Source organism: Cololabis saira, chromosome 22, assembly GCF_033807715.1.
Source record: "Cololabis saira isolate AMF1-May2022 chromosome 22, fColSai1.1, whole genome shotgun sequence".
Classification (NCBI taxonomy): domain Eukaryota; kingdom Metazoa; phylum Chordata; class Actinopteri; order Beloniformes; family Belonidae; genus Cololabis; species Cololabis saira.
In genome coordinates, this window is record NC_084608.1 from 29,339,419 (window position 1) to 29,394,354 (window position 54,936).

The window sequence follows — 54,936 nt, forward strand, 5'->3', positions numbered from 1 at the left end:
GGCCCCTGGGAAGATTTCAAGTGCCCTAAAATCTGTGGCTTCTTTTTCAGTGGTAGTGGTAGTGAGGGAGGGCTATTGGAAGAAAGTAGGGGGTGTATTGGGATTGGCCCTACGTATCACGGCCGGAAGAAGTACCCAGATGTTGCGCCGCAGCAAAAGTCGTCCTGCCAAACGGTTTACGCATGTCCTCAGTTAAGTAGAAGGTTGCCGTGCCCTCCCTGGGTGGGCGTCTCCTGGATCCCTGCTGTTCCTGGGACATTGCAACAGGCCTTTTCTAATTTTACACTCAACATACATGAAGCGCACTGTCCTCCCCAGACACCGTGACTGAGTCCACAGACTCCACTTATAGCAGAAAACCACAGCCTTGCCTCAGCGTTATGAATGAGACGCAGTGATTGCACTTCCTGAGAGCGAGCGGGGGAGATGACACATTGTAATTTGGATGGGTGTTCCCCACAGACATGAAAATACTGAGCGTCTCAGCGACGGAGGTGCGTTTAGTGAAGAAGAGCAGACACCTCTGTCAGCAGGTTCACTCTGCTTCTTCAGTGTACAGTAATTAGTTCAGCGTGTGAGAGGACAGGAGCGCGGTGCCTTCTGTGTCTGTTTGTGTTAAGATAAGGCTCTTTGAGGGCTGATTGTTTTAAAACTTTCCCCTCCATGCTGACTGATTGCTTGTGTGTGCTGGTGTGCTGCTGCTGCTTATCTCCCTCTAACGACAGCCTGGAGGGACGTTAGCGTAAACAGACATGGATGTCTGCTGGAGGATGCTGGATGTGAGGCGGGAGGAGGGCAGAGAGCAGTCATGTTCTGGCTCACAGGTCTGTATCCAGACATCGGCCCTTGGTTTATCTCTTCAGTCTCCTTTATTTTAATACATTTTTTCAACGTCTCAACTATTTTAGTGATAGTAAACTGTCTCTGCTGCTGCTGCTATGCAAGAACTTTCAAAACTGGGATTGAAACATCATTCTGACTTAAAAGATGTAGTTACAGTGGTTGTACTAAAGCCAGCCAACTAAAAATAAGTAAAAATAAAAACTCACGAGGTACAAAATTTGCTGATTTTGGGTGCGTGCCAATACTCCCCCTTGCCTTCGTTTTGATCCCTCCCCCTAAATTTTGCGCGTTCCCGTGAAGGTAGTGGTGTCCCAATTCCTCTTGTCACCTAGGGGGAGTGGGCATAACGAGAGCGAGGGGCTGAGAATAGCCCCTTCATAGCGAGTGATTTCGGGCCAATCCCAATTCAACTTCACTCGCCCTTCTTTTCTCCACTCGCACTTCTTTTCTTCCCTAAGCCCTAAAAAAGAAGGGGGAGATTTTAGGGCACTTGGCCCAGGTGCCTGTCCCATTTCTCCCCCTACCCCTCGTTTTCATCCCTTCCCTGATCAGGAAGCTGAGAGCCAAAAGCTGTTTTAAGTTCAGCTGTAGCGCTGTTAATATGCCACTTTATTAAGTTTTAATATTTTTTCAGGCATAAAGGTAACCTTAAGATCCGCAACCTGGGCTCAGTTTATCCAAATAACGCCTGTTAAGAAATTTGACCCGATGTTTTCGGAGATGAGAAGAGCCGCCGCCCCCGGGGAGCAGCCTCAGCTCACAGCCCGAGAAGAGACGTATCCGCCGGGTCAAGCTGCTGCGTCGTCCCGGGAGAGAAACTCTCTCCAGGGACGCAGCTCTGTTGAGAATTACGCCGGCTGAAATAAATAATTTAGGAAGATGTTGGTTTAATAGATGAGATCTAACAGTTGTAGCTACGCCTGTTAAGAAATTTGCTCCGAAATTTAGAGATTTCTGTCTGCCGGCTCCGGAGTTTGGGTCCGCATTAAATTGACGCAGAGCCTACGGCGTAGGGTACGGCGTAGGGTACGGCGTAGGGTACGGCGTACTGCGCGGCGTACTGCGCGCGACGCCGCGTACAACGACGCAGACGTTACGGCGTAGGTTACGTAACCTCCGCTGTAGGCTCTGCGTTGGTGTAACGCGGAACCATAAATCCCTTTATTCTGGCGTGATCTTCTACAACTTTATCTGAAAGTGTGTAAATTACCCAGATAACAGCTGGATTACTTTGTGGTTTCTGAAGACTATTATATCAGAAACATCCAAAACAAATCTGACGAGTCACAGGATTATTTCTCTCTATTTCTCTGAGACGAGTCTGCCTGTTTGCCTTCGGTCGGCGAGTCAAATCGACGCAGAGCCGACGGCAAAAGCATTCTGGGAAATTTTCATTCCCCCTCGCTCGCGAAGTCAGCATCTGAAATCCCTCGATTTGAAGGGGCTATTCTCAGCCCCTAGCCCTCGTTATGCCCCCTCCCCCTAGGTGAAAAGAGGAATTGGGACACCACTACCTTCACGGGAACGCGCAAAAGTTAGGGTTAGTGAAGAAAACGAGGGCGAGGGGGAGTATTGGGACGCAGCCTTCAGATGCTGACTTCGCGAGCGAGGGGGTATAAAAATTTCCCAGAATGCTTTTCGTCGTCATTTGCCAACTGAATCCAAAAAAACCATGGTGGACATTTTTTTATTTTTTAGTGAAAAAAAATCAATATTTTGACTTAGTTTCTGCATAAAAATGAGTTTTGATTACATTTCTAGCGACAAATATATATTTTACTTTCATAAGATTCACTCAGTGAATGTACATAATCCCTTTTTTGTCCATTGCTCGCGAAAATCGCGCCAGAGTAAAGGCTGTTAGGTTACTCCGTAGGCTACGTAACCTACGCCGTAGGCTCTGCGTCGATTTGACTCGCCGACCGAGGGCAAACAGGCAGACTCGTCTCAGATTGTGACCGAGGGAGCAAGCATTTTTTTGTGAGAAATAGAGAGAAATAATCCTGTGACTCGTCAGATTTGTTTTGGATGTTTCTGATATAATAGTTTTCAGAAACCACAAAGCTGTTATCTGAGTAATTTACACACTTTCAGATAAAGCTGAAGTGAAGATAGCGGAGCAGTTTTATGGTTCCACGTTAAATCGACGCAGAGCCTACGGCGTAGGTTACGCGGCGGAGAAGGGCGAGTGAAGAAAAGAAGGGCGAGTGGAGAAAAGTAGGGGGAGAATTGAGATTGGGCCTTTGACTGAATGTGTTGGGAAATATCAAATAAAAAGTGATGAGCAAAGCTAAATCAGTCGTCTCTCCTCAGGGGAGCATGAATAAGCAAACGCCTCCAAGCAACTGCCGAGCACGGTGGTAAAAAGCTGATGATGTGGGCTTTGAGGCCATCAGTCCCACAACTCGGGCTCGGATGACAATGATCCAAACACTAAAGAAAATCTACTACAGAACGGCTGAAAAAGTAAATCAGGATAAATAATGATGTACTTCATTTCATCTGTTGTACTTCTCTAGTTGTATAGCTTTTCTATGTGGCAATACCACTTGTAGAGCACATGTGGGCGGATTACACGAGGGTCCATCGGTTTTCCCTGGAGTAAAGCAGGATTTATGCTTCTGCGTTGAACCAGTGACATTCGTCCTTGTGATTTCAAAAACTTTTTTCTGTCAAACTCACTAATGAATATTTAATAAGCTGGTGCAACCCACCGGCTGTGGAATGCCAGTCTGTAAACCGCACGACATTAAAAAATTGGAGCCAAAAACGGGGAAGTTGGGCCCCGGCTGAGATTTGACACGATATAATTTAAACAGGAAAGATGTGATTGTGAGCAGCAGCAGCAGCAGAAGCAGCAGCGGCAAACAATGGCATCGTGGTCTGGCTCTGCATGATGAATGGCTGTTTGAAGCAGCGCAGGAAGTTACGTCTATATAAGGACTTTGTGGCTGACACCCCAAACCCTAATGAGCACGTGTCAAAAAGAGGTTTTACGGCGGTGAGTGGTCGGGTTGAAGGCCGCTGGATGCAGGAGCGGTTGTGTCACTGCCATCATCACCTTTAGGGCTTCAGAAAAAACTGCTTTTGGTGTTTTTTTACAGGCAGCAGCATCATCAGATTAGTCAGCTCTAATCAGTGTCCTGTCTGATGTTGTTCTGGTCCAGTGACTGTCAGATCTGATCAACATTTGGAGCAGAGCGCCCCGCTGTTCTGTACACGAGATTAGACACATTTTGCATTTATGCTGGAGTCATAAAAATGAGGCGCAGCCGCTAATGCATGACAGAGCCACCACCAGATAAGGCTCTGGTCTGAGCAGGGATTTTTAATAAATGACCTCTGCTCATCTCACTGGAAGGGCTGGTCCTTTCATTCCCAGTTGGAGGGATGGAGGGAGGGATGAGAGATGGAGGGAGGGATGGAGGGATGGAGGCGGAGTGTCGGGGAGGAGAGTTAGAGGAGCTGCTCATAGACAAATAACAGCACAGAAAGGAAGACAGATTGGCAAAGTGGATCAAGTTTGTGCTGTTGAATTGGAGGAAAAAACACTTTAAAGTTCCTTTTTTTTCCATTTTTAGTTTTCAAAGATTTTTTTTGACTTTTTTGGATTTAATTTTTCTAGAAAATTTAATTTCTTTTGCATTTAACATTTTTTGCAGATTTTTTATTCATTTTTTTACTTTAAGTTTTTAAGATTGTGACTTTTTTTTCCTTTTTTTGTGACATCATAAGCCATGGAGCTGGAGCATTTAGATAGTGGAGGGGTTAAACCTGAGAGGGGCAGCAATCGTCTCTACAAGATCGCTCTGGCCATGTGTGTGTGTCTCTGTGTCGCTCTGCTGCTCGCTGTCATACTGGGTAAGTCCCCGCACACACACACACACACACACACACACGCACACGCACAATAAATACACATTTCCCTTTATCCTACGCTATAATTTGTAAGGAGTTGAATGTATGGGTCGGTCTCCTAAGATTACAGCATGTGCAGACTGTCATAACACACGAGCGGACTGCTGGGAGCCTTGCGGAGGGCTGGCGGGTAACTTGTGTCAAACTATTTTTGGGCCATGTAGGGTTTCACACATGTGCGTACGCAGGAGTCAGAGTGTACTCTGGGAAACGTGGCCTCTCTGTCATGTGTAGGAATTTGTGTTCGGGCCGTTCTGGCTGCAGAATGAAGGAGTTAGTTGGCAGGGATTTGTGTGGAGTGGACTAGTTTCTTTGTGTGCAGGCAGCAGGCGGTGTGTGTCAATCAACAATAACACTTTAAAAACCCTCTCACTTGGGTTTGATGTTCATCTAACTTACCGAACAACGTTGAACTGAATTGTTTTGAAAGTCTTCATGAGCCTTTTCAGATTCTTGTGCAGCAAAAGTTGCTTCTCTCAGACCATCGTTGATGTCTTTCCCCCTTGGCGTTGTGTTAACATACAGGACTGTGTCCGAAAATTTGAATATTGTGATTTTCTGTAATGCAATTACAAAAACAAAAATGTCATACATTCTGGGTTCATTAAAAATCAACTGAAATATTGCAAGCCTTTTATTATTTTAATATTGCTGATCATGGCTTACAGTTTAAGAAAACTCAAATATCCTATCTCAAAAAATTAGAATATTCTGGGAATCTTAATCTTAAACTGTAAGCCATAATCAGCAATATTAAAATAATTAAAAGCTTGCAATATTTCAGTTGATTTGTAATGAATCCAGAATGTATGCCATTTTTGTTTTTTTTAATTGCATTACAGAAAATAAAGAACTTTATCACAATATTCTAATTTTCTGAGACATTCCTGTACACCAGAATCCTCCAAAGTAGCAAAATGATGGAAAAAGAAACCTGCTTTTATAGACGTCTATATCAGTTCATCACAGGCTGGTGATCAGCAGGATATAAACGACTCTTAATGGAACCAGTAAGGGGGTATATATTATTATTTATTTATTTAATAAGTTTGTTTAATCAACAGTAGGAGAATGGAAAAAGTGTCATAAAGATTTTCCACTTAACTTAAACTAAGACCCTATAAGAGCAGATGGTTTTTATGGCGTTACAATAAAGAATAGTATAAAAAGTAAAGACATATTAGAACAGAACAATTGCTTCCCGGTTCAGTTTGACTTCTGTAAAGTCTCACAGGCAGTGGGTGAGATAAATGCTGGATAAGTGTCTAACAGAGAGGCGGCAAAACTCCCCTCAGAGAGCAAGACAAGATTTGTATGTGGTTGATGTTGCAACAGTGTTCGCTTTAAATCAACATCCCAGCCTCTCAGCAACCCCAGGTCTGTTATTACATTGTAGGGAGTGTAAACTTTCATTAGCGACCAAGACAACATGAATAAAAGTAGTTTTGAGAAAGAACAGAATCTATATTTGTAGCTAAATGTTAAGGCATAAATGTTATTTCTCTAAAGTGGTACAGGGGTGTTCCTGCAGGCAAACCACGGTAGTCTAAACTTCTTCTCTAGCTCTGACACTTGACATAAATGTATAATTCATGTCAATACAAACACTGATCCAGTTCAGTGGAAGGAGAGGCCATGAACTCTTTGTCTCTTGCATTTATTGGGCAGACAGAGATGTCTGTACAAACTGTTGTACACATGCAAAGGTTTGTACTCGTTACTATAGACTCAGGGTTTATTCCTATTTATGGTAACGGAGATCTTCTGCAGCCGGTTCAGGGGACACTACTCTACTCACACTTAATTGTATCGATGAGTTGGAATCAATGAACCTATCATACCCATCATTTGGATAGTGAGACCCCGGGCTAGGAATGGGTGATATTTTACCGTTCACGATATACAGTACCGTCCAAAAAATTCCCACGGTAAGAATTTGTCATCTCGCGGAAAGAAAGAAAGAAAGAAAGAAAAGAAAGAAAGAAAGAAAGAAAGAAAGAAAGAAGAAGAAAGAAAGAAAGAAAGAAAGAAAGAAAGAAAGAAAGAAAGAAAGAAAGAAAGAAAGAAAGAAAGAAAGAAAGAAAGAAAGAAAGAAAGAAAGAAAGAAAGAAAGAAAGAAAGAAAGAAAGAAAGAAAGAAAGAAAGAAAGAAAGAAAGAAAGAAAGAAAGAAAGAAAGAAAGAAAGAAAGAAAGAAAGAAAGAAAGAAAGAAAGAAAGAAAGAAAGAAAGAAAGAAAGAAAGAAAGAAAGAAAGAAAGGAAAGAAAGAAAGAAAGAAAGAAAGAAAGAAAGAAAGAAGACGAAAGAAGAAAGAAAGAAGAAAGAAAGAAAGAAAGAAAGAAAGATAGAAAGATAGATATGAGCCAGAAAGAAAGAAAGAAAGATATGAGCCAGAAAGAAAGAACCAGAAAGAAAGGAAAGAAAGATATGAGCCAGAAAGAAAGAAAGAAAGATATGAGCCAGAAAGAAAGAAAGAAGAAAGAAAGATATGAGCCAGAAAGAAAGAAAGAAAGAAAGAAAGATATGAGCCAGAAAGAAAGAAAGAAAGAAAGATATGAGCCAGAAAGAAAGAAAGAAAGAAAGAAAGAAGAAGAAAGAAAGAAAGAAATGAGCCTGAAAGAGAAGAAAGAAAGAAAGAAAGAAAATGAGCCTGAAAGAAAGAAAGAAAGAAAGAAAGATATGAGCCTGAAAGAAAGAAAGAAAGAAAGAAAGAAAGAAAAGAGAAGACAAGAAAGAAAGAAAGAAAGAAAGAAAAGAAAGAAAGAAAGAAAGAAAGAAAGAAAAGAACAAGAAAGAAAGAAAGAAAGAAATGAGCCAGAAAGAAAGAAAGAAAGAAATGAGCCTGAAAGAAAGAAAGAAAGATATGAGCCTGAAAGAAAGAAAGAAAGATATGAGCCTGAAAGAAAGAAAGAAAGAAAGAAAGAAAGAAAGAAATGAGCCTGAAAGAAAGAAAGAAAGAAAGAAATGAGCCTGAAAGAAAGAAAGAAAGATATGAGCTGAAAGAAAGAAAGAAAGATATGAGCCAGAAAGAAAGAAAGAAAGAAAGAAAGAAAGAAAGAAAGGAAAAGAAAGAAAGAAAGAAAGAAAGAAGAAGAAAGAAAGAAAAGAAAGAAAAGAAAAGAAAGAAAAAGAAAGAAAAGAAAGAAAGAAAGAAAGAAAGAAGGATAAATTCCTGTTGATGAGGTTTTTGTGTAACAAACATGGCGGATCTGAGTCATTACAGTTTTGCAGTACAGGTGTACTTATTTAATTGGTTTTTATTAATTCAATTTAATTGGTGTAGTTTAGTAGCATTTAGTATTGTTTTAGAGCAGTGTTTTGGGGGCTCCAAAGACTGAATGTGGTGATAGATTTATAGTTACAAAGGTGGAGTTGAATTGGTATTTTTTTTAATCATAATTTTTATCGTTATCGGGAACAATGCCAGAAATTATTAGGACACATTTTTTAGTCCCTACCCCGGGGTACCCAGAGTTAACCCACAGGAGAACATGCACCTCCAAAGCAACCTTATTGCTGTGAGGCAACAGTCAGCCCACGGAGCCCCGTGCACGACCGGCAGCCACGTTCCACTGCAAGGTTACCACGGTGTTCCTGAAGGAACAAAACCAAAACACTCGCTCTAGAGCTCACCTGGGTCAGGGGGATGGTCATTTGGTTGCAATTTGTGATTTAAGCCACTAGAGGTCACTGTTTACACTGGACATTTAATTTGTAAACACGATGGAAGTTTATGCTCACATATTTTATGGATGATCCAAGAGAAATTGCTGTTTGTGTCCGTCTTTTTCCGTCAATAATATGTCAGAGAAACCTCTTCTACTTCAAAATAAATACATAAAATTGTACTTTTAATTTCTATTTATCCAATTAAGTTGCACAGTTATTGCACGGATGCTACAGATATTCATGATATTGATCTAAGATGTACTAAGAAGATTGGGTTTTATCTGGGACATCATCAGTGAGAACATGCAAATCTGCTGTTTCCTCTCCGTGGCTTCTTCATGACTTTGTAACTCGTCAAAACGAAGGTCAGTTTTTGCTGATAAATCAAAAAATTGTAAATTTCATAGTTAGAATCCAAAGCAGTTCCGGGATTTCCTGCAACATTCATTTGATGATGAAACCATCCTCGTTTTAGCCTGTTGCTGTGAGTGAAACATGAGACAAAACTGGTTTAAAAAACCCTTTTAAAGCTCAAAATAAGGCATAAGATGTTGATACGGGTCCCTCCATTGTGGGAAATCATAATCACGACAATTATGGTCAAGATTTAAATCATGATTGATTAAAAGAATCATCCACTAGCTTTTGAAGTATATTGCATTTGCCAAACCGAACTCAAAAATGTTGAACTTTTCAGAGTAAGCTAAATTTCAGTCCAAATAAAATGTAGAGAAGAAGGGATTAGTCACATATAGTAATCAGAAAGAATAATCAGAACACAGAAAAGCATATGTGGCAAAATAATGTTTTTATAAAAAGTACAGTTTTTGCCAAAAATTGAGATTATGATTAAACATTGATTGATTACACAGCCCTAGTTGTGATTAAATGAACTTAAAGCATTGACCTAAAGAGCCGTAGGGTTTCCAGTAAGAATATTTTCGAAACGACGCCTGGACAGAGCCAGGCCAGCTGTTTCCTCGCGTTTCAAGTCTCCATGCCAAGCTAGTATTTACCGCTGGGCGACAGTTAAATATCTCATGTCTAAGCGTTCCTTTAAGAGTTCATGGAAACAGTTTCCGTAGGTTTGATGGTGTGCGGTTTTGAGGATGGTCATAGCTGGGAGGGGTACTTGTCTGGGTGGGGTAACTATTGTTTTGCTTTTTTCTGCCTCTGCTTTAGGTTATTGAGGATGTCAGCATTTTTGTGGTGGCACTCAAGTGTAATTATGTTCCAGCGCCTCTGCCTGCAGTCGAGTCCCACTCACCGACTCCAGAGCAGCCCCTCCTCTAGACTCCAGCCGTGCGATTAACCAGACCCAGGAATGCCAAGTGGTGGCTTTTAATAATTTTTAGGAGCGTGGGACTCGTACATCTTCCTGCTGGTGGCTTGTTTTTGGCATGTCAGTAATGATTATAAGGTGTATCAGTGCGTGTGTGCGGGGGCTAGGGATGGGCGGTATGGACTAAAAAATGTATCACGATAATTTCTGGCATTTATCCCCGATTAATGATAAAAATGACGATAAAAAAAATACCAATTCAACTCCACCTTTGTAACTATAAATCTATCCCCACATTCAGTCTTTGGAGCCCCAAATCACTGCTCTAAAAGATACTAAATACTACTAAAGTACACCAATTACATTTAATTAATAAAAACCAATTAAATGAGTTACACCTGTACTGCAAAACTGGAATGACTCAGATCCGCCATGTTTGTTACACAAAAACGTATCAACGGGAATCTTCTTTCTTTCTTTCTTTCTTTCTTTCTTCTTTCTTTCTTTCTTTCTTTCTTTCTTTCTTTCTTTCTTTCTTTCTTTCCTTTCTTTCTTTCTTTCTTTCTTTCTTTTCTTTCTTTCTTTCTTTCTTTCTTTCTTTCAGGCTCATTTCTTTCTTTCTTTCTTTCTTTCAGGCTCATTTCTTTCTTTCTTTCTTTCTTTCTTTCTTTCTGGCTCATTTCTTTCTTTCTTTCTTTCTTCTTTCTTTCTTTCTTTTCTTTCTTTCTTTCTTTCTTGCTCATTTCTTTCTTTCTTTCTTTCTTTCTTTCTTTCAGGCTCATTTCTTTCTTTCTTTCTTTCTTTCTTTCTTTCTGGCTCATTTCATTCTTTCTTTCTTTCTTTCTTTCTTTCAGGCTCATTTCTTTCTTTCTTTCTTTCTTTCTTTCTTTCTTTCTTTCTTTCTTTCTTTCTTTCTTTCTTTCTTTCTTTCTTTCTTTCTTTCTTTCTCGGTATATCATGAATGGTAAAATATCACCCATTCCTAGCGGGGGCCTGCCGAGTCCCTGCCAAGCCACGCAGGTCGTGTCAGGGTCGGACTTGCGTGCTCGTTCGTAGTAAAAGTGGCGTCGCCATGAGGCAACTCCCACGAGCGGCTGCAGTCAGAAAACAAGAGCGCCGGACCTCAGTGGGTCAGACTTTGCGGCGCAGCTCGGTAACGCTCAACTCATCCGTTCACAATTGGGATTTTAGTTTCTTTCTTTCTTTCTTTCTGGCTCATTTCTTTCTTTCTTTCTTTCTTTCTGGCTCATTTCTTTCTTTCTTTCTTTCTTTCTTTCTTTCTGGCTCATTTCTTTTTCTTTCTTTCTTTCTTTCTTTCTTTCTTTCTTTTCTTTCTTTCTTTCTTTCTTTCTTTCTTGCTCCTTTCTTTCTTTCTTTCTGGCTCATTTCTTCTTTCTTTCTTTCTTTCTTTCTGGCTCATTTCTTTCTTTCTTTCTTTCTTTCTGGCTCATTTCTTTCTTTCTTTCTTTCTTTCTGGCTCATTTCTTTTCTTTCTTTCTTTCTTTCTTTCTTTCTTTCTTTCTTTCTTTCTTTCTTTCTTTCTTTCTTTCTTTCTTTCTTTCTTTCTTTCTTTCTTTCTTTCTGGCTCATTTCTTCTTTCTTTCTTTCTTTCTTTCTTTCTTTCTTTCTTTCTTTCTTTCTTTCTTTCTTTCTTTTCTTTCTTTTCTTTCTTTCTTTCTTTCTTTCTTTTCTTTCTTTCTTTCTTTCCTTTCTTCTTTCTTTCTTTCTTTCTTTCTTTCTTTCTTTCTGGCTCATTTCTTTCTTCTTCTTTCTTTCTTTCCTTTCTGGCTCATTTCTTTCTTTCTTTCTTTCTTTCTGGCTCATTTCTTTCTTTCTTTCTTTCTTTCTTTCTTTCTGGCTCATTTCTTTCTTTCTTTCTTTCTTTCTTTTCTTTCTGGCTCATATCTTTCTTTCTTTCAGGCCCATTTCTTTCTTTCTTTCTTTCTGGCTCATTTCTTTCTTTCTTCTTCTTTCTTTCTTTCTTTCTTTCTTTCTTTCTTTCTTTCTTTCTTTCTTTCTTTCTTTCTTTCTTTCTTTCTTTCTTTCTTTCTTTCTTTCTTTCTTTCTTTCTTTCTTTCTTTCTTTCTTTCTTTCTTTCTTTCTTTCTTTCTTTCTTTCTTTCTTTCTTTCTTTCTTTCTTTCTTTCTTTCTTTCTTTCTTTCTTTCTTTCTTTCTGGCTCATTTCTTTCTTTCTTTCTTTTCTTTCTTTCTTTCTGGCTCATATCCTTCCTTCCTTCCTTCCTTCCTTCCTTCCTTCCTTCCTTCCTTCCTTCCTTCCTTCCTTCCTTCCTTCCTTCCTTCCTTCCTTCCTACCGCGAGATGATAAATTCTTACCGTGGGGAATTTTTTTGACGGTACATCATGAATGGTAAAATATCGCCCATTCCTAGCGGGGGCCTGCCGAGTCCCTGCCAAGCCACGCAGGTCGTGTCAGGGTCGGACTTGCCGTGCTCGTTCGTAGTAAAAGTGGCGTCGCCATGAGGCAACTCCCACGAGCGGCTGCAGTCAGAAAACAAGAGCGCCGGACCTCAGTGGGTCAGACTTTGCGGCGCAGCTCGGTAACGCTCAACTCATCCGTTCACAATTGGGATTTTAGTTTCTAAATCTGTCTGCTGTGTGCAGCCTCTGCTCCGCCGCAGAGCCACATCACACAAAAGGTTATGGAGAGGTTCACCTTCTAGGAGAGGAAGTGGAGGGGTAAACCCGCGGCCAATCTGCGAGTAAACAAAGAGAGGCTTATCGGGGTGTCTGTGCCGTGTTCTGCTTGCTCTCATCCCGAGTGTGTGGAGTAATCAGAGCTGACAGCCACGTTTATGTCACGTATCTGACATGTTCTCGCACACAAGTCAAGACTTGCTCATGACTTGATATTAAAACATATTCAGCTTCAAACATTCAGCTTCCGCTGAAAATAACTATGTAGTTTGTTTGGAAGTTGAGTTGAGCAGATGCGACACCGTCTCCGACACACAGAACTGAACCGTGGAGGCTGTGACCCTAATCGGAGCCGGCAGGTTTCACTGTTGACTCTGTGTGAGAGCTCTCCCGCTGCCTCAGCTGCTCTCTGCTCTCCGCTTGTCCCACTTGGACACAGAGATGCCGGTGTGAAAGCTGCTTACTACACTCACTGCTGATAATCAAGTGGAGTAATTATTACACAACTGGTGCTGTTGCACAATACAAATATTTTGCAGTTTTTCTTATTTTCTTTATTTAAAGGAGGCAGTATACACTGTTTCTGGGCATAAATGTTGCCATTTGATCAGTGGTGTAAAGTAACGAAGTACAAGTACTTCGTTACTGTACTTAAGTAAGATTTTTGAGAATTTGTACTTTTATTGATACTTTCATTTTTCTGTACTTTTACTTTTACTTCGTTACATTTTCAAGGAAAAAATCGTACTTTTAATCCGCTATATTTAAAATTGGACACGTCGTTACTCGCTAGAAATTAAAGAACAGCACAGCGGGGGGCTGATTTATGGTTCCGCGTTACACCGGGGCAGAGCTACGGCGTAGGGTACGCGGCGACGCACAACCTACGCCGTAGCCTACGGCGTAAGGTGTGCGTCGATTTAACGCGCACACCTGACGGGAAGGAAGGGGGGCGCGTGAATATACCGAGAAGGAGCCGCAGCTCCCGGGAGAGTTGCGCCACAGAGGCGGGCCGGAAGGCCGGAGGAACCGCCGTCGCGGTCGAGTACCGATGAGGACTGAAGCCTGAATTATGGTTCCGCGTTAAATCGACGCAGAGGCCTCGCCGTAGGGTACGTTGGTGTAACGCGGAACCATAAATCAGCCCTGAGTGGCAGCCAACGCGTGTCTATGCGCACCATTCTTTGATTCCACCCCTTCTAAGGTGGTTTTGGCATTTAAAAGTTCAAAAGTCTCATCCTTTATCAGCTGGGGCTGCTTAATGTTGTCACTGCATACTACAGGCTGGGGGTGAACCCTGTCAGCGGGGCCAATGGGGTACAGCAGCAGTGATGAGCAAAGGGAGAAATTAAAATGGGGTAATGGAAACAAACGCTAAAGGGGTCAGAATAATATCACCATTATTTGGAGTTGTAAGCAAATTCTTGGATTCTTCATTTCTTTGCAATCCTTTTGAAAATAATTTTGTACTTTGAATTTTGTACTTTGTACTTTGTACTTTTTACTTTTTACTTTTGTACTTAAGTACATTTTACACCATGTACTTTTTGGTACTTTATATATTTAAGTTGAGGTACTTTTATACTTTTACTTAAGTAATTTTCTTAATGGGTACTTTTTACTTTTACTTAAGTAATTTTCAAGCAGAAAATTTGTACTTTTACTTAAGTACAATATTTTTGTACTTTTTCCACCTCTGCATTTGATGGATTATACCCCTTAAGCTTTGGTGAATTAACATCTGCAGACCCCTTGACAGGGTAAAAACACTTTACTTAGTTTTAGTATTCTCCCACAAAATGTAATGAGGAAATATCTTGGCTATTAAAAGTTAAAATACAATAATGTTTATTGTAATCTTATCATTCCCAGAGGGTCATGCATTCACACTGAAACCATGTGACTGGAACATGATACTTTTTTTTTTCTGCAGAGGCTACTTCCTGTTGGGGAGCAATTTTAGCAGCATATTAACACCACACACTAGTGTTTAGTTCTACATCAAAACTTGCTGTTTTCAGTTAGGATATCACATATTGCCTGTTTTCCTCATATTCTTTCGATGCCTGATATTTAAAAAAAAATGGTTTATTATATTTAGAAATTAAAAATGCTCCCAATTCTGTCTTAAAAAGTTTTCTAATATTTTTTTGTATATCTATGAATAAGAGGGGTAATTTTGTTTAATTATCTATTCTTTATATACTGTAGCGTTCGTGTATACCCTTTAGCCCAATTTATGTAAAATACAAATTTATGTTGAGTATTACTTTACCTTTACCTTTTACAAGCAAGCTACGGAAAACCCCTACTGTATTATACCCCCAGGGGTGCCCGAGAGGAGGGAGGATGAGCACCCCAACAGGACGGACAACTAAGCAACGACCAATGCTAATGAAAAAATGATGATGAGTGCAGTCTGTGCATGTGGCAAAGTCTGCAAGAACCCCGCGTGGTCTGAAGATCCACCAGACCAAAATGAAATGACCACAACATCAGTCCCGGGCTGTAGATGGATCCTCGAAGGCCTTGAGCGCTTCATTAGCTGGGCCCGAATGAACTTCAAGCCAGCCAAGTCCAGGTCCCTGGTGGTGAGGAAGGGGAAGGTTACAGACCGGTTTCCCTTCTCAATAGGGGACACCCAGATTCCATCTGTGGGAGAGAAGCCAGTTAAGAGTCTAGGCAAGATCTACGACTGCACCCTGAAGGACACCCCAGCACTCCAAGCAACATCTGAGGAGTTGGGAACCTGGCTGAAAGCAGTGGATAAGTCAGGGTTACCAGGAAAGTTTAAAGCCTCTGCTGGTCTATGACGTGCCGATGAACACCATCGAGTGCTTCGAGAGGAAGGTCAGCTCCTTTCTACGGAAGTGGTTGGGCCTTCCACGAAGCCTCAGCAGCATCGCCTTGTACGGGAGGAACAACAAGCTGAAACTGCCCTTCAGTAGTCTGATGGAGGAGTTTATGGTCACCCGAGCAAGAGAGGTGCTGCTGTACAGAGACAGTGACACCAAAGTCTCCTCGGCAGGCATAAAAGTGAGGACAGGCAGGAAGTGGAGGGCTCAAGAGGCGGTTGACCAGGCTGAGTCCCGCTTGCGGCAGCGAGCTTGTTGGAAAAGTGGCTTCTGGACGGGCAGAACTCAGGAGTAACCCAAGACCTTCCTACAACAAGACCCAGGGGAAGGAAAGGCGGCTGCTGATCCAGGAGAAGGTCCGAGCAGGGGTGGAGGAAGCCCGCTGCAGTAGGACAGTAGGGATGCGGCAGCAGGGGGCGTGGACCCGATGGGAGGAGGCAGCTGACCGGAAGATAACGTGGACAGAGCTATGGTGATCTGAGCCACACTGGATTAAGTTCCTCATCCAGTCGGTGTACGACGTCCTCCCGAGTCCGTACAACCTCTTCCGCTGGGGCTTGGCCGAGAACCCACTGTGCCCCCTCTGCCAATGAACTGGATCGCTGGAGCTCATCCTGAGCTGCTGCCTTAAGGCACTGGGTGATGGCCGTTACCGCTGGCGCCATGACCAAGTGCTGCAGGTCATCGAAGAGCCAGCAACCATCAAGGCAGTGCATCGCCTTTGTTAGGGCTGGGGAGAAGCCCCAGCAGTTCCGGATAATGATAATGATAATCATCCTTTGGATTTGATGGTCATTGATTGATGATGTATTTCATGATGCACTTTGTGGGTGTTGTTTCTTTTTCCCCTGTGTTTTGGTGATGCTTATTGACTGTACTTCGGTATGTGACCTTGTTTGAAGGTGCTCAGGTGTAGGTGTGGCGGCGCCTGATTGGACCACATAGGCCTACCAGGCTATAATAGACAAGCTTTTGTTCCAATCTGTTTGATGCCTTGAAAAAGGTCTATGACCAAAACGTTGGCCCAATAAACACGAGTACGGTGAGAAGAAGGTGTGCGGGAGTTTTCTTTTTAAATCTGGTAATATTTAAAGGTAGCAAGTATTTCAAATTTATTTCTGTCACTCTCTAACAGAAATAAACAGTCTAAGCAGTAAAATAATCGGGTCGGCTCAACAAAAATTACAAGAACTTTATAACAAACAGCTGATCAAGAAGGCAAACTCCGTATTGTCTGATTGCTCACATCCCTTACATCAACAGTTCAGTTTCTACCATCAGGTACACTGCTTAGACTCCCTTTTGCAAAGACTAACAGATACAAACACTCCTTTGTTCCCTCCGCTATTGTTCTTTTAAATGCAGGAAGGAAAAGGTAGTGGGTGAAGCTTAAGTCTATACTATTATTGTAATTTAGTATGTATATTTTATGTATATTTACCCATTGTGTGCTTCTCTTGTTGCGAAACTAATCGCCCCCTTGGGGACAAATAAAGTAATTGATTGATTGATTGATTGATTGAACAAAATATAGCCAACGAAATAAAATAAAAAATAACTTGGGGATGTAGGTGTCGTAGTGTGTTCTTCCGATCAGGCTAAAGGCACTACAAATATAAAAGTTTAAGAGTTAGTTTGTAAAACATCAAATTTTGATCATGATCAAATGGCCAGCTGGTACCAATAATACAAAAAAACATTATATTTAATTATCAGTCAGGGTTCCCTCCGTTGTCTCTAATTAATTAAAAATGCTGCAGCAAAACTCATTACTGGTACAAAAAACTATGAACACATCTCCTCTGTACTTACTTTCCTTCACTGGCTTCCTGTTGAATTTAATATTGATTCCAAAACCCCACTGATCACGCATTTCATGGTCTTGCTCCAACTTAAATCTGACATTTGTTCAGCTGGTATGTTCCTCCAGACCACCGAGCTGCACAGATGGTCCTTCTAACTAAAGGTGACAAAGGGAGATCAAGATCAAATGCACAACATCTCACATACTTTTATACAGTTGAAGGGAAGCTATAGCTAGATTTATTTTTAAATCATTTTTCTCTCCCATTTATTTTAGGAACAGGTTTTTTAATGGCCCTCTTTACTTTACTCTTCCTTTTTTATTTATATATTCCTTTGGTTCTTTTATTGGCATGCTTTATAAATAAATATGACGGGAAAAATACAGAAGCAGACATAAAGAATAAGAGTTAATTCTTCAAATTAAAGGAAACTGTCCAGACACTGGCAGAGATCGGAGAAAGGAAGTATTTTTAACTATTTTCTGTTAAACTAGATGGGAGGATAATCACATTGTTGTCATCATATCTAATATCTGTTTAAAATAACACAATTCATTGCTAAAGGTGTATTTTGGATTTTTTTTTCTTTATTTAGTTTTGAACATGTACAGTATTTTTGCAGCATTTTTTTTCATAATGTAAATATAAAACAACGTTAATAACTTCTTTAGCATGAAGCATGTTCTGGTTTCTTTTAACGTTTTTCATAAGACACTTGATCTACACAGAAAGTCTTCTGTTTGAAACAATTAACCAGACTGTATTTATGAAATGGAGCAAAGTGTATACGAGACCCCTGTGTGAGTTTTACACGTCTGTCCTCGAGCCTCATAATCTGTTTCATCTTCCATCAGTCTCTCAAAAGTCCAGTCAGGAGGAGTTCTGTCTGACACCAGAATGCATTGAAGCAGGTAAAAGCAGGGAAAGTGAAAATGTTAATTTCCACATCGAGTACTTATCTGTCACTATCAGAACCTTTTTTTTTTGTTTCTTCTTCCTGCAGCGGGGTCCATTCTGAGTAAACTGGATCGGTCTGTAAACCCCTGCCAGGACTTCTACACCTTCTCTTGTGGAGGCTGGTTGAAGGAAAACCCCATTCCTGAAGATTCTTCCTCGTATGGCATCTACCCCTGGTTGCGGCAGCATGTCGACGTCAAACTCAAAGGTACTTTTGATCGTTCGTTTCCTGTCCACGACATCTGCCTGGATGGGAATTCACCTAAAGCCAAGTTTTAAAGATACTTAAATGTACCAACAATAAGCAGAGGAGCAAACTTTACAGTCATCAGAGTTTCAGGATGCGTTGTGAACGAAGCCAGATGTCTTATAACAGTGTTAAAGGTTAGGTGGAATTTTTTTATTACAAACATTCCTCTTTAGTTATAAATTTCAGGGCCTACATTACCCACAATCCAAATGAACAGTTGGAGTCTTTAAAGCTGTTCTACGTTCATTTGGAATTAGTCATTTTCAACGAAACTCATGTTGTGCGTGTGGTTGCGCCTCATTTATGTGGAGAAAGTGGTTTGAGACCAGTTGGGTGACTGAATTGCTGCCAGGACAAATTGACTTCCTCACCGCCTCCAGGTGACATGCTGCCCTCATCTGGCCTGGAGTGAAATTCTTACATAACGTGCTTTTAAACCTAATGGTCTCATATTTTACAGGTTAAATGTAACAAGCCACGTTAAATCCATAAATGTTACAATCCGTATGCAGTGATGACGTCTGTGAGGCTGACGATGAAAATGTTGATGTAAAACCTGAATATTTGCTTTGCAAAGTTGTGTTACACATCTTCAAATTGTCTGATTTTCATGGGTGAATTAGAAAATACATTTGTAAGTAGTAAAAGTTCCACATACTGTACAGTATGTTGTATGGAAGTTCCCATTTGTGATAAATCTGAGACTGATCTGAGTTTTTTTAGTCACTAAGTAGGTTTGCACTTTCTTCATGAGCAGGGGTCATGTTTTAATGGAAAAAAAAAAGGAAAAAGCTCAAACATTAAGTTAGATGTCCTGTCTATTGATTTGGCTGTAAGTAACAAGATCCTTTTTTTTTTTATTTGTCAGAGTTATTAGAAGCTCCATCAGACACCAATGAACTGCAAGCAGTGACCAAAGCTAAAATCCTCTACCGCTCCTGCATGAATGAAGGTGAGTCACATGTCGGCGGCCAGTCGTTTATCGACTATGGATGCTTGCCAGTGCACTTCCTTGACCATTTGTGGCTGTGTTGGCCTATTCGTGAAGCACAGATCCGTCCACACAAATCACACTTGTATTCTTCACTTTGCAATAGACTTGGAGCGTGACGGCGTTGGCGTTTTGACGCTTGTTTCTGTGCAAGTCTGGTGTCACATGAGTCACATGACACGTACAAAATCATGCCTACACTGTTTACATACGGCCTTGGCATGCTGGCACCACCACTCAAACGTACCTTAATCCTAACCAGCATTGACCTGAACTCTTGAATGGGACCTATTACTTGAAAATATTACATTTTCTGTGCTTGAGAACATTAATTTTGATTTTATTTGATTTTATTAGGATCCCCATTACCTGATGTAGTTTACATCAACTACTCTTCCTGGGGTCCGATCAATAAAACAATAAAATAATATGATTAAAAAATAAGAATACAGTTCAGAAATACACTAACAAACATCACAAAAAAAATTACATAGACAACATACATTCTATAAAAGTAACTACATTTAACAAATCGGCAAATTTAACGAACATCACAAAAAGATTTACACAGACAACGTACAGTCTATAAAAGTACCGGCCATTAGCAAATCAGCAAATTTAGTAAAATTTAGTTTAGTAATTCATGTGTCTCAAGTGATTATATACAGTAATCCCTCGTCTTTCACGGGGGTTACATTCCAAAAAGAACCCGTGATAGGTGAAACCCTTAAGTAGTAGAAAATTTGCAAACTTAAATTTGGCAAGCTGTTTTACGTACATATACATGTACAGTACATATTAAACGGTAATGTTATTGACACACAGGAAGTGAAGAAGCGGGGAGACTGTTTAGCCAATCAGAATGCAGAACAGGATGCACAATGCAAATCCGTGAAGCAGCGAGACCATGAAAGGTGAACCGCGTTATAGCGAGTGATTACTGTACTCCAAAACTCTGACATAACTCAACCCTGTCACTTCCAGTAAGCTTTAGTCAGATAACATACCCAAATTAGAGTGGTTCTCCAGTTTTATGGTCTTTATCTCCGTCCAGTTTCAAAATATACTGCACGTGCTGCAGCTCTGAAGTGGCCTGGGCAAAGATTTGAACTGGGTTTCCAAAGAGGGTGGAGTAGATTTGAGTGATTGGTTCTAACCACTGAAACCGGCTGTACAGACATGCCATGAAAAAGGAGCGTTTGTGATGGATTTACGTGGTATTTTGACCAAAGTATAGTCCAGCTGAAGCAAAGTACAGTAGTATGAGCTTTTGAAAAAAGGGTAGAATGTGTTGCTTTTAATCCAGAGATTATCAAAGGAAAGCCACATTATAATCAAAGCTGGCCGTACCCGTGTGCTCGTTTACGAAGGTTTGCTGGAGGAGGTGGATGCCAAACCGATACTGAAGACTCTTAGAAAGCCGGAGTTCCGGTGGCCCGTGGTGGGCGCCGGGCTCGGGGGGGATTATCAGTGGTCGCAGTCTCAGTGGAATCTCCTGAAGACGCTGGCAGCCATGAGGAACCAGCACAGCAAGAGCGTCCTGCTCCGTCTGTACGTCCACGCCGACGACAAAAACTCCTCCCAATACATCATCAAGGTCAGATATTTATCAATCACTTTGGTCGTTAAAGCCTCGACTAACATTTTCAATGTTAACACTTGAAGTAATTGTATGTGTTCCTTTATTTATGCTTCTATTGTCATTACTCAATTCTACGACGGAGTATTAGGGCCAAACTAAGACACAAAAAAAAATGGAAATTACGAGAATAAAGTCATAATATGAGAATAAAGTCGTAACATTACGAGAATAAAGTCATAATGTTGCGAGAATAAAGTCGTAATATTATGAGAATAAAGTTGTAATATTATGAGAATATAATTTATGAGAACTCTAACAGGAAGAGCATCTTCTCCCTGTGTTAAAATGAGGAATATTAAGCATCTTGTGAAGTTCTATTTATATATTTATAAAATATTTAATATTACGACTTTATTCTGGTAATATTACGACTTTATTCTCAAAATATTACGACTTTATTCTCATAATATTATGACTTTATTCTCATATTATGACTTTATTTTTTATTTTTGGCTCTAATTCTCCGTTGTACAATTCTGACATCTACAGTGGAGAAGTTTATACAACCTTTATTAGGTGCAACTGCTCGTTAACGCACATTTCTGATCAGCCAATCACATGGCAGCATCTCAATGCGTTTAGGCCTGTAGCTGCAGTTCAAACCGGCATCAGAATGGGGAATAAAGGTGATTAAAGTGACTTAAACATCGTTGTTGGTGCAAGACGGGCTGGTCTGAGGATTTCAAAAACTGCTGATCCACTGGGATTTTCACGTACAACCATCTCTAGGGTTTAGAGGGAATGGCCCGAAAGAGAGAAAATATGCAGTGAGCGGCAGTTCTGTGGGCACAAATGCCTTGTTGATGGCAGAGGTTGGAGCAGGATGGCCAGACTGGTTTGAGCTGATAGAAAGGCAACAGTAACTCCAATACCCACTCGTTACAACCAAGGTTTGCAGAAGAGCATCTCTAATCGCACAAGACGTCCAACCTTAAGGCGGATGGGCTGCAGCAGGAGGAGACCACCGGGTCACTCCTGTCAGCTAAGAACAGGAAACTGAGGCTGCAATTCACACAGACTCACCAAAACTGGACAACAGTAGATTGGAAAAACGTTGCCTGGTCTGATGAGTCTCCATTTCTGCTGCAACATTCGGATGGTCGGGTCAGAATTTGGCGTCAGCAACATGAAAACATGGATCCATCCTGCCTCGTACAGTTCAGGCTGGTGGTGTAATGGATACACTTTGGGCCCATCAGTACCAACTGAGCATCGTGTCAACGACACAACCTACCTGAGTATTGTTGCTGACCATGTCTATCCCTTTATGACCACAGTGGACCATCTTCTGATGGCTACTTCCAGCAGGATAATGTGCCAGGTCATAAAGCTGGAATCATCTCAGACTGGTTTCTTGAACATGACCTTGACTACGTTTACATACAGTCAAAATTCGGGTTATTGCTGATTTTCTGGTTACTGAAACATTGTGAATATTTCGTTTACATGTGTGAGCAAACAGGGTTATCCCTGTTTACATGGTAATTAATCATTTGGGATATCTGGTTCAAACCAGTGACGCACGGAGAACGTCATGACGCAATTACCGTCATTTCCGCTTCTTCTTCCTGTATCCAAATTCAAAACCAATGCTGCTTCGCGCAACTTTTCTCTCACCTTCTTGTAAATCTCACTATCCCGGTACTTTCTACCGTCTACAAATGACAAAATGTTCATATCCTTCATTACATTTATGAAGTGATTAGTCTCCTCCTGGTCTTGCGTTTCTCCGTGTTTATAAGAACTTCCTGGACTCAAAAGACCAGGATTCCTTGTGAACAGAGCATGCGCAGAAAACAAATTCATGTTCCGTTTGACGGGGATATTCCATTTGGCGTTTACATGACCAAATATTCGGGTTTTAAAAGGAGTAACCCAGGGGTCATATTCGGGTTTTTAAAAACCGGAATATGAGCAAATACGGGTTCATCAAAGGGGTTATTGGTGTTTACATGGCCGTGCAATTCGGGTTATTGCCAATATTCGGGTTTAAAAAGGGTTATTGACTGCATGTAAACGCAGTCAATGAGTTCACTACTCAAATGGCCTCCACAGTCACCAGAACTCAATCCCTTTGGGATGTGGTGGAACGGGAGATTCTCATCATGGATGTGCAGCCGACAAATCTGCAGCTACTGATTGTTGCCATCATGTCAATATGGAGCAAACTCTCTGAGGATTAAGGCTTAAGGCAGTTCTGAAGGCAAAAGGGGGTCCAACCTGGTACTAGAAAGGTGTACCTAAATAAAGTGGCCGTGAGTGTATTTCAAATGTTGTCAAATTATTTTCAATCTTTTTTAAGGGTACCAAGGGGAAGGTCATTTTTTTTTATATTTTTTTTTTTTATTATTATTTTGCTGAACCACAATTAAAAGGCAATATCTGATTTAGATTAGTTAAGTTTTAGGAAAGTTCTTATTACTTTTGATGGTTTGCAGTTTTTTCAGTGACCAGAGTGGTTTTTTTGATTCGGTAATGGAAGGGAACAGCTCCGTCCTGGTCTGTAGTTTGGGCGTGATCGTTCAAGAGTGTGGTTCACGAGGTCAAAGTTTCTTACTACAACTTTTATTTTTCTCCCTATCATGTTGTCATTTCCAAAAATAAATGTTTTCATAGCAGTCATGCCAGCAGCTTGACCCGGCCGTGAACTCCTCTGTACCAGAGTGTTCTGGAGACGGGCGTGATGGATACATCTGGGTAGAAATTTAAGGGTTTTTTTCTGCAGGACCTGGAAATATATATCAGAATATTTAAAAAAAAAATGTGTCCACAAATCCTTCATGCAGCCTTTAATCCACATTGTAAAGAAGACTGGATCTGAATTCCTCCTCAGTGATCTGAGGGAGTGCTAATGTAAAGAAATAGATCAATATTACAAAGTTAAAAGTTGCTTTATTTTGGTTTTATAAGCAACTGATACCTGGGGTTAATTTGGTTTTTCACACATTTCTTCTCCATTTAGTTTTAGTTGATTAAATGACACATTGTTGTTTTTATTTACCTTATTTCAACATTTGGGCAGATTATTCTTTTAATATGTTTTGATTTGACTTAACAAATCATTAGATTATCAGTTATATCATGTAATAATCCAGCTTTTGTTCAGTTTATGAAAAATAGAAAATATCTGAAAATAAGAGCCTCGATTCCAGGATTTACAAGCAGCAACAATTGCAATTTTATTTCCACTTTGAAGGTTGGAAACAGTAACTGGTGTGGGGGTGAACACACACACAAACACACACCGGGTCTGAAAAAGATTTATACAGTCAAACAAACTAAAAAGTCTTTTTGTAGTTTTTAATTTGATATTTTTAAGGTAAAAATCTGGAATTGAAAAATTAATGCATGGCTAAAACCTAATAAGTGTGTGAATTTTGTGGGTCTATTGTAAATAAAATGTAAATACTAATGCCTACGCTTAAATAGCGATGCTCATATTAGAGGTTTACGGAAGAGTATTAGGGCCAGGCAGGAGAAAAATAAAAAATAATATTTTAGAGGAGGAAGGTTTTTTTTTCATTATGCACTTCGAGAAAAAAGTCGAAATGTCGAGAAAAAAGTCGAAATGTTGAGAAAAAAGTCGAAATGTTGAGATTAATGTCGAAGTACAATTTCGAGAAAAAAGACGAAATGTCGAGAAAAAAGTCAAAATGTTGAGAAAAAAGTCGAAATGTTGAGATTAATGTCGAAGTACAATTTCATGAAAAAAGTCAAAATGTCGAGAAAAAAGTCAAAATGTTGAGAAAAAAGTCGAAATGTTGAGATTAATGTCGAAGTACAATTTCGATAAAAAAGTCGAAATGTTGAGAAAAAGTCGAAATGTCGAGAATAATGTTGAAATAGAATTTCGAGAAAAAGTCGAAATGTATTTCAACTTTATTCTCGAAATTTCGACTTTTTTCTCGACATTTCGACTTTTTTCTCAAAGTGCACAATAAAAAAAAATCTTCCCCTCTCAAATATTTTTTCTCCTGCATGGCCCTAATACTCTTCCATAGAGGTTTCAGGTCACTGACTGCAATAAATCTAAAGAAGGGAAACACCTCAAGGATGATTATCAGCTCATCATTTATATGCAAATCTGCAGTCTGTCTGCTGGCTGGAAGAGAAACAAACTACCAGGTTGGAGGAGCTCTTTGCAACAGCTCAGAGTATTTTAAAGAATCAAATACGGGTGAAGACGCGTATCCAGAGTCGGGAACGCATTCTGCACCTCGCCTTCATCAAAAGTTGGGAGTTAAACATATGGAAAGCAGCAAAGCTCACATGTCTCTCTGTCTCTGCAGCTGGACCAGGCTTCCTTGTCTCTGCCCTCCAGGGAAGATTACACCACCAACACCTCCTCTGCTCAGGCGGTGGGTTTCTGCCTCATCTTTCTCCCCTTACCGGTTGTCTAAAATATTCTCTTCCCGGGGGCGTTTATTTCCCTCCTGCAGGACTGGTGATGGCAACAAAAACACTGCCAATGGAGATATTACACTTGGAATATCCTAATGTTTTGTTCAGAGACGGGGTGTAACTGTGACATCCACCTTAAATAAAACATCTGACCAAGACGACAGCTGATTCTGCAGTACTACACCACACAGATCAGCTGGACTGACTTGATTTGTGTCCTGCAGCTTCTGAGAGGTGTTTTTGTGTTTTTCCTCTCCATCCAGTATCGTGCCGCCTTGCTCAGTCTCATGGTGGATGTGGCCGTCATGCTGGGCGCCCCGGAGACCGAGGCCAGGACCCAGATGGAAGAAGCTCTCGCCTTCGAGACCCAAGTTGCTCATGTAAAAACCTGGTGTCAGATAGATATGATGCTAGAAGTTTAGAAGTGATTTAATGGGCCTCTGCGGCTCCTGAGTTAATTAAAACTGCAACATTAGCTCTGAAATATGATGCTGATTATATAGCTTTATAATATATTATTATATAGCTTTTACCAGAAGTGCAAATGAAGATCTTTAATGAACATATTCAGGATTAATGACATGTCTGATCGTATCTGCAGATCCTGATTCCTTATGAAAACCGCACCAGTGAAAGTATGTACAACAGATACTCTCTGTCTCGTCTAAAGCGCTCCATACCACAGGTACTTCCAACATTTATTGACCTATATTTATCCCTCTCCAGACGTTGTTGTGTGTTTGTGAAAGCTGCGCGTGACCTCCCGCTTTGTCTGCAGTTTGACTGGCTGGGCTTTGTGAAAGCTGTGGTGGAGTCTGAGGACGATCCCGCTCGCTCCATCTCGTCCTCGGAGCCCGTCATCGTCAGAGCTCCGCAGTATTTCAAGGAGCTTTTCAAGCTCGTGGACAACACAGATCCCAGGTACACGCACGATTCATCTCTCTGAGCACAGACGTGGGTATCCTCTGTTGCTATGGTGCATTGGCAAAGATATGGTGTGAATTACATTTCTACAAACAGAAGTCCATTTATACCAACACAGCTTTTAATGCTTGAAGCACGGAGGTGGATGGGTGGTGGTTTGGGATGCAGCCACCGGACCAGTCAGTGGTATCACAGTCGGCTTCTTCCAGCTCTGTAGCGCCTTAATTCCAGGTGCTGTAGAATGAGTGCTGTGTGGATTGACAGTAGAAAAAGGTGTAGAAAGGGGTGAGAGGATGGTTGGAGCTCACCATCCCATCATAGGATGGTGAAAAACATCCTGGTTTGTTAGGTTTTCAACCATAGTTGAGCAGTTGGATCGGCCATATTACGAACTATCATGAGATTCTCGGTTCACCATGTTACCACTTTAACAACCTGGTGGAGTCCAAGTTGTTAAAGTCCATTTGGATTATTATTGCACGGTTGAAGAGTGGAGGCAGGATAAAGAAGGAATGTCCAGTTTGCGTGTGAGAGTGAAGACTACTCTTACTAGACTAGCTCTTCACCAGAGTAGCAGTCTAGTAAATGTGAAGCCATCTGTCTATAATGTTCATGCAAGAGGTCAAAGAACTGCAGCACATCTGTAGCTCTACATCGGAGCAATCAACGGTTTGGACCGGCCAAGTCAAAGTCCAGGCCTGAACCCGACTGAAGTGGTTTCATGAGAACTTGAGAAAGCTAAATAAAGGCCCAAGAATACACATGCCAGGCTTTAGACTATTAAATCCACAAAGACCAGAGAACAACACAACAATAAAACCAAACACGTTACAAGAAGTTGCATGACACTAGTGACACCATATGTTAAAAAAAAAAAAAAAACTTAAAGGGGACCTATTATGAAAAACAAGTTTTTTCTTGCTTCAACATATATAAAGTGGTCTCCCCTCAGCCTGCCAACTCAGAGAAGGAGGAAAGCAACCAAATTCTGCAGTGTCTGTACAGCCGCCCAGATGAGCCATCCAGTGTGATGTGGATCTACGAGCCGTTCAGATTCTGCTCCTGTCGTTACGTAACCAAAATGCAAACCATGCCCACAACTAAACACCGTGTCCTAACTGCATGCGAGTGTCCGACTATCGCGTCGCACTGCGTGACATCGGACGATCTCTGTCCATCTCCCTCCAGCAGCTGCCACTTTATTGAGGTTTTTGTAGTGAAATGAGGAGGAATCATAGAGATAACTTCTCATTTCAACTAACTGGATCAGCCGTTCCTCATCCATGACTGTTTCCTACAGCACTTTCAACCGGATTTCAACGCGACCGACAGGAAGAAAATAGAAGCAGGGCGACAAATGTTCAGCTCAAAACGGCGTGCCGCGTTGCGCTGCGTCGCTGCGGCCAGTTAGGACAGTCCAATAGAAAATAAAGCAATGGAATTGATTTTGTCAACCTGATCTCACAAAAATCCGTGAAATGCCCACGACCTCTCACCACTATTTTCCGTGGTATATACACGGAAAATGGTATAATTCCGTGTGAGCACCACGGATTTTGTACCATGCAAAGTCAATGGGATCCGTTGTCGTGATATATACACAGATTATGACATTATTATTATTTACATATTATTCTTTGTTATAGTGGCTAAATTATGAGTTTGTGTCGTGCAAGGTACTGTTTGTTACTGTCAGTTTGTAAAAGCATGTTTTTAACGCTGTTTTAGCAGTGTTTTATTGAGGTTTTAATGGGAGCACCACGGATATAGTACTATGCGAAGTCAATGGGATCCGTCACCCGATTTGACTGCTGTCATACCATTGAATGAAGGACAAAACGATAACAATCATCCCATAGATATGGGCCAGTAGGGCCCTACTCTACCTACTAGTAGGCGCAGGAGGCTGTTATCGCCCCTTGCTATGGCTAACCCCATGTTATTAATGCTCAGTAGGCACAGAAGTTTTGTTATGAAGCTCACACCTCACCTCCCTTTTTTATGTATTTAGCTAGAATTTTAAAACCTGAACAATAGAATTCAACGTAAAATGCCGGATCTTGTCCATTAAAAACAATACTTTTTGGAACATAGTGTAACGACCACAGATAGATAAGGCCTTGCCCGCCTGGGCAACACATTTGGCCGACGCATTTGGCCGACTGGTTGGTGCAGTTGACTGTGGTCTGGGAGACTGTGGTTCGAGACACGCTCTGGGCACGACTTGTTCGCCACAGTATTTTCCTCTTTGTGTTATGGTTTTCTTTTAATATCTTTAACATTTCTAAACACAAAAACACGAAAGTGTCCTTGATAATTCAATAATAGGTTCATGTTAGGGACATCCGTTTTAATTAGTTCTCCTTCGAATATGACATGTTATTATTGCTCAGTAGGCACAGGAGGTTTGTTATGTATTGTTTTAGGTTTGCCTATGAGGCCTACTTCGTGTCTATTTTTGCACAGTTCACTAACGCTTTGAGCTAGGAGGCTGGAATTCTAGACTCTGTATCAGGAGGTGACTCTCATCCACTGTGCCGAGTTTCAGATCTGTGTGACCTTCGGAAGTGTCAAAGGTCACTGCGTGTGTTGCTTTTCGGGCCTGCGAAGCCTATTTCGTCAAAAATATCTGCACCAAAGGTGTTCAGCTGGTCTTCACAGAGAGGGATGTACATGTGCTCCCTGTGGAGCCACACAGCGCTGCGGGCTCCACTCTCCCATCATAACTATCTTATTATGTGTAATGAGACACAAATGAATGTCTGGCTGTGTCTCTGCAGGACGGTGGCCAACTACGTCCAGTGGAGGACGGTTTTTTCCAGCATCACCACTCTGAGCCGACGGTTCCTGTACAGATACCTCGACTACGCTCGGGTGGGTACGAGCAAAACTGGACCATGTTTGTCTGATATCAGCGATTTCTGATGAACTTCAGATTGAATTCTACTTTATGAACCAAGATGATGAAACCAAACTAATTTTTTTTGTAAATGCTGAACAGAAAACAGCAACTGTGTTTAACTGATCATGTTGTTCATGGCAGCTCAGTAACACCCTCTTCTTATCACTTATGAGGAGGATAAGTTGTTTCCTTTTTATTGAAGGGAGAAATGATGTCACCTTGCATCTCTTGACTGTTGCACCACCAGGTAACCACGGGAACCACCTCTCTGACCCCACGCTGGGATAAGTGTGTTAATTACGTGGAGAACTCCCTCGTTTATGCCACCGGACGTCTTTTTGTCAACACACACTTCCAGGAGGACAAGAAACACATGGTGTGTGTTTAATTGTGTAAAGAAAAGTGTGTTGAGCTGTTGTGTCCGACACAACGTTGCTGTGTCTCTGCTGTACACGTTTCCTCTCCTGAAAAGTAATTTAATGTTGTTGTTTCATGACTGCTGTCTCTCAGATGGAGGAGCTGATCCAGGGCGTCCGCTGGGCGTTCATCGACATGCTGCAGAAGGAGAATGACTGGATGGATCCACCAACGAAGAAGAGAGCCATAGAAAAGGCGAGAATAGCCTGCTGCTATCTAAACTATTGGAACTTTGTTCTTGATTGATCAATGGCCACGTTTATTGATGAGTAAGGATTCAAAACTGATGAAAATATCTGATTTCAAACAGGAATAGGAATTTCATCAGATATGCCAAGTTACATGAATAACTAACTTCATTTTGTTCAGAAATACAGCCACCGTTAATGTCTGTACGTTGGTCCACGGAGTTACGTTAAAATAAATTACTATTTTAAACATCTGACAATAATAATATTAATAATAATAAGTTCCCTGCTGACAAAACCGAGTAGTTTCAGCTTCGTGAGAGAACAGAAACTGTCCTTGTTGCCTTCATTCAGTTTTACCACAAATCAAAACGGTTTACTTCCACGTCCATAGCAAGAGTAATCAATGACATCACATCCGCGATCGGGGCACTCGGGTCACGTGATCAGGATCTCCGCTCGTCACTCTATGACGTAGAGGGGATTCCCAGGGAATTCCCTGTGTTTGACGGAATGGGAGAATGATTAAAACAATTCATTTAAATATTGCCTGTCTCTTCTTCCTGGTTCAAAAGCAATTAAAAATGATATTTTGTGGCTGGACGACGCTCTGGTTAAGGTCTGGTTAGGTTAATGCGTCACTTATGATTGGTTAGAAGTAGGAAACGCTTGTGGTTTTTGCTAAAAATAATAATTTCACATCACTTACGCCACCTCCGTTGTCGTGGCGACAGCAAACAACATGGTTAAATACTCAAATTTACGAGTTTATTTATATACTAGAAAACACGGTTTAATACTCGCCGTCAAAATATTGTTAAAAATCATAAAAACACCATTAAAACACTGTTAAAACAGCGTTAAAAACATGCTTTTACAAACTGACAGTAACAAACAGTAACTTGCGCGTCAAAAACTCATAAATTAGCCACTATAATAAAGAATAATATGAACGAAAGAATAATATATACATAATAATAATGTAATAATCCGTGATATATATCACGACAACGGAGCCCATTGACTTCGCATAGTACAATATATTTTCGTGTTGGTGCCACGGAAAATAGTGGTGAGAGGTCGTGGGCATTTCACAGATTTTTGTGAGATCAGGTTGTTCTTCTTGTACATCAGCTTTGCTGAAATATTGTCACAATTTAAACAAATCAGCTTTGTCTCTGTCAGTGTTATGTACTGTACATGTTGGGTTTTATATGACTTAAAACAGACCTTATATAAGACATCACTGAACCTGAATGTTGCCTCAACAGTTGAAGGAACTGGAAACAGTTTATGTGAAGCTGCTGTCTCTGCCCTCCACTACTCGTAAAAATATTTTAACTAACGCTATAAGTTACTTGGAGCCTGGAACATCTCTGATTATTAAAACTTGTTTAAATGCTCCTGTCTTTGTCTCAAGGCTCACGCAGTCCTGGCTAAGGTTGGCTACCCAGAGTTCATTTTGAATGACACCTACCTCAATGAAGATTTAAAACAGGTTTGTACGGCACCAGTGAAAAAGGCTGTGGAGATGTTGAATTTATTATTTTTTGTCTTGTTAATTTGTCTTTGGGTCATTTTTGAGCGAGAAGAATGTCTTCACTTTGATTAAGATGCACAATTTCATTAAAAAATATTCATATAAGAAGCTGTATTCCATGAGTATTAGGGCCAAACTAAGACAAAAAATAAAAAATAGAGTCATAATAATATGAGAATAAAGTCATAATATTACGAGAATAAAGTCGTAATAATAAATATATTATAAATATATAAATAGAACTTCACAAGATGCTCAATATTCCTCATTTTAACACAGGGAGAAGATGCTCTTCCTGTTAGAGTTCTCATAAATAATATTCTCATAATATTACAACTTTATTCTCATAATATTACGATTTTATTCTCATAAATTACGACTTTATTCTCGTAATGTTACGACTTTATTCTCGTAATATTACGACTTTATTCTCGTAATATTACGACTTTATTCTATTACGACTTTATTCCTGCAACATTATGACTTTATTCTCACAATATTATGACTTTATTCTATTACGACTGTATTCTCGCAACATTATGACTTTATTCTCGTAATGTTACGACTTTATTCTCATAATATTCTGACTTTATTCTCGTAATTTCCCTTTTTTTTTTGTCTTAGTTTGGCCCTAATACTCCGTCGTAGTATTCAGAAAGTACAACATTTAGAAAGCTGGCAGTGCTGCAGCGCACACATCGTAATAACATAAACATAATCATTAAAGGGATAGTTTGCTTTCTTTTCTTCCTGTTTTTTTTCTTGTGGACCAGTCATTTCACAGCTAGACATTAATTTTACCTCACGGGATGCAGGAGCAGCTGCTGAACATGAGCTTTCTCGAAGTCTGTCGTCCAAACGTATGGTTTAAAACACCAAAGTGACACGAACCACAAGCAGAATCTCATGTTGACCCGACCGGAGGGTCGTCATGGCGTCACTATTATCCCAAACACATAATTTACTTTAGCGAATACTCAGTCAACCTTGTTAAAAAAGATCCTCAAATTAATATAGCCACTGACCCTGTTTATCGTTTTCACACTAACTGCTGGCTTCTCCAAATTTAAAGGCAGGTTGATGGACTTAAAGTATGAAATGACCATAAGAAGACATTTAAAAGACACCAAACTACCAAATTAAGACTTGGTTTTCTTTTGGGAAAGTAAACCATTTCTATTTTAACGTGTGTCTGTTCCAGCTAAAGTTCAATGAAAAGGATTACTACGGAAACGTGATGCAGACGCGGAGGTTGATCGCCCAATCAGATGTCTCCTGGCTGCGAAAGAGCGTCCCGAGGACGGAGTGAGTGGACAATCACTTTTAGAGTTTCTGAGCTTTACGGCCTTACTGACGAGGTTGATGGGTTTTTTTTTCTGGTTTTCAGGTGGTTTACGAACCCAACAACAGTGAACGCCTTCTACAGTTCGTCCACAAACCAAATCAGTAAGACTCTTTATTGGTTCCTTTCTCGTGGTTCTGCAGCCATCGTCATCCTGGCCATTCTAGTCAATGACAGGATGGTCCTAGAACAGGGGCCGGCAACCCGCGGCTCCAGAGCTCTTTAGCGCCGCCCTAGTGGCTCCTGGAGCTTTTTCAAAAATGTTTGACCTTTTTTTTCCTTTTTTTTTCCTTTTTTTCTTCTTTTTTCATTTTTTCTTCTTTTTTTCCTTTTCTCGACATTTCGACTTTTTTCTCGAAATTTTGACTTTTTTCTCGAAATTTTGACTTTTTTCTCGACACTTCGACTTTTTCTCAACATTTTGACTTTTTTCACGAAATTTTGACTAGTTCCTCGACATTTCGACTTTTTTCTCAACATTTTTTTTTTCCTTTTTTTCTTCTTTTTTCATTTTTTCTTCTTTTTTTCCTTTTCTTGACATTTCGACTTTTTTCTCGAAATTTTGACTTTTTTCTCGACATTTTGACTTTTTTCTCGACATTTCGACTTTTTCTCAACATTTTGACTTTTTTCTCAAAATTCTGACTTTTTTCTCGACATTTCGACTTTTTTCTCGACATTTCAACTTTTTTCTCAAAGTGCATAATGAAAAAAATAACTAATATAGATATATGCAGCATGTGTTGTCTTCATTCTAAGGCTTATACAAGACTTTTCATTTTTTGCGGCTCCAGACATATTTGTTTTTTGTGTTTTTGGTCCAATATGGCTCTTTCAACATTTTGGGTTGCCGACCCCTGCCCTAGAAGTACTGCAGGAGTATTTAATTTAAGGAATACTCATAGTTTATCATCCCTAGAATCAGCAAAAACCAGCAGTATTTTATTTTATTTATTTTTTAAGATTTTTTTGGGCTGTAGTGGGCCTTGATTGAAGTTGCAGACAGGAAGGGGGTAGAGAGACAGAATGGGGATGACATGCAGCAAAGGTGCGCAGGCCGGGATTTGAACCTGCAACCACTGCAGGAGGACTGTAGCCACAGAGCGGCCCAAAGGTATTATATTTTGATTTAGCTACAATAATGACACCAGATAAGAGTAAAGCTCGGACAGTGTCGTGGAAGCAGCTTCACCTCTGCTCAGCAGGAGGAGCCTTTGAATTGTTGTCCAGGCTCAGATAAGAGAGAATATTTTAGTTTTCAGTCTTTCTGTGTACTGTCTTAATTCTCAGACAGAACTGAAAACAAAAAAAGACGTTTGGGCCGTGATTTTCTTTCTGCAGTGAGGTTTTGTCTGGACACACGACCCAAAAGATGGATAAGAAGACCATTTTGATCTTTTTCTTTGTAGGATTCCCTGCTGGAGAGCTTCAAAAACCTTTCTTCTGGGGAAGAGAGTATCCAAGGTGAGGTTAGAGAAAAGAGACGTGTTCTGCTAGCAGAACAAATAAATGCCCCCTTAATGCTTTACTCGGATACAGCAATTTTTCTGGTCTGAGCTTCTAAGTAGAAAAACCCTGGACTGTGTAGACCAAGGGTCAGCAACCTGCAGCTCCGGAGCCGCATGCGGCTCTTCATCCTCATCCCTTTGGCCTTGAAAAAAACCCTGAACATAAATAAATGATATTTCTGAATTCATTTTTAGTCATATTATTAGTTTATTTTGTTGGGCAGTTAACTTGGAGTTTGAGTTGATGACATCTAATTTTAAAAGAACTATTTTTATTTTCTATATTTATTTTTAAAGCTGCTAAGCTGCAGCTAAAGTTTTTATTTATATTAAAGTGGGGCCGTTTTTATTTTACTTTTACACAAATATAAACAGAAATAGGCCTACAGTTCACAGTTGAATTTATTTCAAAGTCACCTACAAATGCACGCTGCACTTCCGTTGTTATATTTAGTGGTTGTAACAGCTAAAATAATACATTTTAAGATAACTTTTAAAATCTCTGTTATTTCTTACGGCTCCCGACAATTCTTTTTTGTAGAAGTGGGGGCAAAATGGCTCTTTTGATAATAAAAGTTGCAGACCCCTGGTCTAGACGGTGAAATGTCCTCCGCTGTGCTTGTCAGATCCTGAAACTACTTTATGCAATGAAATAAAACTACCAGCAGCATTCTCTCAAATCACCCTCCGACTTAGGTGCTTTAAATATTTGTTTAAGTTTCTTAAAGTTGATTCAGAGTTTCTTAATAAATATATGCTGCTGTTCTAATTTAGGTGAAAAAACAAGATTGAATGATGTTGAAATAATTTATTTCAGTCATCTGCCTTTAGATTTTGATATATAAATATCTTGATTCGACTTTTTTGACAACGTGAATCGGTACGGTGATATTTATCTGCTTAATGAAAACTTTAGTGAAAACATAAGATTAGTTGTTCTTCCAGAGTTTTTGCTGGTCTGACTTTGACGAATCACTTCACCTCAGTTTCCAGATCCTGGGGCTGGAAACATGCCGGCGGTCAGCCTGCTGGACGCTGTAGTTGTTATGGATTCTCAGCTGATCATTAATCAAAGTGCATTTAGCGTCTTGTTTTTGAGCCACTTCTCACGTGTTTGTCTTTTATTTTGTATAAGGAAGAGCATCCTTCTCACTCATAGGCCACTGCATGATAAATGAAGCATTTATAAGGTTTTAAATTAATGTCTACTGCATATTTGGACATAATAAACTTGACAAAATTTGCTTCAAAGATATTGGCACCATTCAACCGCGAGCAAATCTTTCCTCCACTTACTGTAGATGCACTTATGTATTTACAGGGTGATTGACAGTTTATTCAACGCAGTTTTTCATCTCTGGTGGGAAACTTTGAAGCTTGTATGTAGATCATATAAAATATAACTACACACCCTGACAGCTTTATAAAATACAGATCTCTCTGAAGAGTTCACGGTAGGGTGGGTTTAGTTTAGTTTAGTTTATTGTTTTGCAAAGTTTTAAAAATATACAGGAAATATCAAATATAAATACTATAGGTGCAGGAAGAGGCAAAAAACCCAATGGGCTTATTTGAAGCCTCCACCGAAGATATTAAAATTTCATGTGTTATAAAGAACACAAGATTAACATACAAAAACAAAAAGTATAACTACACAAAAGCGATGGCAAACTAATAATGCAATATATGAATAATAAAGAATAAAGACAAAAAAATAAGTGTGTGTGTGAATGTGCATGGGAAATAAGACGGTACATGTCACTATGAGTGAAACATTAAAAAAAAAAACATGGATACATGTACAACAATACATTGGGAAAACAGTTACAAAACAGCAGTCAAGTTCCTTCAAACGTCTTTTGTAACATTTCAAGGAGGAAGAGCTATTTGCCAAGTGGGAAAAATCATTCCACAATTTAGTCCCTAACTCTCACTGAAAATTGACCTCTGCAAGTGAGAAATTTAGGAGGATGAAGATTGTCGAGTTGAATAAGAATGAACCTGTGAATTTAATTTAAAGTAAGTCTTGAACTGTCCAGGAATATTCCCTTCACTTGAATTTAGCTTATAAATAAAAATGCATATCTGAAAAATATTGACATCATAAATAGTAAGAATCTGGAGTTTGTGAAATAAAGGAGTAGATGAAGCGTGTTACTCTGATCAAGTTGCAATCCTAACAAAACGTTTCTGTAGAACCAGAATCTTGTGAAAATTTGTAGGAAAAGTATTTGCCCAAACTATTTTACAATATGAGAGATGATTCAGGAAGCAGCCATTCATGTTGTCATCTCTGCTAAAACCAGCTCTTCCAGGTCTGTGCTGGTCTGACTCTAATATCCTGGTTTCTGTTTCCAGATCTCTGAGTTACGGGGCCATCGGAGTGATAGTCGGACACGAGTTGACACACGGCTTTGACAACAACGGTAAACGCTGGTGGTAGCTGCTACTTTTCACTGTTTAAAAGATTTCTAACACACCAAATCATTCCATGTATGTTATTTGATCTTTTTTAAGGTCGTAAATATGACAAAAATGGCAATCTTGACCAGTGGTGGAGCAACTCCTCTGTAACGGCCTTCACAGAGAAGACTCAGTGTATGATTGAGCAGTACAACAACTACCACTGGGAGGAGGCCGGCTTAAATGTGAGGACCAAAGAGCTGACCGTGACATTAAAATGACTTTTGAGAAGTTATTTCAAGTAGAAATACCTGGGGCCGGATTCACAAAACATTCTTAAGAAAAAAAAATCTTCTTAAGTGTCATTTATTTTCTTAAGTTCAGTCTTAAGAAGAAAAAAGAGAAGAAGGCATATTCTCCAAAAAAGTTCTTAAGTATTTACTTTCTTCTTAAGTTTCTTCTTAAGAAAAAACTTAAGAAGAAATGGTATTCTTGAAATAAAAGTTCTCAAATTTGTTTAACTTAACTTTTTTCTTAACTTTAAGACAACCTTGACCTGTCTTAAGATTTCGTCTGTGAAAAGGTGAGACTCTAATATCACCTTTTTCAACACATTTGCACATGCACAAACAAAGATCTGCAATATTGTGGAGCGATGCATTGGTGTAGTGAAGTCTCGCTTCAGGTGAATCGACTAAATATAATGAAATTAATAATAATAATAATATAATGAATAATAAATAATAATTTTGTATACCAAGTACGTAGAGGTGCACTAAATAAAAACCCAAACATACTGATACAGCCATATTTTAAGACTTTCTTAAGTAGAAAAATAAGAAATTCGTAAGAAATGACAGTTCTTAAGATGGTTCTTAAGAAAATATTGAGGAATTGCACTTAAGAACTTTCTTATGAACTTCTTAATTTTAGATCTTAAGACATTTCTTAAGATTTTCTTAAGAAGATATTGGTGAATCCGGCCCCTGAACTTTTGTGCAGGTCGGATGCTTCTAGTGAAAAAACAGCTGAGAGTCGATGTTTTAATGTGATGTTCTGTCTTTGGTTTTTCTAGGTTCGTGGTACGAGGACTCTGGCTGAAAACATAGCAGATAATGGAGGAGTGAGAGAAGCTTTCAGGGTGAGCCGTCTGAGATAAAGGAGAAAACTTCTAGAGAAGCTGCTTAACGCTCCTCCTTTAAGAGGCAGATATCTGCATTTGATGTACAAACTGTTGGCTGTCATTGTGTAGGCGTACAGGCGGTGGGTGGATGAAAGCAGAGCTGGGGTGGAGGAGCCTCTACTTCCAGGAGTGGAACTAAACAACAATCAGCTGTTCTTCCTGAGCTATGCACATGTACGTCCTCACACACGCTCGCTTTTCTTTCTTCCACCGACACCACGACTGGAAATAGGAGCATTTCTTTGTGGTTGTGTAGTTCAGCTGTGATTGTGTGTCTTCAACAGCTCTTTTATTTGAGCTCTTACAGGCTTTTTCATCTTGTCCAGTCTTATGCATCATAGTGTTTTATGGTTTATGCATGTGAACTTTCTTGCACACCCATTTCTAGGATGCACACTCATATACATTAACCCCTACTTACTTTTAATACTTTGAATCCTCTTTGCTTTTTTATTTCTTTACTTCATGAAGGTTGTAACAGCATGACAGAAATATTCTGACCCTAGTGGGTTTAATCAAACATTACCTCAATCATAGAACATTTAAATCTTCTCACTGTCCTATGTTTCAAATGAATATATTAATAATCAAATCAATAATCTGGCCGATACCAAGTTCTCCCATCATCCTTGTTGATCCACCTTTAGCAGCAATAACTGAAAGTAGTAGTCGTGTAGTTTCCTCTGTGATTTATTTGTAATTTTAGCCCATTCTTCTGTACATTGTTGCTTCACTTCATCCAGGTTTCAGGCCCTTGTGCACATCTCTCCTCAGATCTCCTCCCACATTTCACCTGGGTGGAGGTCTGTGTTCAGAAACCCTGATTTGGTTCTTTTTCAGCCCTTCTGATGTAGATTTGCTGCCTTGCTTCAAATCACTGGCCTTTTGAATAAAAACCAGGTTGGACAAAGTTTTCTCTGTCTGTCACGTGACCTCAGGTTTGTCTGTAGAATGATATTGTTAGAAATAACGGTCAGAATAAACAGCAGGATTATTTTTCAGCAGATGAAACATGAGCGTTGGGGAAGCATTGTGCTAAAATCTTTTGTTGTAGCTCCAAACAGGCTCTTATGTTTTGCACAGTGAGCAACGAGTCTGCTGAGTCGCCAGTTTCAATGCAACATGTAATGACATTAATTAACTCTCCTCGTCTCCTGAACGATGACCACATTCTTCTCCTTCCCTGATTCTTTCATCAGGTGTTTCTGCTCGTGTAACAGCTGCTGCTGACGTGTTGCTCATTATCTTGTTTTACTTGTTGATTATTTATGATCAGCGTACGCTGATGATGCTTTTCTACATCTATGTTTCCCACAATTCAAGAGATTCATCGTGAAACCTCAACATTTTTGAAGTCGCACCCAAGATGAAGCACATTTGTGTCATTCAGTGTGAGATGATGTAATTGGATGTAATAGACTGTTCTGCGCTGTCTGGGGCTCTTGGTGTTTGTTGATACTCATGCAGCGTACACAGAGACGTGCACAGCCTCTAATCTGCATGTTGATTCCCTGCAGGTTAGATGTAATTCATACAGACCCGAAGCAGCCAGAGAACAGATCCAGAGCGGCGCCCACAGTCCTCCAAAATACAGGTAAACACACACACACACATGCATAAAACCAGTACTCGAGTTGTAAAAAGAAATCAGGGGGTTGGTGGATTTTATCATATGGGGACAGATAATTTGTGCTGATTACAAATAATATAATATATTACAAATAATAGCACTGACCAAAACACCTGCAGAAATACTGCAGGAATGACATAGCAGCAGTTAAATGCAGCCTTCTGTAAGCTTTAAATATCCACTGGGCTTACATCAAATACATCAAAACACAACAATAAAAACAGTTTTCTGAACTTATCAATATGACTCTGTCCTTCACAGGATAAGTAAAATGGATCACTGCAAAAACTCAAAATCTTAACAAGAATATTTGTCTTATTTCTAGTTAAAATGTCTCATTTTAGTAAAAGAATCTCATTACACTTAAAACAAGACTCATCACTGGGAAAAACAACAATTTTCACCTGTTTCAAGTAAATTTTCACTTGAAATAAGTATAAAAATCTGCCAGTGGAACAAGATTTTTTTGCTTGTAATGAGAAGATAAATCTTGTCCCATTGGCAGATTTTCCTACTTATTTCAAGTGAAAATTTACTTGAAACAGGTGAAAATTGTGAAATAAGTTATTTTTCTGGTGTTATTTTTCTGGTGATGACTCTAAATGTTGAAATAATTCGTTGTTAATTTGTTATTTGTAAAAGAGGCAGATCAGATAAGATTCTTCTTTCTGCTCCCTTTTCATTCATAAGTTAGGAACATTTGTATTTGTGTTTGTATTAAATTGTTTTGTTTTTTGAATGAAATAAAGAATAAAATGAAAATGAAATGAAATGAAATAGCAGTAAAACCACATTCATTGATGAAATGACATAAGGGATGGAAAGGGGGGATGGCAGTTTTACAGGGGGGATGATTTGGACTGTATTTATTTCAGGGGGGATGTCATCCCCCCTCATCCCCCCTCAACTCCAGTACTGCATAAAACCCACCTCCTCCAACGTCCACCTCACCAGCGCTGTTTCCCTGCAGAGTCATCGGGGCGATGAGCAACTACGACGAGTTCAGGAAAGCCTTCAGCTGTGATGATTCGTCAGTTATGAACCGAGGAGCGCAGTCCTGCCGGGTCTGGTGATCCCCGACCTCAACGTGACTCCAAACCAGACCTGAGCCGCCAGCAGGACGTCTGCTGAGCAGGTGGATGATGCTGGATGATGAAGACTTAGTTTACATGATAACAGAGCAGACACAGTCTGCCTCCTCGGAGACACTCGGACTCTCATCCTTGTATGAAGGAAACATTTTGGAGACTGAAGCCATTTTTAATCGGCTGGTAAATGCCCACGTTTGTTCCACAGGTATGTTTGTTGTAGATAATGCATAAATATGACTGAATCCCTGTGTAAAGGACCAAGGTTTAAGAGTCACATAAAACATGGTAAAAACAGTTTAAGAGCTATTTATGATTTTACCCGTCTACAACAAATATCCCTGTTACCGCAGATATACAGTGACTATAAGTTTTATATTCTGTGGAAGAAGATATAGGAAGATCAGGGCAAGCTATGAACATGATTATGAATGCTTGTAAACCAAAGATTACTTTAAGTCTGAGCACAGATTTATTAAAGCCACTCTATCGAGCAGTACCACGTCTGACCACATGGGGACAGCAGCACAACATCTGAAATGAGAATGAACGGACAGACGGGTTCTGCCAGGAATCACTGTAAGATTGCAGTTAGTGTCACTGCTTGGCATGAGCTAAGATGGCTTTTTTCTTGTGATCAAATGTTTTTATTTATCTTTCATAATTTTCTTATTATAAACGGTGGCATCCACAGTGATGTTAAACAAACTAACACATATTCTCACCCCTTCCAAACCCACCCCTGGGACCTAAGCATTCGATTAAAACAATTGATAATAAAGAAAAACAGAAAGAAAGATAATAGAACAAAAGACAAAATAAAACAAATGCAAACCATAATAATATCAAAAACTGGACAAGGATAGCTGCAACAAAGTAGTTTATATCAATTTTTAATACATCTTTCAAGTTTGGCCTTAATTTTATCTGCTGCCATACACCAAAATAATATATTTTGTTGTTTTGCCTTTTAGATTCAGGCTGTAGATATTTCCAGATAGATAATATCAAGAAAAGTCAGATACCAATGGGAGATGTTAAGTGTGTGTGGTGGTTTCCATCTTACTGCTATCATCTTTTTTGCTGCTGTTAGGCCAGCAAGCAAAATTCGTTTTTGACATAGTGAAGCATTGATTGTTGTAAATTATTTAAAATAAGTGTTTGAGGGTTTATTGGAATATTCTGTACTGTTATCGAGGATAATGCAGTTGCAACCTGTTGCTAAAATGGCTAACTTGTGGCCACTGAGCTCAGGTAAGGCCGTTACAAGCCTGTTCGTGCCACCTATTTCCCCATATTTTGATGAACCAGAGTTTGTTAGTCAGCTTCAGACAATTTTACATCATCCAGAGTCTCAAAATTAGGCTCCAGGCTGAAATGTAAGAAAAAATCTGGTTGACATCACAGCAGTTTGTCCCGTTCCGTCGCACATTAGGGCAGGTTTGTTGGTGGCAGATCTGTGGCCCCCATGTGGTCAGAAGTGGTACTGCTGCATCGTGTTTTTAGTTTTTTAACTCTTTTCAATATTTTTCACGAACTGTAAAAAATATCAATTGAATCAGTGAAATAATCTTAATATACTTAATATAACTTTGCTTTCTATGTTATTTGAAGGGCACAAAAACCCTCTCGAAGGTCTTGTTTTGCTTCTGTCCTGTGTCTTGCGTGAGACAGTTCAGCCACAAGAAATTACCTCTAAGAAATACAGGCGTGTAAACCGGGGGATGCACTCGTTTATCCTGGTGTTCTCATTAACTTAGCTTATTTTAGTTATTTTTTGTTGCTTTTTAAATACAGAAAAATATCCTACATTGCATTTCAAACACTGGCAAAACTGAAAAGGAAGTACAAGTAAGTTTGAATGGCCCTCAAAACTCATTTAGTCGAGTAAGTTTTGTGATATTTTCACTCCGCACTGAGCTAACTAGCTTTACTGGCAAATGTTGGATTGTGAATATGAGAAGTGGCTGTGATTTCAACATTTCAAGGAGGTTTTAATGTAACTGGGCGAAAAAGAGGAATATGCTGTGGGGAACTTTAGAGGTTTGTAATACTGCGACAAAGTAGTTTTTGCAATAATTTCTACCGATATTCGTGCTATTTTTTACCAAAATACCCTTTTATTTTCTGAAAACTCTCTCTTGTGAACCGGATCTGGTATGTTCCAGTGTGCAACGTGCAGAACCAGTTGAACTGGGTCTGGGCTTTAAGCCACGACTCGTACAGGAGCCACTATTCAAAACAAACACGATAGCTGCAGAATTGCTAATAGGGCCTAGTTTTTCTTCAGTACCAACATCATCTGTCCACCTGTGTTCCCGCTCCACTGCTCATCATTTTGGTGTTTTGTTGATACCAGTCTGGTTGTTGTTCTGCCGACTTCACGATTCTTTTCCTCTGATTGGCTGCATGCTTACGCAGAAGTGTCCAGAGGAAGTTTCTTCCACATTCACTGATTCTGCCTCTTGGAAATCAAAGCTGAGTGAAGAAACCATCAAGGCAGAAAAGAGTTGGGATGACTGGCCGGGAAGGTTTTTTACCCTCTGAGATGTTATTTTAACATCATAGTCCAATTTACATCAGTTTGTGTTCCAGATGAGTATGGAGGATTTTTTGTGCCAAAATTAAATAAATAAATACATAATTAATTAATTAAAATTGGAATGAAATATATCATTAATTAATTAAATGTGTCATTAATTAATTAAAATTAGAATTAAATATGTCATTAATTAATTAAAATACAATTCATTTAAGTAAAAAAAAATATTTATTATTTCAGCATTTAATTAATTAATGACACATTTAATTAAGGATTTTGTGTTGCTGCGTGTGAATCATGAAATGTAAAACTGCATTTAATTAATTAATGACACATTTAATTAAGGATTTTGTGTTGCTGCGTATGAATCATGAAATGTAAAACTGTCAGTTTCCGCCATAGATGAGGTATTTTTGCACACAGAAGTAGCTGTCCAGATATAAACTATTACCTGAAATGGTGATGCAGAACTTTTCCTCTCAGTTTCTTCACCTCAGCATCATCAATATTCAACTTTTTGTCGACTATAAAATTCAAAACAAATGAACCCAGCTTTTTATGTTGTGTGTCTAATCGTTCCTGTTTTTATGAGAGATTAAAACCTGCACTGCAGCTGGTGCTGAAGACAGACGCCCATCCTCTTTTGACCACGGCGGGCGTGAAGTGTGCAGAGTTCCAAACTCGGGGTCGTTGCTGTGTGACTGGAAACAACAGAACTGTTGGTGTGAACACAGTTATAACCTCAAAACAGCTCATTTACGTGTAGAAATACACGATTTAGTAGAGTAAACTAAGCTCTTTGTAATTAATACATGCAGTATGTATTCAGTAAGATTATCATTCTCTAATGTTATTGATACATAGAAATAATGGGTTAGAATCTGCATTATTTCTCTTTGCATTATCATCTAGGTCTTTTCTTGAATTCACTTTTTATATTTCTAAGCTGCTGTTTTCATAATTGGATCTTGCGTGTGGGACATAGGGACAGCGAGCAGCTTAAATTATATCTGAATTAGACTTAGACTCAACTTTATTGATCCCTTTGGGATGATTCGCTCTGGGAAATTCAGTCTCCAGCAGCTTCTACAACTCAGCACACGGAGGGTAGAAATGAAAATAAATATAAAAACTCAAGATTGGATAACCAACTATACACTCCTAGAGAATACAGAAGTGAACAGTGGATAATTGTATCTGACTGAAACCGCCACCTCCCAAATCACGTTAGCCGTGAGACGCCCAAAAGCGCTGCTTTAGATCTGGTTTGTTCCGGTTTCACTTCACTACAAACATGATGAGCTGCAATGACGACGGCTCCGGGTGTCTTTGGGTATAAATTGCTTGTTTTGACAAAACGAAACACAACCAATGTTGTTTTCATGCAATTGTACACCAGTAAGATCCAAGCTGTTGTAATTACTTGGCGTTTCTGCCAGTCGGACTGTTATTATTACATACTGGAGCTTTAAATCTGTAAAAACAGTTTCCCAGAGCCCTTTTTTACGTCCTCAGAGGTCTTCATTTACAAAAACCAAGGTTTATATCATAATAAAAAGTACTAAAGATTTAAATATACTGTTAGTCAATCTTAAATTAAACAATGACTTCAATGATTTACCTATTTAGCCCACAAAAAATGACTCGGAAAGCTTTATTGTTGCTTTAGGATCATAATCACTGTTCTTTTCTTGTGTTTTCTGTTAATATGTCATAGTTTTGTGAATTCCTTTGAAGAAGTTTTGCTTGCGTTATGTGTGCTGTGCTCATGGTTCACTCTTGATGTTGTCTTTTAATAAAAATGAAATATTATCCTGTCTCTTGTCGCTTTGCCGTGATTGATAAACCTGGTGGATGTGTGCCCTCGTCACCATAACACTGTGTCTAATTACACCTTAAAAGGGGCTCTTCCCTTTGATGACTGTACGTTCTCCCTCATCTGTCCATCTCGTATTTGTACGTGTATGTTTTAGGATTTCAAAGCGTATTTGTTTGGTTTTGCAGAGTTTAAGTTCAAGAGTATTCTTGAATAAGGTGTAGCCTGAAAGATTGGCCCTGTTTTTAGTTTATTTTCCATTTATTCTCTCCACCTTCCCTTTTTTATCCTTTGCACGGACCATTTTGATTTTTATAAATCATTTAGAGACACTAATTAGTGCTTCTGTTATCTGAAACTGCCCCGAGCCCCTTCCACCTCAGCAGTCGTCCATTTTCCATTCTGCACTTCCTTCGTCCCCAGGGAGACGCTTACTGAGTCATTCCTTCACCGCACGTGTCTCACTGGACACGTAATGGGGATTAAGGGCTAATTGAAGCTTTATTGAATAACTGATTAAAACATGCATGCAGATAATGTTTCCTTGTACTGTTTCTCTGTTTAATTTGCTCACATATGTACATTTTTGTGTTTTAAGATATGCAACAGTCTTTCCTGTCCTTAACTCCCTTCATTGGCTTCCCGTCCTTCATAGAATTGATTTTAAACTTTTGAACTTGTATTTATGCTAGCTTTGAACAGTCTGTAATCCCCGTAGCGCTGAGGTCAACAAATCAACTTTTGCTGGAAGTCCCGAGGTCAAAACATAAACACTGGGGCGACCGAGCCTTTTCCGCTGCCGCCCCCAGGCTCTGGAATCAGCTCCCCGCCGAGATGCGGCTTATTTCTGACCTCAGCATCTTTAAATTTAGGCTGAAAACCCACCTATTTAAGATGGTCTCAGTAGTGTGTTGACCCTTTTGTCTTATTAGATTTTGTTGTATTTTATTGTTTTTATTGTTAACATGTTTGTAATTGTTAACTACTACTACAACAACAACTAGTACAACTACTGTACTAGTACTATAACTACTACTACTTCTAGTAGTAGTAGTTATAGTAGTACTAGTTATAGTAGCTTTTTATTATTTTTACCTCTTTTCTTATCATTTTATTTCATTTTATTTGTTATTTACTGTTTAATTGTGTCTTGCCGCTTTTAATGTTGATGTAAAGCACTTTGAATTACCTTGTGCTTTACAAATAAACTTGCCTTGCCTTACCCATAGTTTTATAAAAGCAGACACCCCCTATTTTTTGAGATTCAGCTATTCAACCAATTTAAAAATGGAGAACACATTTCAATTATTATTTTAATTTACTCCTTTACTTCTATTCAAATAAACATGTGTTGTCAATCTTTGTCCACTAGAGGGCAGAGAAGCTCAAGTGCGGCGCATGCGCAGACCAGGTCAAATCTGCATTTGATCAATTTACAACAGCTACCTATTTCCTGCTCTCCTTCCATTGCCATTCAGGTATGTAAATAATATGTTTTAAACACATTTGTTGGGTTTGGTAGATTGTGAGAAATGCCTGGGACTGTGTAGTGGACGCTGCAGGGTGTTTAGTCACAAATGCACAATGGTTTTATTTTCTGTTTAGATAAAAGAAGTTCATTAAAAGTAGTGAATGTACTTTGTAAAATAATATATTATACAAAAAAACTGAAAATCATTGTAGGCTATTACTGACAATATCTACCCGTTTGCTGCTGACCCAGACCCCTCGTAAAAATACTTTAGTTTCTCGGCCAAAATATTTTATTAATTGTAAGATAATTGTATAATTTTGCAATTTTTTTTAGTGTTTGCCAAAGTCTAAAGTGTATTTACATTTAAGAAAAAGTTACTAATTTAATTATGAAATGATGAAAAAAGTTATTCATTTATTTTTTTGCTTGTTGGAATCGTGGAGTCTCATGGAACATGATGACGTCACAGCAGATGACGTAAAAGCACAGAAGCCTCGCCCATTTTCCGAGGTCATAAAAAGCCACTCACCTCGTTCCTCCTTCAGAACAGATAGACAAGTCCTGTGATACACAACAGTAGCACGCTACAAATCAGAACAACTAGTTCTTACAAACTGAAAAACCTGAAAAATCTGAAAAAATGAATCCAGCTAAAAAATCTTCACGTAAAATCCTGCAAGGCAACAACTCAGACAGTAAAGACTGCAGACCCCAACCACAGAGTTACATTGACAGCCGGATGGATGTGTTGAGAAATGACATCCTAAAAATAATTTCTCGTCTTGATAAAAGGGATGAGGACCCGGCAGCAGAGGCCTGTTCCAGTGATAATAAACACTGTAACAAAACTGGAAAGGCCCCTCCACCACGGGAGGGGAATCCACATAAACCTCCACATGGAGACATAGTGCATGTTTATAATTTAAACTACAACTTCATCAACGACTGGGAACAAGACAGAGATGAAGCACCACAAGCTCCACCACCAAGTCCTGTAAGTGCGGAGGAATCCCAGGAAAACGAGGAAAAATTCCCACTGTTTCTGACGCAAATGCTTCAAAACGTTTTAAAATAAATAAACGGAAGTGTTTGCAAAGATGTATACTGACAAATAAAGATGACTTTACTTTGAAAGCTTGTCCTGCAAATGTATCTGTTATTACAGCCTCAATGTTCACGATAATCACTAAATGTGAATCAGATAGAGACGTAGTCTCAAAAACAACCCACTAAACTATTAAGATGCACTTTTTTCAAGTGAATAAATATAACTAAAAACTATTTCATTATTATTAAATTTTAACGTCTTTCTCTTTTCTCAGCTTTCTTTTATTTTACAGCTTTTCCCGTTGTCGAGGTTGCTACAGTGGATGACCATCGTCTGCATATTGATCTGGTATCGGTTTTACACCAGGTAACCTTTCTGCCCTAACCTGATGACATCATCACCTAATTTGTTCATTTGTATGTAAATGTCAAGGATGCTGTAGAGGAGAGGAATAATCTCATGGGAGATACAAACGGCGAGTTTAAAGAAACAAAACAATAAAAAAACCAACTTAAATATATTTGGAAACTACAAATTAACTTTCTTTTTTGTTGATTTTCTTGTCAATGTCACAACTCCAACCCTCCTCTATCCTGACAATATATGCAGCGCCACTGAATAATTGAATAACTTTGATTGTCTCCAGTGTTTCCACTAGCTTCCCGAGCAACATGGCTGCACTCAGTACGAGGAAAAAGAGGCTTCAAAACTGCTCTTCGGAAACCAGTGATTAAGGTGACTTAATGCTTTGTCCATTGTTTTTACAGTCTACGGGCTTGTTTTTCCCTGCAAGTTACGTCTCGTTATTTCCAGGTGCTGCTTTTGGAGATCAAAAATAATACATTAAGTATTTTAAAGAGAAAATAACATGCATGTTTATTTGTATACAGAGTGTGAGGTCAAATCCAAATCAGTCAGGAAGCATTTAGGTTCACATTTTCATGACAGCTGTGAAAATGTGCTAAGCATTTGCCACTTTTTGTGCAAGATCTGAACCTGAAAGTGTTCACACAGAGTCCATGGTTGCCGTGGATTGTGACTATAGTTTGCAGTCATAACCTTTTATACTTAATAAACCAAAAGACGTTCCCTTCCTTGAGGTGCCCCCTTATTGTGGTGGAGGGGTTTGTTAATATAATACATCCATGGTTTGCATGCTGAAATGATCCAAGGAACCGTGTTGTCAGGGGCCCCTGGTGGGGTCTCTGAAGGTGGTCCTGGGATGAGCCAGACTAAGAGAGATTCAAATGTTCTAATTTTGGACAAGATAAATCAATGCAAGGTTGAGAGATACCAATTAGATATAACTGGTCCCAGCTCAACACACAGCAAAGGGTTTAAACCAAACTGCTAGAGAGGAGTTGGACCTTGTTCCACCCTGAAACTGCCCAGGGTGAGAGGTGTTGGGCTGGAGTGAGATTACTTACACTCTGCTCCTCTAAATATGAATTTACCTTTAAAATATACTGAAAAAATAAGGAAGAAGAATAAAACCACCATTAATCGAATATGTCCGTGTTTGTCCTCATTTTCAATTTAAATGTTATATTATTTTACAAAACTGCTATTTAAGTACGTACACTCTGTAAGATGTGGATAAAAACAAGATTTAATTTCTGTTTGAAATGAAATAATCAAATAAATCAGGAGCTTTGCTGCAGATTTCTGTTGTACACGTTACACAAAGTTTGTATCATAATTCCATTGATGGAAATTTTTTTTATTTAAAATGTAAAATGTTTGAAATAATAGAAGTCTAATAATGCAAAATATTAAACTGCAGTTGTAAGCAGAGCACAGTCTGCCCAGGCTCCACAAGTGAAAGGTGTAAGTTATACAAGGTTAACAGGATTCTCGATATAATTATGTGTAAATAAAACTATGAAATAACATTTGAATATTTTCCCAGGTTCAAAAATAAAATTATTTTGCTGTTTATAAAATGTTCAAAACATAGAAGATGAAATGTGAAGCACATGCTGTGTTAGTCTTGGACTGACTGCTAAGATGAAGAGTGAAAAAAACCCTGTAGATTGTATCTTTAATGACTTATTCCCTAGATTTGGAAATCCTACTTAATAACAACATGCTGTGAAATCTTTGATAAATTGCAGTAACTGTCTGGATCACAAGAAATTGTTTCAGTAAATGTCAGTAGCTACTATTATCTCTGAATAGAGCACGCAATAAGTCTGATCTCAAAATGTGTTATTTGTAATATTGCAATAATTGTGTTTTATCAGATGAAACTACATTTATATTCACTTTTGAGGGGGGTTGTCCTTTACTTCTAATACTAGATTCTAATCAGAATAACTGTTGTAGCAGTATGCAGACACTAGATGGCAGCAAGAATCCATTTTTCAGCATCTGTGAACTACAGCGCATGCGCAGTCACTGTTTATTTCTATGTCTGGTTGAGACAGATGCTTTCTTTCCTGTGTTTCAGATTAGTTATTTGTTGTTTTTTTTTTCAATTTCTTGAAAATGTACACATGCACAAAGTCTGTTTTCTTGCAAATGTCCACGTTTTAGTGTACAATTTTTCTTTTGTTTACGTACGTATTGGAGTGTTTGCAAATAATAATTAAAATAATGCATGCTGTTTTGATAAATTGTTTAGAGATATCAAGAAAATAAGTACAATATGAAATAGATAAGTGACTGGCCGTGAGGTGAGGTGAGTGTGTTTAACATGTGAATGGAGAAATGAGATTTAAAAATAAACTTGAGTAAACGAGGAGTGCACATGAATGTTGCTCATCATTAAAACTCTGCATTGTTAGTCAGACCATCACATGAGAAGGGAGCATGCAAAAACCGTCCAAGTGTGAGTTCAATATAAATGATTTGTAACAGTATTGTGATGTATTATATGAAACTGTATTTTATGTTCACTTCCCAGTCATGAGTTTGATGGCAACTTTGTCTGCACTGAGAAGAACGACATATTTTTCACTGTGAGTATGTTTTAGTTCATATGAATTTGCCTCAACATGTCGTCATCAAGGGGACGTTAGATGTGAACATGGATCTATTATAGCTGCAGGTTTCCTGGTTAATCCTCTTGGTGAAGAGGAGGAAGATAATTTCCTTATTGCCCTCCTGCTAAAGGCAAGTCATTTTCCTTTATGACATGTGTTGTTACAGCTCATTTAAAACTGTTTATATTCACCAAATAAGATATTTTTGTCTTGCAGATGATGCTAGACACACATTTGGACAATCATTGAAGTTTCTGCCAACCAATTTCACAACAGGAACTTTACACAGGAACAATTGTTCATCCACCCATTTATTATCTTATTTTATTATTGAGAACAAGATACAATGACTACATCTCAAGATGCTTATGCTGTGTTGCTGTACTTTTAACCAGTGAGTGTCAAATCTGGATCTGACATTATTGATTTCTTATGAGTTTATGTCTGTTTGTTGTTTATTACATGTGGGCTCTTTGAAGATTTTAGGATTTTTCAGTTTGAAAGTTGTGCATGAAAATTGTATCGTCAACACAGGATGAAACGTAAGAAACTAAATGTTTGATGTTAATTTCTTTATCTAACTGTATCTTGTGCTTTACTCTTTGGTCTGGCTTTTATGTAGCATCAAATTTTATAGTTTTATTCTGTTTAACATTTTTTAAAGGTATTTGTTTTATTTATTTATCTATTTCTTGTAATGTTTTTATTATTATATTTTATTGTTGTGGAGTGATTCATTTTTAGCCTTTATTCTTGAACTTTTATCATTATTTCATTTTAATTAACTACATTGTATGCATTGGTCTCCCAGTTTTTATTTTTGTTTTTATTATGCTTATTTTTCAGTCAAAATGTCAAAGCACCTTGTATTTCATGTACCTGGATGAAAGGTGCTATACAAATAAAATTTGATTGATTGATTGATTGATTTACAGGTATAAATCCTAGATATATCCTGAGGAACTGGATGTCAGCATCGGCTATAAGGAAAGCTGAGAAAAATGATTTTTCAGAGGTAAAAAGAAACTTAATCTGTTTAATTTCACGACAAACCAGAAGAAGCAGTTTGAGTGGAGCCATCCTGCTGTAATTCGTTTTTCTGTCACTAGGGGGAGCTGCTGCTCCACATCCTGTCTCCTCCCTTTGTTACACAAGCCACTGCAGAGAAGGTGGGCTTTGAAGCAAGACCCCCACGGTGGGCTCGCAGTTTAAAGGTCAGCTGTTGTTCATGAGCGACAGGAAAAAGTCTGCAAAATGCAGACAAAGAAACACCTCTAGAATATTTGAGCATGTTTGATCCGAGGTCCTGGATGTTCTTTTATGTAACATCACCTGATCAGTGTGGATGGAGTCAGATACACAGATACTCAAATATCCACCAGACCACCATGTTCACACTGTCCAACACAGGAGAGTTTATTCATATTTATATAACTGTTTTTATGAGGAGCTTAAATTGAAACACATCTTCCATATCACAATCTCCTGCTTCTTGTAGGAAAAGAAATTGAATGAAATCATAAAAAATTTTTTAGATTTCACATTATTTATTTACCATTGCATTTAAAGCAGGGTGGATGTTGCTTTTAGGTATAGCGTGTGTTTTTAATAGCTAACAACAGTTAGATACACTCATTGACAAGAAAACTACACAATAATGTTGGATTCACACATTTTTATGAAACCAGGAATTTTCCAAGTTTATTTAGGTGGTTTTACTTTGGTAACTGGATACAATTGTACTTTCCCTGGGGATATGTTGAATGTGTTTTTACCGTATTTACAGCTCCTCCGGGCAAACATATGTACAGTTTAATAGGAAATATCTCTTGTGAAATGAAATGAAAGCATTCTTTCTGCATTATTCTTTGAAGCAAACACTGTCAACCTACAGTATGTTGTGTTTTCAAAACAAAACAAGTTTCGATTCGCTTAAAAGTTTAGTCTTGAATTTTTGTTCAGGAAGAAAAAAACCTCTTCTGGCTTCAAGGAAAGAGGGAAAGCCCCCAGAAGTAGCCGGTGGAGGAGGAGGTGGTGGTGAACACTTAGCAGGTAGAGGGGGAAGCATGGAACCAAAGCCGCTAGCTGGAGGGGGAGGCGGGAGGAAGTCTGGCGGGTTCTCCATGGAGTCGTCCATGGGTGGAGGCGGTGGTGGGGGAGGGAGGTCGTCCATCGCAGGTGGAGGTGCAGGGAGGTTGCTGGGGAGGTGTTGGTGTGCGACAGCAGGCTTGGCGGCTAGGCCTGTGTTGAAAAAATCGATTCTCCGATTTTAAATCGATTCTCATATTAATTCCTAAAAATCGATTCATATGTCTAAAGATCGATTTAATTTTTTTTTTTTTTTTTTTTTTTTTTTCCATCATTACATTACAACTTTTGGTACTTTTTTGTTTATGCCCAAAAAAGGAATATTTTGTTGGACAGGAGAATAACTGGTGCCATGTTTTTGCCTTTAAATATGTTTAAAGATATGAAAACATTAAAGTTTTCGGTTATAATTGCATACATTATAATTGTCTTTCTTTGCTTTATATACTGTCTTGGGGTAACATTTGCATAAATGTTAAAAAACAAATTCTCATAAATGGGGAAAAAATAAAAGCGATTTCTTTCGTCCTTTGTTTCCTCCCTGGATCTGTTTGGTAATTCTGACCCACATGATGTTTCTGAAAGCAGTTCTATCATCATTCTGGGAGCTGATTGGTCCTTACAGCGTCATTAGCTGCCAATGTTTGCTGTTGATTCTCAATATAATACCAGTATTAATATGTTGCATAACTACAGTCATATCATTCATGCAACAGCTGAAAAAACTGTTTTATTAACAGTAACCCAAATCAATATCGGATCGAATCGGATCGTGATAATCGATTCTGAATCTTAAGAATCGGAATCGAATCGATTCTTGATATTTGAATCGATCCCCAGCCCTATTGGCGGCACTCTTGGCGGCCAGTGGAGGTGGTGGAGGAGGGAAGACTGGGTCGGGGGGCGGAGGAGGGAGGAAATCATCTAATGGTGGAGGCGGGACATTTCCAAAGTCCTGACAAAATAGAATAAAATGTTGTGATCAAATATTTACAGAAAGTGGACATGTTGCTAGTCAGAGGATTGGTGTTAGAGGATGTGCCATCAACTCAGTATTAGAGCAAATATAATCCCAAGCCAAAGCTTCATCACGTCACTTCTTGGGTCTAAGCTGCTGCAGGAACCTCGTCATCTCCTCTTGGACTGTTCAAGACATTAGAACATCCTATACCATGTTGGACAGACAAGTTCCAGGTCACAGTAGGAGACTCGGCTCCAGGAAGGAGGTTAGGATAATGAAAAACATAACGTGTGGACATTTGTGGCAAATTTGAAAAAATAAAAGTCCTCCAAAGCATTCAGGGGATAATCTATCGCACTCTTAAGTAGATGGTTTATCAATAGATAACTGGCTGCAGCTCCGGCTGAAAGAGCCAAGGATTTACTTCTCCCAGCTCCTTAAATACAACTGTAACCGGTTGTCATGAAGTTTCATGTCATTATGAGTTCATGATATCCATAAAAACTCCCCGGAAGTATCTTGAAGATGTCTTGTGTTTCCAATGATGAGGAAACTAACTCTGGGGGAATAATGTAGGTTCAGCTTATTTATTGTTGTTGAGTAAAGCTCTCTGTTTTCCAGAGCAGCTGTAACGTAAATGTTTTTGCGCTTTACATGATGAAAACTGGATTTTTGTCAAAGCTGGAAATGTCGAAGTGAAACGATGTTTCAGAAGAAACCTTTCTAAGACTCTATGGTCAAGTGTCAGTTCCTCTACGAGAGACTATGAATAAATATTGATCCCTGAAAAGAACCACAGGTATTTGGTAATTTTGTACTTCCGTCTTCACAGAAAACAAAAGGATTGATTTGGGATCATATTTGTTTCACTGAAGTCGACCTTTAAGGCTGTTAAAGATCAGTTTACCTGAGGACAGTCCCTGGCTGGGGCTTGGTAGCGTGACCGTTGGCCTGAGTTGGTGCTTTTGCTGAAAAGAAGAAAACAGAAACATGAAACACCTGCGAGACGTTTCCTTCCAAAGAATACAGGACGGTCTCAGAAAATTAGAAATATTGTGATTTTCTGTAATGCAATTACAAAAACAAAAATGGCACAGATTCTGGATTCATTACAAATCAACTGAAATATTGCAAGCCTTTTATTATTTTAATATTGATGATCATGGCTTACAGCTTAAGAAAACTCAATATCCTATCTCAAAAAATTAGAATATTCTGGAAATCTTAATATTAAACTGTAAACCATAATCAGCAATATTAAAATAATAAAAGGCTTGCAATATTTCAGTTGATTTGTAATGAATCCAGAATGTATGACATTTTTGTTTTTTTAATTGCATTACAGAAAATAAAGAACTTTATCACAATATTCTAATTTTCTGAGACAGTCCTGTATGTTTGTTACTACTCTCATCATATCTGGGTAGTTTCACATGAGTGAAAGACTCCGTACAAGATAAAGACCTCACTACCTTTGATTGTAGGTGAGGGTGTTGATGGATTGGAGCTTGTCGGAGTGTTGCGGTTTGACCAAACAGAGCTGCTGACGGCCGCCTTCTTCTCTGCTGTTTTGTAGTTTTCATACAGCGAGGCGACGTACTGAAAGCAGGAGAAACGCACCACAGTCACCCA

General features: G+C 39.1%; 1 protein-coding gene across 1 annotated transcript; it reads left to right on the top strand.

The window, feature by feature from the left end:
- The first annotated feature begins 4,503 nt into the window (after window positions 1-4,503).
- On the top strand, window positions 4,504-40,662 carry phex (phosphate regulating endopeptidase homolog, X-linked). Its single transcript, XM_061713185.1, has 22 exons — window positions 4,504-4,704; window positions 17,880-17,936; window positions 18,029-18,190; window positions 19,101-19,184; window positions 20,594-20,820; window positions 25,155-25,223; window positions 25,530-25,646; window positions 25,868-25,951; window positions 26,045-26,187; window positions 28,971-29,064; window positions 29,340-29,468; window positions 29,603-29,704; window positions 31,118-31,195; window positions 32,439-32,542; window positions 32,625-32,683; window positions 33,989-34,043; window positions 36,446-36,513; window positions 36,605-36,735; window positions 37,566-37,631; window positions 37,743-37,847; window positions 39,191-39,267; window positions 40,274-40,662. Exons 1-22 carry the CDS (start codon window positions 4,581-4,583, stop codon window positions 40,374-40,376), a joined length of 2,238 nt encoding a protein of 745 aa, XP_061569169.1. The 5' UTR covers window positions 4,504-4,580; the 3' UTR covers window positions 40,377-40,662.
- The last annotated feature ends 14,274 nt before the right edge of the window (window positions 40,663-54,936 follow it).

What these genes read in the sequence shown, in the direction of transcription:
- phex (XM_061713185.1), top strand. Translation starts at nt 4,581, where the DNA reads ATGGAGCTGGAGCATTTAGATAGTGGAGGGGTTAAACCTGAGAGGGGC. An exon ending in GTGGACAACACAGATCCCAG is followed by an intron (nt 26,188 to 28,970) that starts GTACACGCACGA and finishes GTGTCTCTGCAG; the next exon opens with GACGGTGGCCAACTACGTCC. An exon ending in TCAATGAAGATTTAAAACAG is followed by an intron (nt 31,196 to 32,438) that starts GTTTGTACGGCA and finishes TGTCTGTTCCAG; the next exon opens with CTAAAGTTCAATGAAAAGGA.